This window comes from Benincasa hispida, chromosome 8 (genome assembly GCF_027475165.1).
Source record: "Benincasa hispida cultivar pf3 chromosome 8, pf3_genome.v1.1, whole genome shotgun sequence".
Classification (NCBI taxonomy): Eukaryota; Viridiplantae; Streptophyta; class Magnoliopsida; order Cucurbitales; family Cucurbitaceae; genus Benincasa; species Benincasa hispida.
The window spans coordinates 67,254,107-67,326,195 of record NC_143485.1 but is presented as its reverse complement, the minus strand read 5'-3'; the positions used below and the strand labels follow the sequence as shown (position 1 = coordinate 67,326,195).

General features: G+C 33.9%; 1 protein-coding gene across 1 annotated transcript; it reads left to right on the top strand.

Moving 5' to 3' along the window:
- The first annotated feature begins 54,289 nt into the window (after positions 1-54,289).
- LOC120082557 (GDSL-like Lipase/Acylhydrolase superfamily protein) lies at positions 54,290-65,588 on the top strand. The gene is made up of 4 exons (XM_039037786.2): positions 54,290-54,939; positions 57,327-57,560; positions 64,657-64,930; positions 65,021-65,588. The coding sequence occupies exons 1-4, from the start codon at positions 54,496-54,498 to the stop codon at positions 65,218-65,220; spliced, it is 1,152 nt and encodes a 383-aa protein (XP_038893714.1). The 5' UTR covers positions 54,290-54,495; the 3' UTR covers positions 65,221-65,588.
- Positions 65,589-72,089: the final 6,501 nt, after the last annotated feature.

Sequence of the window (72,089 nt, the reverse complement as noted above, 5' to 3'; positions counted from 1 at the left end):
AACGCATGCGCCCTAGAAATAAGAATGATGGTATGCGATTACCTCCTTTTATGTGTGCATCATTCATCATCGCATAGGTAAGAGTAGTGACTTAGAAATAAGTCCTATGGATTGTTTGGCATATACATCGCATGCGTCCTACAAATAGGAATTATGGCATTCTACATTGAGAAATGTAGTACTGATATTTGTGTGTAGTATGATTGCATAACTTGTGCACAATCTTAGGAAAGTTTCAACCCCTTCATCACATACTCATCATAACTCTACGCTTTCATCACTCCTCGTTCAACTCAGTCGCATAAGAAAAATCTAAATCAAAACACTATCCACTTCATTTGTTTTTACCGCCGTAATAAAATCAAAGTGTTTGTCGCATATCTACTTAGTAGTCCCTGTGTTTGACCCTGGAATTATCAATAAACCTAAGAAGTAATAATGGGCAGAAATACAAGTTATTAGAGTGCTAAGTTTTTAAACAATGCTAGCTTGCATTGATAAAATATGTTAGATTACGTCCAAAAAGCTTTAAGTTCATAACATTGCGGTCGAATGCGTTCATCGCATATAAACAGTTAATTTTTGTATTTTTATGCAGAATATGCGTTGACGCAAGGCGAAAAGCACGTCGCAAGAAATCAACGGTCAAGCGTAACATTACCGCAAGGCTTTGCGGTAATTTATGTTCACAAACATCTGCTCAAAAAGGATTGCCGCATAGAGTCGGCGCAACTTGGTGGGCACGTTTGGGTGAAAGGCATAATTAATCACGATGGGATAGAAAGCTAATGACGATCGAATACGAATTAAGTTGACAAGCCGCTAACGATAACAAGTACACTTAGCTTTTCGGTGACAAATATTCGGCGCATTAGTCAGACAATTAAGGTCATCCCATCTGTGCAATCATAAGAGAGAAGCTGCCCTTCACCCCGAAGCTCTATAAATACCAGAGGCATCCTTCAGAAAAGGGGTTCACGAGTTCAAAATTCAGCAAGTCTTTGTTCATAGCTTTAGCCGTGTTCATAGTTTTCTTTTATTTTTAAGGCGGAGTGAGAGAAGAGTAGAGACGCTAGAAGATAGCTCAGGGCAACTCGAGACAGAACCCAGAGGCAAAGAAAGTAGAGAGCGGGTCGACTCTCGCGAGAGCGAGACTATCTTTTGAACAAGAATAGAAAACACAGTGTAAAAGTCTGGGAAGCAAGAGATTGCTACCAGGCTCTTTATTCTCTTCTTGCATTGTTATTTTGTATTTCAACTTTACATTTATACAATGGAAGTTCTTATTCTACATATGTTCAATCTCTTAGCACGCATGAGTAGCTAAACTTATCGAATGAGCTGAGAAGAACTAAGCTAACATGACCTAGGATCTTCATCGCATGCGATTATCTTGTTTTATGCTGTGCCCAACACCCCTTTAGAGCTACTTGAGAGAGAGTCTAAAGAAAAAACCTGGGACTTAGAGACCTAGGTTAGAATCTAGATTCGAGAGAACAATATTAGATCTGCATAAACAAGAGATAGGGACTTAGAGATAAGCTCTGTTTGTCAACCTGCATCGCATGCACCTTAGAGATAGGTATGATATTATGTGGTCGCCTTATTTGTGTGTGTGTCATTTTGTCATCGCATAAATAAGAATAGAGGCTTATGTGTAGGTTCTATAGACTTATCGCATATATCACATGCGTTCTAGCATTAGAAGCCATAGCATTCGCATCAAGAGATGGTTTACTATTGTATGTGTGTTGCATGATCGCATAGCATGAACGCATCCTAGGAAGTGATAACCAAAACTCTTCTCAACCCGTTCACCGTATACTCATCGTATCTTCCATTTTATTAACTCTTTTCGAAACTCTGCCACATTTGTTTATTTTTATTACTGCAACAACAATCCAAACAACTACTTGATTTATTTGGTTACCGCAAAGGCTTCTGAAAAAATTACCACCGCATATTGTTTTCCCAAGTCCATGAGTTCGACCCTGGACTTACCAGGAAACTCAGTGGGGTTTACAGTTGAATTCCATTCAGTTGAGTACTCGATGCATAACTCCACCTCATAAAATAACGCATCAAGTTTTTGGTACTGTTGTCGGGGATTTCGGCAAATCAGTGTGCTAACGGTGATTTTTCTGATTTCTTTGCAACTCTCAATCTCGTGAGAATTACGACCCGAAGATTGAGAGAACATTTCGACACAGACTGAGAGACAACCGTCAACAATAAGAGAGAACACCAAGAATGACGGAACAACCGCAAGCAAGGGCTGCAAACGCGAACAATATAATGGCCAACCCCATCCTTCTGGTGAATGACCACAATAGACCCATTCGGCACTATGCGTCGCCCAACCTCTACGATTTCTCTCCAAGAATCATGAGGCTTGCTGGACAATTTGGAGGGAGGCGTGGTGAAGACCCGCACGCCCACCTCTGGAGCTTCATAGAAATCTGCAATACTTTTGTGTTCCCGAATATCTCTACCAAGGAAGTTCGACTCACTCTGTTCCCATTTTTCTTATGCGATCAAGCAAGAAAATGGGCATATTCTCTCGAACCGGGGGAGATAACCTCGTGGGAATAAGTTGTCAAAAAGTTTATGACGAATCCCTTAGTGATGCCTGGGTGAGGTTCAAGCGGCTGGTAAAAGACTATCCACATAATGGCTTACCAGACTGCCTACAAATGGAGATTTCTTACCAAGGACTGAATCCCTCTTCGCAAACCACTGCCAATGTGGCAACCGCTAGTGGTCTGCCAGACAAAACATATGAGAAGGCAAAGAGTATACTTGATCGCATTTTCAAAAATCACGAGGATTGGTGGGAAAGCCATAAGAGATTAAGAATAAAAGAGAATGACGTAAACAACGGGGCCATCACATCCCTTCAAAACCAGATGACTGTGATGATGAGTTTGATTCAAGGCATCACAATTAATAACACGGGAGCAAAGAAAGGGCAGGTCAACACAATTGCTTAAACGACCGCAAGTTGTGTCATTTTCGGAGACGCTCATTCGATGGAAGAATGCCCAGCAAACCCGCAGTCAGTATGCTTCATTAAAAATAATCCCTATTCCGATACATACCACCCCAGGTGGAGAAATCACCCAAATTTTGCGTGAAAAAATCAACAACAAAGCTTTCAACCAATGGCGCAAAAAGAGGGCCACCCGGATTTTTTCCACAAAACAACGGTCCAACGCATAGTCAAGCTAGTAGCTCGCATACACCACAATCTTCGTTCTTAGAGAGCTTGTTGAAGCAGTACATTGAGATATTCAGACTGGGACAAATTACGGGCGAGCTGAAAAATAGACCGCAAGAAGCATTGTCGAGCTCAACTAAGCTTCCTTGCAATGCTGGGGGCACCGGGAAGGAAAAATTCTTAGTACTCTCCGTGCTAAGCGACAAAACGATTGCGGAAGTAAGGGAGGAACCCATCTCAACCAACTTGAATGCGGTGACAACCGAAGACCTGTTGACCTATAGTTCGAAAAGCCCCAAGAAAATGAACCTCGAAGTTGCGTCCACCCTCAAGCCTTCAAAACATGAGACAGAAGAAGTCCAGCTACCACCAGCTCCGCAAAGATTGAAAGAAAAACAAAATGATGAAGACAAGATCACAACAGTGGCAATAACGCAAAATGCTATGATCCTACAAAAAATGTGCGACCCAGGAATCTACCATGCTCCATTAGAGGGGTCTACAGTGGCCAAGCACTATGTGATCTTTGGGCAAGTATAAACATAATGCCACTATCAATCTTCGAACGATTGGGTATTGGTACACTCACGCCCACGATAGAGACTCTCCTACTTTTGGACTGATCCCGAATACATCCTGAAGGAGAGTTGAAATATGTCGCAATCTCAATTGATAAATTCATCTTGCCAGCAGACTTCCTCATTTTGGTTTATAAAGTGGACGAAGATACACCCATCATATTGGGACGACATTTCCTTTTGACCGGTCGCGCTGAAATTGATATACACAAGGGGGAGACTGTAATGAACATTCATGGGTAAAAGCTCCGGATTAAGGCAGTGAAGATCCGAGAGGACAAAGAAAAGAGGGAAAAGTCATCATGGACGTGAAAAGACCAGGTTGGAATAAGCAATCCCTAAGCTACTATATGACTCTACCTCATCAGGGATGCAACTCTTTTGAATATCCTTTTTCCTGCATCAATACTTCATGAACTTTCATCATACTCGTTATTATCTATTATCGCAATTACTTTGTTGTTATCTGCATTTTTCTTATTCTATAATATATATATATATATGCGATCGTGTTGAACGATTGCAGTAAAAGATTTTGTTTTGTTTAAAATCATTTGACCCCCTCGATGTTTTTCTTGCTAACGATTGAGGTGAACGATTGCAGAGGCGCTGCACGAAGAAGCAACTTATCTTATTCCGTCACTGCAATGCAAAGAAAATAGATCACTGCAAAGCTGAATGCATCAACAAACAATGCGGGCGACAATGCAAATTTGCGGGTTGTATTCTTCCTTAACTTTATTCCAAATTTTGCGCTATCGCGTCACATTTTTAATTTTGAAAGTTTTATCACTGCATCCTCTTTGATTACCGCAATCATTTAATATTGATAAATTTAGAAAGTCACCGCATGCTTTCTCTTTGCCAATTATGATTTCAATGATGAAAAACATGCTTCTATTTTTTTCATATACATTAGGGTCAGCTTAATTTTAGGATAGCCACCTCATGAAATATTTCTAGAAGTTAGTGGTCTACTAGCTTTCTTTCAAACTGGCCCTTTACCAAACTTCCTAAGAACATCGCATGAATTCTTTCAATCTTTTGGCAATGGAGACATTGCCGCATTTTAAATTTGGGGGTGAGATATTTATTTTTCGACCTTGCTATTTTTAGCTTTAAGAAAAAAAATTATTTGAAAATAACAACTCCACTGTCAACGCAATGGAGAAACCCATGATTGATAAGAGTTAAGTAGTGAAGGGTACCTACCCAAAGTTGGATGTCCGCATGACACACATGGGGGCAAGCCAAAACAAAAGTAAGTCGCCAGGATCAACGCATAAATAAATGACCGCAACTCCGCTGCCAAGTAGGTATGAGTTTAGTCTGAGGAAGAGCGCATTGCTCGTAGTTGGATGTCTGCATGACACACGTGGGGGCAAGCCAAAACGAAGGCAAGGCACTTGGATAAGCCAAGATCAGAAAAACAAATAATAATAATGTCAAGAAATATGCAAGGATAAAAATCATTTGACACCCCGGTGGAAAAGTTTTTTTGATATAAATCATGCAATGTCCCGGAATTTAGTAAAGTCCTTTTGAAGGTTAAACTTGCGGTCCCTAAGTTTAAGAAATATTTTAAGAAGAGACTTGAATAAGAATTAAGGAAATTTTGGTGTATAGGATTTGAATGAAGTATCCTTGAGAAATCTAGGAAAAGAAATTTGTGGTCAACTTTCTAAAGGAAATCTTTAGCTTATGCTTGAGGACAAGCATTGTTTAAATTTGGGGGTATGATAACGGGTAGAAATGCACGTTATTACAGAGTTAAGTTCTTAAACAATGCTGGCTTGCGTTGATAAAATATGTTAGATTGCGTCCAGAAAGCATTAAGTTCATAACATTGTAGTCGCATGTGTTCATCGCATAGAAACAGTTAATTTTTGTATTTTTATGCAGAATATGCGTTGAAGCAAGGCGAAAAACACGATCGCAAGAAATCAACGATCGAGAGCAGCATTACTGCAAGGCTTTACGGTGATTTCTGTTTACAAACATCTGCTCAAAAAGGATTTCCGCATAAAGCCGGCGCAACTTGGTGGGCGCATTTGAGTGAAAGGCATAATTAATCACGATGGGATAGAAAGTTGATGACGGTCGAATCCGAATTAAATTGACAAGCTGCTAACGATAACAAGTACACTCAGCTTTTCAGTGACAAATATTCGGCACATCAGTCAAAGAATTAAAGTCATCCCATCTGTGAAATCATAAGAGAGAAGCCATCCTTCACCCCGAAGCTCTATAAATACCGAAGGCATCCTTCAGAAAAGGGGTTCACGAGTTCAGAATTTAGCAAGTCTTTGTTCATAACTTTAGCCATGTTCATAGTTTTCTTTTATTTTTAAGGCAGAGCGAGAAAAGGGCAGAGACGTCGGAAGATCGCTCAGGGTAACTCGAGAGAGAACCCAGAGGCATAGAATGCAGAGAGCGGGCCGATTCTCGCGAGAGCGAGACTATCTTTTGAACAAGAGTAGATAAGACAGTGTAAAAGCCTGGGAAGCAAGAGATTGCTACTAGGCTCTTTATTCTCTTCTTGCATTGTTATTTTGTATTTCAACTTTACATTTATATAATGGAAGTTGTTATTCTACATCTGTTCACTCTCTTAGCACGCATGAGTAGCTAAACTTATCGAATGGGTTGACAAAAACTAAGCTAACATGACCTAGGTTCTTCATCGCATGCGATTATCTTATTTTATGTTGTGCCTAACACCCCTTTAGAGCTACTTGAAAGAGAGTCTAAAGAAAGAACCTGAGACTTGAGAGAGCTAGGTTAGAATCTAGATTCGAGAGAGCAAGATTAGATCTGCATAAATAAGAGATAGGTACTTAGAGATAAGCTCTGTTTGTCAACCTGCATCACATGCACCCAAGAGATACGTATGATATTATGTGGTCGCCTTATTTGTGTGTGTGTCATTTTGTCATTGCATAAATAAGAATAGAGGCTTATGTGTAGGTCATATAGACCTATCGCATATATCGTATGTGTTTTAGCATTAGAAGCCGTAGCATTCGCATCGAGAGATGGTTTACTATTGTATGTGTGTTGCATGAGTGCATCCTAGGAAGTGTTAGCCAGAACCCTTCTCAACCCGTTCACCACATACTCATCTCATATTTCGTTTTATCAACTCTTTTCGAAACTCCACTGCATTTGTTTATTTTTATTACCGTAACAACAATCCAAACAACTACTTGATTTATTTGGTTACCGCAAAGTCTTCTGAAAAATTACCACCGCATATTATTTTTCCAAGTCCCTGAGTTCGACCCTGGACTTACTAGGAAACTCTGTGGGGTTTACACTTGAATTCCACTGAGAAAAGTTGAGTGCTCAACGCATTTTCATCATCGTATTTCATCTATAATTCCACCTCATAAAATAACGCATCAAGGAGGCTTATACTTTGGCCTTGTTAGGCAAACTTGCATGTTCACCGCATCACACACATCACCGCAACCTCACACCATAACACATCATAATTTCACGCATAAGAGGCCTCCCTAGGGAGTGTAATTTTTTATAGAAGTGGCATCTCAGAGCTTCAAAGGATCGATGAGTTGATGAGATTGTTGGGTTGCAATTCCGGATTCGTGGACGAGATTCAAGAAACAACTTGCAATTTCTTCCCTCTTTTATTTTTTGTCCTTTATGTATGGAAACCTCATGAATGGTATATGTTTGTGTTGTAACCATAAGTGGCTGATTTGTGTTTCTAGGGTGTTGATCTAGTTTTATGGATTTCGAAAACTAATTTGGTTATTTTTTTGAATTGAATCTATGCATAATTATTTTACCATGTTTGTTCTTAATGCTTTTCATTAACTTATCACTAATTGAATGTTCTCTATTTAATTTCCGTCTCGAGAGAGAAGGTGTTGAGTTTGATCTAGTATGTTAAATTGTTAATCAAGTATGCACGAGAGTGATAAGAGATTAATAGAGGTTGTCGACAGAGGAACTTACTGTTGTGGCTAGTCAAGCGATAGAAGAGATTCAGGTCGATGGTTAGTCATTAGAAAGGGTTGAGCTCAGGAGAGGATACCTGGATAAAAGACTCCGAGATCTATAAATTGCATTAATCAATCTAAGGTCAAAATAATTAATGTGGTTAATCCGTTTAACGAAATCATACCCTAGGACGTGTCCTTGTCTAGTTTCACCCCAGTTTTATCTTTTTTTGCTTTTTAAGATTAGATTAGATTAATTTTCATCACAGTTCGGTCCCCTAAATAAAATTAGAAGAATCTCTGAATAACTAAAAGAGTCAACCCAATTCCTCAAAGGACGGTACTCGGTCTATTAACCATTTTACTATATTATAATTTGACGCGTGTGTTTGCGCCCTACATCAAGTTTTTGACGTCGTTGCCTGGGAATTGTGATTTGATTTCTTTTATTATTTAAGAGATTTAACTTATTTTAATTTAGGGTATATATTATTTTTTTATTATTTTGTTTTGTATTTTTCATTTATTTTGAGTCTACTCTTGTGTGATTACTTGTGGTGTTTTCTTTACCATGTCTTATGATAATTTTTTATGGCCTTATGAGTTTTACCAACCTAATCTAGGTCCACCGCCACCACCACCACCAATGTCTTTCCACCCATACCCATATCCCATTAGTTACCCATCCCATGACTATAGGAGTTTTTATTTTTATCTACCCCCAATAGAGGAGAAACCTTCTTTAGAGGACCTATTGTTAGAGTCTTAATTTAGGAGGTTTTGTATGGAAGAGAGGAGGAGAATGAATAGGATAGAAACTCAATTGATGGAGAATGAAGCAGGCATGAAACGTTTAAGAAATCAACACCGTCTGATGGTTGATGCATTTAGAGCCTTATTTGAGAAAAAATTTCCAATGCCACTGAGGTAGGGAGGTCCGTGATTGTAGATTTTGATGATGAGGATGAGTTGGAAACATTAGAGTCATACCAAGATTCAGTTTGTGAGATTGAGAGAGATATGCCTAATTTAGATAAGGAAGTTCAAGTGATTAAGGTTGAGGTTGAGAAGCCTTATGTTCCATCACTTAAGAGTCCTTTTGCCATTGATCTTTCTCTCATATATTCTTATGAGCCGCGTCAGTTTGAGTCTACTTTTAATTTTCAGTCTTTTTATTTTCTAAAAATTAAAAATACCAAAAAAAATTTTCTGCTTTCAAGTGCCTGAGAAAAAATAGACAGCCTACAAGACTTTGAAGGTTATATTGATTTAAGAAAGAAGGGACCTAAAAAATAGGATAATTTTTATGTACCTTAGCTGACAATCTCCCATGTCATTTAGCTTGGACGTTAAACTCGGTGCTTCTTGGTAGGCAACCCAAGCTTTTATTTTATTTTAGATGTTTTAGTTTATTTTATTATTTTTATTTTTAGTTTAGCACTCATGGTTTTGAGTCTTATCTTTTTCTGGTCTAGTTTTTATAGGAGCCCTCAAATTAAAGCATGGTTTGCAAGCCTTACACACGTGGATTCACTCACTCCCTATGTTTATTTTATTGCATTGAGGATAATTCATTTTTCTATGTTTGGGGTGGAGGACATATTGCATACTATTACTTGTCTAGTGTTGTTTTTATCTTGATATGCGAGTTATTTAAAAAAAAAAAAAAATTTAGAAACTTTAACTAAAAGGAGGATTAAGTGTAGAGTATTTGGTTGTGACCTAGAAAGGTCCCACCAGTTAGAGGGTTGATGTGCATGATGGTTTGTAATGTTAGACTAAGAGAAAAAGAAAAGAATATTATTATTGCCTTTGAGAAAAAAAAAAAATATAGAGTATATACTCATGTGCTTAAAAGAAATATCTTTGTATTATTTTAAACTTGTAATGTGTATGCATGGATGGAGGTAAAAAGAGTTGTCGTTGCTGTGATCAGTTAGGACACTTGGCAATTGACTAGGTATGGTTCCCTGCAGTGGATGGATAAAAGCTAGTGCCCCTAGGTAAAATGATGCAAGTTTAGGGCCCTGTTTGTTGTTAAAAAAAAAATACAAAAACAAGGCACCTTAGTGGACATACTACTTTCTTGAGTATGTAGATGCTTGATGATTGGTGCATGAGCCAGAGTAGGGGGGAAATTGGAGAAGCTCTCTTGAACCTAACGTTAGCTCATGTGTTTTGAATTAAATGTGACTTGCACATACACACGTGGGAGATGATGAGATTTGGCCTTGAAATCTTTTAATTTTGGGATGTGTTTGAAAGTTTCTGCTAATAGATCTAATATGCTTATTCTGAATGATGAGGTTTTGAGTCATTTGCATGCTTGTCTAAATTTCATTATACTCTTATTCTTTCTTTCTTCGAGACTAGCAAAGTTTTAAGTCTGAGGTGGTGACACACATCCAAAAAGTGCATTTTCTGGGCTTAAAATTTAGTTAGTTTTATGCTTAATTTGAGATATTTGATGATTTTATTGTTTGATTGTAGGAAATCGAGCAATTGGATGAGAACAAGTAATTTTGGAAATTTAATGACCAAAATACCCCCAAGAAGTTCAAAGTTTTGACCTAGGGCATTGATCAATGGAGAAAAAGGAAAGAAAACGCGGAATTCGAAGGTAGGGCAATGTTGAATAAGCGTTGCAACGCTTCCCCATGACGCTACAAGGCAGAGAGCTCATGAAAATAAGGTAGCGTTGCAATGCTACAATTAAAAAAAGCGCGCTATGGATGATTTAACGTCAGCGTTGCAACGTTGCCTTGGAGCATTGCAATGCTACGACTACTGCTTATATAACCAGTTTATGGCCGAGACGATTGAAGGAGGCCGATTTGAGGCCAATAAAGGAACTTGTTGGGCTATTTTGAGAGCGTAAAGAAACAGTAAGGCCTCCTTAGAGAGTGTAATTTTGGATAAATACGGCATCTTAGAGCTTCAAAGGATCGAAAATTTGAAGAAATCGTTGGGTTGCAATTTCTTCCCTTTTTTATTTTCTGTCATTTGTGTTTGGAAACCTCATGAATGGTCTATGTTTGTGTTGTAACCATAAGTACTGGTTTGTATTTCTAGGGTATTGATCTAGTTTTATGGATTGCGAAAACTAATTTGGTTATTTCTTGGATTGAATTTATGCATAATTATAGAATGTTTGTTCTTAATACTTTTGATTAACTAACCACTAATTGAATGTTCTTTACTTAATGTTTTTCTCGAGACAGAAGGTGTTGAGTTGGATCTAGCATGTTAAGCTGTTAATCGAGTATACACGAGAGTGATAGATGATTAATAGAGGTTGACGACGGAGGAACTTATTGTTGTGGCTAGTCAACCGATAGAAGAGATTCGAGTCGATGGTTAGTCATTATAAAAGGTTGAGCTCGAGAAAGGATACCTGGATAAAAGACTCCTAGATCTATAATTTGCATGAATATATCTAAGGTCAAAATAATTAATGTGGTTAATACGTTTAACGAAATCATACCCTAGAACGTGTCTTTGTCTAGTTTCGCCTCAATTTTATCTTTTCTTTCTTTTTAGGATTAGATTAGATTAATTTTCATCACAGTCTGATCCCCTAAATAAAATTAGAAGAATCTCTTAATAGCTAAAAGGATCAAACCAATTCCTCAGAGGATGATACTCGGTCTCTTGATCGTTTTACTATATTATAATTGGACGCGTGCGCTTGCACCCCACATCAATTATGAACTCCTGTTCACGGAGAATTGTCCTTTGATTTGTATGAGTGAGGGTTGCCAATTCACCGACCCGATAAGCCTACAATTTGGGGACAAAATCGATTGGGGAGCTGAGAACATAATAATACAAGATGGAATTCACTCATTCCCACCTTAAGGGTAAGTAGATGAGTGTTCCCTTAAGTGGTGTCTTCGGGACTTGAACAAAGGGCCCTAACCTCTCATTGGCCTAAGAGAGGTTTCTGTTTATTGGTTGGAAGATAAACATGTTACTCATTAGAGGAGCATTGGTACTTAAGGTGTTCTAGAGGTAGCCCAAGGGTAAGATAGTAATTTGACCCAATTGGAGTTACAAACACTCGTGAAGAACTACTTGCAGGTATTGGTCTATATCGTCAAAAAAAAAAGTATATCTGTAGTGAGAAGAGTGCAGTTGTGGGTTTTAGTGGAGTGTACCCACAATTAACGAATATTAATTAATTTGGTTAATGAGTTTGGCCAATTCATCTCATATCGTTGGATCTTCTGATCTACAAGTCCACCAAGTCCCCTCGTTAGCTCACTAGAGGATACTTAAGAGGGACAATTTGAATAGTTCAAATTAATTTGAGGAAACTATAAATTAAAGTGGTTAATATATAATTAATTATGGATATTATCTATAATTAAATTGAAAAGTAATGTTGGAATAAGATTCTAATTAATTAATTAATTCAAGTGAATTAGATTCACACAAAATTAATTAATAGAAGGGTTTTGCACATATACACGGGGTGTATATGATAATTAAATATATACATTAAATTGGGTTTAACGTATGTATAACTACTTAATTATTGTGCAAATTAAAATTAAATAAGTGTTATTTAATTGGGCTAATTAATTAAATAATTATTATTTAATTAAATGGGCTAATTAATTAACTAAGTGTTATTTAATTAATTATAAAAAAAGAAAAATATTAGAAAAAGGTTTGGTCCTTCTCTATATAAAGACCTCCTTATGGCCTTATACACAAAACACAATACACAATATCATAGTGTTATTGTGCAGAATGTTCTCTAAGCATAAAGAAAATCCTCTCTACTCTCCAAAATCCTTCTCTCCTCTCTTTCTCCCAATAGTTAGATATCACTTATCCCTCTATTGGAATCCCAAAAAATAACGAGCTTACTTTCATGGTAGTGTTTGAGATTGTTTCAGAAATTGTCATGATCAAGATCGTTGGAGATCCGTTCGTTGGAACTAGGAGAGGATTATTCATGGCACTTGGGAATCTACAAAGGTAAGAATTGTTTAATCTTTTCCCTATTGCATGTTAATTTACATGTTTATATTCTATTTTAATTTAATGATTATATTTATGTAAAAATTGGATTGCGGGATGTAAGGCGTTCTAACAAAATGCTTCCACTGTGGGATTCGTTCACCTTTCAATTGGTATCGAAGTCAATTCCTTGCATCTTCGTTCTTCGTATTTTTCAAAACAAAATCGTTTAGAGGTTGGTTTCATATTTTGCATTATGGAATGTTTGAATGTTGGTTTGCAAAATTTGATGTTTTTATATTTTGGCACTACATTACTTTTTAGTTTGATTCAATTATAAGGGCCCATTGTATTTTTTGGGCAATTTATTTCTTGTTTCAAATTGCTGAAAAGATCGGGAAGAAACAGAAGTGTTTAGGGCAAGTTCGAAGCTAAAAACATGTAGCATTGCAATGCTGAAAGGCAATGGCGAAGCACAGCAGTCGTGGCATTGCAATGTTGCCCTCAATGTTGCAACGCTTCGAGTTTGGACGGAACACTGACAACACGCGCGGGACGTCTTTAACGGCTGTTTTAACCTAATTTTCTTTTGTAATTATTAATTAATTAAACTAATATAATAGTTATATTAATTTAATCAATTAATTTTGCTTTAGGGTGTTAATTTAATTATGCATTAAATGTATATTTTAAATTATTTTTTGAATTCATATTACATATTGTATGTCATATAGATTCAAAAACACACACCTTAGGATAAACATGTATATGCATCATAATTAAATATAAAGGGTTATATTTTATAGATGCATGATTGAATTGGCATGCTCATGCATCATAATATAAGTGTTATGTTAGCGATGGATGATTAACCTAAGTATGTCCATGCATCATACTATATACTAAAATTGTTCTAATAAATAGTGGAATGGTGTATGTGAATGTTTGAAGTTTTTATAGATTTAATAATTCATTAATTTATAAAGAGATAGTATTAATGAAATACATTAAAATCTATAATCTAGAATGCATGCAAACATAGGTCAAAATTATTTTAAATTGTTTAAAATATACGTTTGTTATTTCTCATGGGATTAGGAATAGGTTAATATTTTAAAATTATTTTACTAGTATTAAAATGAATTTAAATAAAAGATTAAAATTATAAAATAATTGCCCATAAGGGACTTTTGTCTAAGGAAAGTTCTGTCTAGGAAGGGGTATTTAAGCTGATGGAAACGGGACACCTCTACATGGGAATCGACCTGGAAGGCAAACTGGGCAAAATTTTATAAGCATGTTATAAATGATTGATTTTATTAAAAGGGTTTAATAAATGAAATCAAGTATTGTTAAATTATTCAATATAAATGTTATATTGGGCAAATTTAAATGACTTAGATAAATTTGTTAGCCAAGCTTTAACAAGTATAATAAAATCTTAATAAAATATTAAAATACTTTAGTTGGAAGAAGTTGGTAAATATGATATATCAAATTTAAGCTCTCACGTCCCCAAGAGTTCACACCGTGAGATCCATGCTCAACTTGTGTCGCCCTGGCCACGGCCTCCCTTAGAAAGGGGTTTGCTTAGGTCAATAACAAGGTGAAAAGGGAAAGTGTTTTCATGGGTTAATAACATTTGGTAGAACATGGAATACAATCTCAACTCTCAGCACCTGGTACATCTCAGAAAGGAGAAATAGAACCTTATTAGATATAGTTCATTCTATGATGAGTTATGCTCATTTACCTAACTCATTTTGGGGGTATGCAGTAGTGACTGCAGTTCACATCTTGAACAATGTTCCCTCGAAGAGTGTTTTTTAAACACCTTTCGTGTTATAGAATGGGCGTAAATCGAATTTGTGTTACTTCAGAATCTGGGATTGTCCTGCACATGTGTTAGTGACAAATCTTAATAAGTTGGAACCTCGTTCAAGATTGTGCCAATTTGTTGGTTACCCTAAGGAGACGAGATGTTGTGTCACACTCCCTCCCCCCCCCTCCAAATTATGCTTCCAACCTAGGAGGAAATGTGACGACAGCAAGTGTCAACCCTCTTATGATATCTAATGTCCCTCTTTGCCTTTGGGCACTCGAACTCTTGGTGTATCAATGATAAGACATGTAATCAACTAAATATCCCTTAACAATTTATGCATCAATATTTAAAACATGATTCATATTATATATATATATATATATATATATATATATATATATATATGCCAAAATAGTTAATAATACAAAGCCCTCTTCTCGGGTTTATCCTTATCCCTAACATGCATATATTAATGTACAAACTCAACCACCTAACTATTTAAACTTTGGATTCCCTACAGTTTTAAACCTTTGAGTAGTAGACTGGCAAATCAACTAGGCTCCGGGGTGTGGACCTTTACCTGGCAAAAAAGTATAAGAATGGAAAAGAATTAGCTAAGGTCTAGTGAGTGACATTTAAAACATGTTTCCAAATATAATCATACTCAAATATCAATTTTGTAAACAATTTTGTAAACTTCGAGGCTTCAAATTTTAGCATCAAGTGTAACATTCCAGAAAATATTATAAAACTCTGGAAACATCGAATCAAATCCACTTTGTTTGGAAACCATTATCCTCTAGCCTTAATTGAGGGAGAACCCTTTTGCTCAATCGCTCAACGTCGAGTTCTTTGTTGGTGTGAAGTAATCTCAACATAACCAACGTCGAATAATACCTAAGTACACGTGGTTATGTCCTAGATACCGTCATATCTTATGTATTAGGGACCTGGTTACCATATCATAGTTCTTCAGTATCAGGTTTTCCCAATAACTGACCCAAATACCTTCTCTTAGTACTTCAGTATAGGGTTTCCTCATTAACTAGCCTAGATACCTTCTCCTAGTTCTTCAATATTAGATTTCCTCATTAAAACATCATAAAACCTCAAATTTATTTAAGTATTCAATCTTAAAATATCAAGTATTCCAATAGCATAAACATCGTGAATATAGAATTATTGAGAAATAACTTCGTTCAAGGAATGTTTTGTAAAATATGCTTCTGAGCATTAACACTCAAGTATGCTTAAGAAAATTTACAAGAAAAGTATACTTATAACTCATTTTAAAACTTTAAGAATTGCATGCCCAGGAAAACTTTTAAGTAAATCAAATAATAAGCTTACACCCTAAATAATTTAAAAAACATTTCACTCACACTTAACCGGTGGTAGCTCTTTTTCCTAGGTTCTCGCTTAGATTCCCGAGTTTTTTTCTCAAATCTCGAGCATATATTAAGTCAAAATAACTTTATGATCATGTGTTTAGGTCTAAATTAACTTTAAAATACCTCTTATGACCCTAAACTTTGCTTACCAACTCAACAGGTATGAAACAGGCTTCAAACTAACTCAAGACAGTTGTTGCACGCAAGGCAGGCCTTTCTTAAGCAATTGGACACATGGAAACACCTTCTGGAATCCTAGAATTTCTCTGACCAATGCATGGACTCAGCTGGACGCATGGCAATACTGATCAATGCGTAATCTTCCCTTGTTTAACGCATGGCCCTACCTCGAAACTCTAATTTTTCCCTAAAACTTTCGTTTTGAGTCTCCTTGGAAGGGAATTAAGTTGTCAGCTAAAATGAAGTTCTCTCAGGTATTTATAGACCCTCAAAATTGTCCTTGTCACCCATCCTAGGTACCAACGCATGACACATGTTTGCATGAAAATCCTAAGTGTCAACATCATGCAAAGTCCAGCACAAGGGTCCTTGACACCTCCTACTCGCATGCAAGCTTAAGGTGTCTCCATCATGCAAAGACCAGTGCATAGTCCCTCCTTGATCTGTCATTCCAAACTTTTGCCTGTCTTACTGTTCGTCTATCTCACCCTAGGCTGAACCGAGGCTTCATTTGGCTGAGCCACGTTCCCCATTTTGCTGTCAATCTGACCTTGCTCTCCAAGTTTCCAAATCAACTCATAATGACCTAGGTTGGAAACATGGTGGCTTCACCAAGAACCCTAGATACATCTATCATAAACTCTATGCGTCCATAGGGTGCTTCTAATGCATCGTCTCTTAGGTTTGAACATATGGTTTCTTAACTATGTCACCAATTTGATTATTACTCACCACATAGGTCCCTCTTTGGCTTAAAGCAAGGGTATACGTCCAAGTCTCACTCTTTCCCATAGGTATGCGTCCAACTTACCTTTATCTTTCCTAGGCATACGTCCAACTAGGGTTCTTGGGCTTCCTTGGTGTATCTCTCTCCCAAGGGTTAATCCTATGCTTCCATCTTGTTCCTTATAGATCCAAAATGGAATCCACAAAATCTCCTATGCATAAAATCCTAGTTCTATGCGCCCAACTCCAACCTCATACACCCATCCTTCTTCCTCTTCCTTCTCCTTTGGTTTTTTATCTTCTTCTCAAAGTATAGCTTACTCCTTCCACTCAAGGCATAGCCAAGTGTCCTCTTTGTCTCTCTTTTCCCTCCAAGCATGCGCCCATCTATGCGCCTACATGGCCATCTATGCATCCAATCTTCCATCTATGCGTCCAAACCTTCCCTTCCCTCTTTAGGGTTTCCTCCACTTGTGCTGTCTTATGTTGTCTAACACTTAGCCAATTTCGCTCCCTTGAATGCCCTATGCACCCATCAAGCTTTCCCTATGCTCTTATATGCTATGAATCCAACTCTTATTTTTATAGTTTAGTTGGACACTTAACCAAACTTTTTACTTCAAACTCCTACGTAATTAATTAATTGGAACAATTCAAATTAATCCAAAAAATAATTAATTCATATTTAACCCTTATTGAGCTAATAAGGGGACCTTATGAACCTATAGATTAGAAGTTCTAATGATGTAAGATTAATTAATTAAATGCTTTTATTAAAATAATCAACATTTATTAACTACCAAATTGTCGGTCACTCCATTAAAGATCGACAACTGCACTTTTTGTAGTATAGATTTATTTTTGTGTTTATAGATATAACCAATCAACAATGAGTTGACCATTAGATTGCTCGTGACTACAACTAGGTCAAATTACTGTTTTACCCCTGTAGTTGCATCTAACTTCTTAAGTACCACTAATCTCTCTAATGAACAATTAGTTATAATTTGACTATAAACTAGACCCCTCTCTGGCCAGTGAGAGAGTGAGGCACCTCATTGTTCAAGACCTAGAATCAGTCCTTAAGGGAGCAATTCATCTACTTATCCTATGACAAGGAAGGAACGAATTCCATCTTATATAGTTGTGTTCCCAACTCCCTACTCGGACGAGTCCCCAAAATGGTAGACATATTGAGTCGACGAATCTGGCCGCTCTTACCCATGCAGATCAAAGGATCTCCCTCATAAGTAGAAGTTCACAACTCACTCAGGATTAAGGTCAAGTTACCTATGGTCATCCTAGTGAAATGTAAGTTTCTATAAGTAACAGTGTTATAAAGAGAGAGTAATCATCTCGTGATTCGGTCTTATACAAACACTTTATATAGGATACCTCCACTCACATATCTCCACATAAACAATCAGGATCAGATCATTTGTAACACTTTACAACAATTGTAACAATAACAAAGTGGGTTGTATCCGTAGTCTCACCAAGATAAGGTACCTAGCCTTATCCATATACTACAAACCATTCAAGTTATTACTTGAACATGATCTACTTTATGTCACCTGTTTAGGCTACATTAAATAAACTAGGGTTTTAGTTTATTGGATTTATGTTATTATTGATTAAATATCAAATAAAATAACACTTTATCTTATTAAATAAATAATTTTTATACAAATAATTCACAAATTATGAAACCCACGAGATTTAGGGCATCAACCCCAATAGTTACTATATCTAATATTCCTACTACTTATCATGTTGATGTTAAAGATGTTATTGATTTTGTTGTTCTTCATATTGGGCCTGACATTAAGGATACACCCTCTGATGATACTTTTTTTTCTCAACCCCCTTCTATTGACTGATTTTCTTTATGGAAAAAAAGGGAGATAATGGTTTAGTTGCGATTGTGAGATCAGAAATAATGATATATTTTTGTTTAGTTTGTGTTATTGCTTTGCTTCGTATGGGTTGTTATGATTCTGTATGGTAGCTTTTATTTCTCTCGTTAGACTTTTTATCTCTGGCTTTATAGGCTGATATTTGACTCTTGTTTTCTTCCCTTATTTGGTTTCAGATCCACTTGGGTGATTCTTTCTGTTTCTTTCATGCCATGTTTGTGGTATTCCCTCCTTTTGTGTATTGTACCTAGAGGTGTTAGTGTTTTTGCTTTCAAGGGAAGCCACATATTGTTGTGCACGTCATTCTGCAAAAGTTTTTTTTTAAAGAGATAGGCGTCGAAACTTGCAAAAAAATTACAAAGATTATTAGAAAGTTGATCTGAGAAAGCGAAGATCTTGGAGCATTGTTCTGCAACAAGAGAGTTTGTTATTAGGCTCTCTAGAGGTGTTCGTAAGCATTAGTTTAAGAATGGGTAGATCGTCAATGTAGATCTCAGTGTTACTTATGTTAGTGTTAATCTGTTTCAACGACATCTTGTGTTTGTCATCATCCAGGGCATTCTTCTTCTGGTTGATGAGAATTTTTTTTTCTGCTGATATTTTTTAAGTCTAGTGTGAAACTCATTCTGTTGAGAATTTCATCCTGCAAGTTCTTACCTCTAAATCACGAGATTTGTGTGTTCTCTTTTTTATCCATTAATCTTATGATTGAAGTTAATGTTGAGTTGTTGTGGTTATCTATTATTTGTATAAATGTGGCCTCTATGTCAGAGCCAAATGCTAAAAGTTCTGGACATGTGTTATATGATACCTGGTGTTGGCTTTGGTTGTTTTTGTAAGCCAAACAAAAATGGGAGAATGAGTGTGGTTGTTTTGATCTGGGTTTCATTTCTTTGTCCAATGGTTTGTGGTTATGATTGTTGATTTAGTTTGTCTGATGGTTTGTGTTTATGTGTGTATTGATCTAGTCTGGTTGTTTTACTTCTACAGATATGGAAAGGGGGAGCTTGATGTTGTAGTGTGATTGACTAATATTATCACAAGACTGTAGTGTGGTTGACTGGTTTTATTACAGACAAAACTTGAGCAACATGTTGTACAACATGTCAAAAACATTATTGTTTCATGTCTGGCAATAGATGCTGCAGAATATCTTATCCATATCTGTCTGTGTGTTTTGCAGATTTTCGTATCTACCTTCCTTATTTTCCTATAAAGAATATTTATTCACTCCTAAAAGATATTCTCAAAGCTAGCCTTATTTATATTGTACTTGAAGGAACCTGTGAAGGTCCTGAACAAAATCATGGAGTTCGGTCCCAATTTCTATTTTACACAGAATACCAATTTTACAGTAAATGGAATATGAATAAATTAAATTTACAACATGCTAATAAAATTAAAGAAAAAGGAAGAATAGGGTTTGAGAAACTTTTACCTTTGAAGAACCTTTCTTCATGTAATCCTCTTCTCCAAGACAGTCATGAACAAATCCAAATGGCCACCACCAAAAGTTTTTGCTCTGTATTCTCAATAGGGGAAGAGAATCTCCAAGAGGTGTGAGCTTTGCAATATTTTGGGTAAGGGAGTGAGATTGAGAGGAGGAGAGGAAAAATCTAGGAGAAAGAATACAGACCAATCAAAATGGTATTTTTTTAATTCTTTTGTTAAGAATATCAAGAAAACGACTCTCTGAAACTTCCCTATCACGTATGAAAAAGAGAGAAAAAGAGGAGGAGGGAGTTAACTCCCTCCCATAATTAAATTCAAAATTTGATATTAAATAAATATAATAAAATTTAATATATATTTATATAATAATTAATTTATCATATAATATATATATTAAATCATATGTTATATCGCATATAACACATAACCTATAGTTTTTATATTGTATCAAATACAATATAACCTATAGTTTTTAATTCTCTCATTAATACATGGAATTTAATATAAATCCCATTTATATTAAAAATTAATTATATGAATCCAATTCACATAATTAAAAGTTGAATCATATTAAAATATTTATATCATCTCAAATAAACTTTATATTATAATGTATCAAATACATTATAGTAATTATATCATATATAATTAAATTAAATTAATTATATAAAATATATTATAGTAATTATATCATATAATTAATTCCTTCAATTAATTTAAACAGTTCAAACTAATCCAAACTTGATACTCATTAATCCTTATTGAGCTACAGAAAGAACCTCATAGACCTTTAGCTTGAAGCTCCAATGGTACATGAATGATTAATTAAACTCCTTTAATAAATTATTATTCAACGTCCATTAACTATCAGGTACTCCACTAGAGACCGACAGTTGCACTCTTCGCACTACAGATATATTCCTGTGTCCATTGGATATAACTAGTCAACAGCGCGATGACCCTTCACAAATTGCTCGTAGGTACAACTAGGCTAAAATTACCGTTTTTTCCCTATAGTTACATCTAACTTCTTAAGTACCACTGATCCCTCTAATGAACAATAAGTTGTAGTCCAACTATGTCCAAACCCCTCTCGGGTCAGGAAAGGGTGAAGGGAGCAATTTATCTACTTACCTCGACATTGGAGAATGAGTGAAGTTCATCTTGTGTAGTTGTGTTCCCAGCTCCCTAATAAGACGAATCCCCAAAATGGTAGGCTTATTAAGTCGGTGATCTGGCCACTCTCACCCATACAAATCAAAGGACCGCCCTCATGGGTAGGAGTTCACAATTCACTCAGGATTCAGGTCATGTCACCTATAGTTATCTTAGTGAAATGTAAGTCTCGATTATGAACGGCGTTATATAACGAGACTAGTCATTTCGTGGTCTAATCTTATGCATACTTTTTTCTATAGAATACCCCCGATCACATGTCTCTACATGAATGATCAGGATCAAATCATTTATAACACTTTACAACAATTGTAACATCTACAAAGCGGGTCATATTCGTAGTGTCACCAGGATAAATTATCTAACCTTATCCATCTACTACAGACCGTTTAGGTTATTACTTAAATATGATCCACCTGTATGTCTCTACGTACATGTCTAAGCTACAGATGATAACCTTGGATGTTACTTTATTGGTTTGTGAGTTTAATGCTACTAAATGTCAAATAAAATATTTCATATTTTATTAAATAAATAAAATATTTGTACAATACAATTACAAACTACAGGACCCTACGAGATTTAAGGCATCAACCTCAACAATACTCTTATTCAATATTAGGGTTAATCATCTTATTAGAAAATTGTGAATTGACAGCTTTGACTTAGGATTTGACTAAGTCTTAACCTCCATGTATTGTTATTGAAAAAAAAATTATTTGTCGTTGAGTATTTTGGTTCGGCAGCCATTAGAACTTGGGAGGAGTTTCATTTGATATAGTATTTAGGGGAATCCTAAGTACATTAAAGATTATGAAAACTCATATTTAAGGGGAGCCTAAATATAGTAAATGTGAAAGGATCTCACTCTTAGGAGGAGCCTAAGCGTGTTAAATGGAGGTTATCTCATACGAAACTTGAAGAAGCATTATTGTGGAAGTAAGGAGAGCTCAAACTTAGGGGGAACCTAAGTTGAAATGAAGAGGAAGCCATATGTAAGTCACTGAAGAGTGAATCTATCAGATAAATGTTTTCATTGTAATTACTAAGCTCTTTATATAGTGAAGTTTTGTTTCACCAGGCACACAGCCCTCCAGACTATGTAATTTTGCACTGAATCAGGTTACCAATCTCTGTATCGCTATTTTTCTGTTTGTTTTCATGTTACCCACTTGTCATACATATTATTTGTAACATCGTGTCTGACATTGTATTCTGGGTTGGTTCATCCTTTACTTTTTATTTATTTTTTTTTCTTAGTATTTTAATGGCCTGTTTTAGCATTTGAACATCTAAGTATAATCATTTCGATATTTTCTTTCTTTAGTATTTGCTACACTAATGTTGGTTTTTAACGTATTTAGCTTGGAATGAAACTCATATTAACATGCCACTGTATATATATATTCAAGAGTTATATCATACTTTATCCAGACACAAGTTTAATGAAAAATTGGTATTTAAATCATTATATTATTAGAAAAAAAAAGTTGTGTGTATCAAACATTATGAATATTAAATAAATTAAAAGAAAAAAAAGGTAATTAACACGTGTGAAGTGTATTATTATTATTACTACTATTAGTATCACTATTATCATTTGTTTTTTCCGAAACTGCCAACATTATTAGTACTTCAAACAAATAATTTCTTTGACTTTCTAAAAAATTGAATAGTCGATTATCTACCTCTCCATAAGCTACTTTAATAATTGGACTAGATTTAAATATAGTATAATAAGTCTATTTATTTACAAATATAATAAAATGTTTCAGTCTATCAGTGATAGATATTGACAGACATTAAGCAAATGTCTCAGTCTAACCCTGATAAATGTCTATCATGATAGAGTAAACATGCATAACACGGATGCAAATAGAATCATTAAGCACTCTAATTCCATTAATTTGAGTAACAAACATGCAAACTCAAACTTTCCAACAATAGGGTTTCAATTTGAATACCTTTGATGATTTCCACTTGTTCCTTGTAATCTCCACGAAATTGACCTTCAATTCTTGCAGTAGACCACCAAGAGAGTCTTCTCTACTAAAGTCTTGGATTGAGTGGTGGAACTCCAATGAAAGGGAATTTAGATTGGTTTGGAGGGTTTGACAAGAAACTTGTTTTTTCAGCAAAAAAAAAAAAATGTCAAAATTTCAAATGCATACCTTTAATTCAAATGGATATTTAATCAAATTAAACATGCAAAAACTAATTAGTTAACTATTTGAATCTTCAAATAGCACTAAATTAGTGGGCTAGGTATTTAATTTTGGATAAATCCATTATGGATTTGATTTTTGGGAAAAATCCACAAATAATCAAATTTTCAAATTCAATTTTATTTAAATTAATCCTTTAACTTAATTAAATTAAATACAATGTAAATTCAATTTCTGAAATTGAATTTTAAAATTTGAAATTAATTTAGTTAAATAATAAATTAAACAAATTTATCTAAATAAATAATAATAAATTAATATCAAATATTAAATTGATAAAACACCTAATTTAAACATGAATATCTATTCATGTAATCAATATTTAAATCATTATTTGAATATATTGAACTCTCCAAATACGTTTGAATTTAAATAAATTTAAACATTAATTAAATATAATATAATTATCCAAACCTTAATTTGAAATGCTAATTTGAATTTGAACATTTCAAATTCATTCAATGGACCTACAGATCATGAGCTCCAACGATTTGAGATAAATTGACTAAACTTTTTAAATCAAATTAATCAATATCCGTTAACTACTGAAACATACCACTATAGCTCAGTTGTTGCACTTTCCTCACTGTAGATACATTTTTGTCCACTTGATTTCACCATAATCAGTAAGTCGATCCTTCACAGATCATTCGTATTTACAACTAGGTCAAAATTATCGTTTTATCCAGTATTGCATCTTGCTTCTTAAGTCTCCACTAATCCTCTTTTGAACAATTGGTTTATGGTCCCACTAATAAACCAATTCCCTCACTGTCATTAGAGTGTGGGGCCCTTTTATTCAAAATCAAAAGTGAGTACTTAAAATAACGACCTATCTACTAACCCTAAGACGGATAGGAGTGAATTTCTTTTTACATGACTATGTCCCCAGCTATCTATCTGGTTTTACCCCTAAAATGGGAGGTTTAATGAGTGGTGATGTTGAATCACTCTCACCTATGCAGATTAAAGAATAATCTCGAATAAACAGGAGTTCATAGATTGATGAAGCTCATAGCCTCAGTCCTACCAAGTGACTCTCAAACACTTTAGCCGTGAAGGTCTTCATAAATGGATAAACACTATTATCTTCAGAGCCTATCTTTCTGACTATCATCTCTCCTCGGTGTACTATTTCCCTGATGAAATGATATTTTCGCTTCATGTGTTTTCTGCGTTTATAGCTTCTAGGTTCCTTTGAGTTGACAACTGTTCCACTGTTATCACAATGCAGGGTGATTGACATATGCATATTTGGAACCACTTCCAAATCAGTCAAGAATTTTCTGAGTCATATTGCAGCTACGTATTAGATTCCATGGTGGAGTCAACAATATAACTTTATTTGATGCTCCTCTATACTATAGCTCCTCCGTTTAGAGTGAATACTGATCCTGAAGTAGATTTCCTAGAATCTACATCGGTCTAAAAATCAGAATCAGTGTATCCCCTAAGGATCAAATCTTTATAACCATACACGACATATAGTCCCTCGTTCTCCCGAAGATACTTGAGGATGTTCTTAACAGTATTCGAATGACTATATCCAGGGTTGGACTGGAACCTGTTGACTATTGCAAAGCATATGTCTGAGCGTGTACACAACATAGCGTACATCAAGCTCCCGACTACTGATTCATAAGGAATTCTTTTCATTCTTTCAACTTCATGAGGTATCTTAGGACACTATTTCTTAAACAAATGAATTTCGTGTCTAAAAGGCAACGAACCGTTTTAGAATTTTGCATATTATATCTTGACAACATTTTGTCAATATAAGACGCTTGAGATAGTGCTAGTATTCTATTCTTACGATTTTGAACTATTTGGATTCCAATAACATATTGTGCATCTTCTAAATCTTTCATTTGAAATGAGGATGTTAGTCATCTCTTAACGTCAGCAAGGAAATCCTATCTCATTCCCAATTAGCAGGATATCATCAACATAAAGTACCAGGAAAGTTACAGTCTTGTTGACTATCTTCTTGTAAATACAAGGTTCATCAACATTCTTTACAAAGACATAAGATTTTATCGCAGTGTCAAATCTTATATTTCATGATCGAGATGCTTGTTTTAGCCCATAAATGGATTTTTTAAACTTACAAACTTTTTGCTCTTAATCTTGTTCAATGAACCATTTTGGTTGAGACATATAAATACTTTCACCAAGATGACCATTCAAAAATGTTGTCTTGACATCCATTTTCCATATTTCATAATCATACAAAGCAGCAATGGATAAAAGTATTGTCATAGATTTAATCATGGCAACAGAAGTGAAGGTTTCTTCATAGTCTAACCCCTCTCTTTGGGTAAAACTTTTTTACACAAGTCTAGCTTTGTAGGTTTTCACCTTATCAGTTTGGTCTCATTTTCTCTTGTAGATCTATTTGCAACCAATAGGTTTTACTCCATCTGGTTGATCTACAAGTTCTCGTATAAAATTGAAGTACATAAACTTCATTTCAAGGTCCATGGCCTTTATCCATTGATCTCTATCTACATCTTTCATTTCTTGTTTAAAGGTCAATAGATCCTCTAAATCATAATTAGGTATGAAGATCTGAGTTTTTGTTAAACCCATGTATCAGTCAGGCTGTTGAACAACCCTCCCACTATGTCGAGGCATTCTCAATTTGTGAGAAGGATGTGACGAGCCAATTTCATTAACAACTTTTGTTGAAGGACAAGCTTGATCAACAACTTTTGTTGATTTATCTGTAGATTCTCTGGACATCTCATTTAATACCAATTTACTACGAGGTTGATGATTTCTTATATGGTCTTCCTCTAAGAATATAGTATTTGTTGATACAAATACTTTATCTTCTTGAGAATCCTAAAATTGACCACCTTTTGTTTCTTTAACGTATCCTACAAATAGGCATGCTTTTGAATGTCGTTCCAATTTCTTAGGATTATGCACCAACACATATGTGGGGCATCTCCAGATTCTAAAGTGATGTAAACTACCTTTACGTCCTCTCTATAGCTCGTATAGTGTTTCTAAAACACTTTTTTAGGGAACCATGTTCAAAATATATATGGAAACTTGCACTATATAGCCCTAAAAGGATAGACGTAACTAGGCATAACTCATCATTGAACGAACCATGTCTAACACGGTTCAATTTCTCCATTCTGCTACACCATTTTGTTGTGATGTACCAGGTGCAGTAAGTTGGGATTGAATTTCATATTCTACTAAATAGTTCTGAAATTGTAAATCCATATACTCACCACCTCGATCTGATCGAAGGGTTTTTAATAATTTTACCTAATCACTTTTAAACTTCTGTCTTATACTTTTTGAACTTTTCAAAAGTTTCAGACTTATGATGCATTAGGTAAACATAGTCATATCTAGAGTAATCATCAATAAAACTAATGAAATACTCAGATCCTCCTCGAGCCTTAACATTCATTTGACCATGAAGATCTGAATGTATTAGTTTTAGAGGTTCTTGGGATCTAAGACCTTTTGTTGAAAAATATCTTTTAGTCATTTTTCCCTCAAAATATGATTCAAATGGAGGTAAAGATTTGTTTTCTAACTGATTTAGATGTCCATTCTTTACTAATCTCTCAATCCTGATGAAATTTATATGTCCAAGTCTTAAGTGTCAAAGATAGGCGTTAGGAGAAATTTTTCGTTTCTTATTTTGAGTTTCGGCTGTTTTAAGCATCTCTATGTTGAAAATAGCTTTTTCTTCAGTTGGTTTTAACACATATAAGTTATTTTCAAGTTTAGCTTAACATATTTGAACACCTCTTGAAATAATGAACATTTCATTTATATCAAAAGTAAATTTATACATATGTTCTAATAAACAGGAGACAGAGGTTAAATTCTTTTCCATCTTAGGTACATAATATACATTTTCTAAAAAACTGTAAGATTATCCAAAAAAATAACTTGGTGCTCCCACTGCTTCAGCCGAAATGACTTCATCTATTTCCACATTGAAAGTCATCTCATTTTCTGTCAGCTGCCTCCAGGAACTATTTCCTAAATGAAAGGGCAAATATGATTAATGGCGCCTGAATCCACTATCCAAGTCAAATAAAAACTTTTCACTCAACATGTTTCTATTAAAAGTAAATCAGATTTACCTTGGTTTGCCTTCTCAGCTATCTTTTCTGCAAGATATTTTGGGCAATTATGTTTCCAATGCCTATCTTCGTTACAATGGAAACATTTTTCTTTTGAAACTTTTGTCTTGCTCTTTTTAGCAGGAGCCTTCTTCTTCTCTTTTCCCTTCTTCTTTATTTGGATACTTTTATCCTTTGAAGGACTAGACTTCTTTTTTGAAAGTTTTGCATTTGATGTAGATCCCTTTATAAATTTCTTTTGGGTAACAACATTTGCCTCCCCTTCTTTATTTTTCATTAAAGATTGATAAGTATGGAGTTCATTTAAAAGAGCTGTCAAATTGTAATCAATCTTATTTATTACAGCGTTAGTGCAAAAAGTTAAGAAGCTCTTTGGAAGAGATTTCATGATCATACTAACTCGACTTTTCTCATCTATGACAGCATTATTCGCTTCCGCAACATTAAAGTAGATCATCATGTCCAAGACGTATTCTCTAACAGAGGTCCCTTCCTTCATACGGGAATTGTAGACATATTTTATAGCATCGTGTCGTGTTGATAAGGACGGTTGTCCAAACATTCCTAGTAACAAATACATGATCTCTCTAGCAGTGACCATGGTTTCATGCTTTTTAGTAAGCACATCAGATATGCTTGCTAAAATGTAGGCTCTGGCATTTCATTAGCCCTGACCCACCTATCATAGCCATTCGGAACATTTTGGTTTGCATTTGAACTGGGAAAAGGAGGACATTCCTCTGTTAAAACAAATCTCAGGTCATCAATAACTAGTATCATATTTATGTTTTATTTCCAATTTGAGTAACCCTCACCAATGAACTTATCGGAAGCTAGGAATTGAATTATCAAGTTTGACATGTTGAAACATAAACAAATTCTATTAGAAAAATGCATTTAAATCCAATTTTAGCAAAAGTAATAAAGTATCCATATTTCTTAATTTATTTGCAATGATACTTTAGTGAGTCAGAATAGATACTTCCGAGAGGTAGTCAAATACTCTTTCACTGAAGTAAGACATTTTTTATTAAATACTAACTCCAGAACAACATTATATTCACTTCGTTATTAAGTTACCGTTTTCGATCAAGAACTTACTAACTATTAGTAACTCTTGTAAGCATGACCCTCCATTTTCATATTTCTTTGAATAGTATGAACAAACTCCCAAATTATAAGACAATGTTCAAGACGAAACTAAGAAACCCTATTCATTTCTGAAGTATGAGTTGTTGTGAATTCTATGTTACAACCCTCCTAGGGGATAGCCATGAAAAACGACTAGCTAATCTCGTCTAAAAACGACAGCAGGCGTAACATAAGAATCTCACGATTCAAACTAATGGAAGAGACTAGGATATACTGACACATTTTCTGCACCCACTTACTATGAACTATTTCCCCTATTCACCTTATTATTGACCCATGCAAACACTTTCCGAATGGAGCAGTCGCAGTAAAGCGACATAAAGTCGAGTATGGATCTCATAGTGCGAACTCTTAGGGACACAAAAGCTAAAAATAATACATCATATATATTATTAATCTTCCACTAAAGTATTCTAATTGTTTGGGTATGTTCTTTTACTTAGGTATATTTCAACTAAAAAACAATCCTAAGTTTAGGTGGTTTATCCAAGTATAACAATTATATTTGGATTTTAACTACGATGTCTAAGTGATAAAACTATTTTATTACCTCACACTACTCTTGCATGCTTATAAAACTGGGTTAACAATGCTCAATAATTCGGTTATAATCCCCAAGTAGCAGGTATTACGTAAACTGTCAACTTAAGTACCTATAGTCTTAGACAGGATTATAGACCTATTGAGTTTGTAATCAAAGTTTTACAAGATAATGACCTATTTTAACTATTAAAATAAGTTTCTATTCATTAACCCTATGTGAGCATGCTGCTTATCTTAGTTATAGATTTTAAATGTCTAATCCATTTTATAACTCTTTATAAAACTACACATGCTATAACATACATCAAGCATTCCATACTTTAATATAACAATTATATTAAACTTATGAAACCCTATATCATGCATATATATATTATAACTATTTAATAACATACTTTTAATGCATGAAACATGCTTTCCTATGGTAGGATTTTAAATTTACATGGCATACAATATGCACATACAAAATTTAATTTAATTAAAACATACATCACATGCATAAATAATTAAACAAACATTGATATGGACCAGTTTTGGCATCCTAAGCAAGCAAATAAGTTAATTATTACAATAATAAACAAAAAATAGCTTTAAAAAAACTTCTTGATCGCTCGAACCAACTTGAACCAAACCTCCAAAGCTCCAAAAAGTGTTTAATCGGACCAAGAATGGTTGAACCGGAGCTCCAATTAGCTGACCAGTCAAACTGGACCATCCCATGAACCGACTCCTCGCGCGCGCGTTTCTAGGCAACAAGATGAACAACATCGCAACGCTCCTAAACAACTTTTGTCTTTGAAATAAAACAACTTTTGTCTTTGAAATAAAACAAGTTCAAGTAGTCACATTAAACGCTTTAATGGACTGTCCTTAACTTGCATGCATGCATCAAATCTATCTAATTCACCTTTCTAGGTAGGTTCCTACCGTCACCTTAAATACCCCAGCCTAGATAGAATCCGCCTTAGATAAAAGGTTTCTTTTAGATAAATTTGCTACGCTTTAACCTTTTATTAGTCAATATAATCCTATTAAATTGATTAAAAGATTAAAGCCTAAGGTTGCTAATCATATTAGAACTGTGATCTTAGGTCTATGTCATCCAAGTTTTAAACATTTTAAAATCATGAATTAAACCTAAGTGAGCATGCATGTCTTTCTTATTGATTTTAGTTCTAATTTCTCTTTAACCTTTAAAAAGAAATAACTAAAACATACATTGCTACACAACAAGGTATTTGTAACGCTTATAAATTTAACCTATGTGTCATGCTTCATGCAATGTCCGGTCATTATTATACATAACTTTTATATACAAGTAACAACCAAGCACACATGCTTTCCATACACCATTATACTATAATAATTATAATATAAAGATGATGCATATCAATGCTTTTATGTATGCATAAATATAACTCTTATATTAAATGATGCATGAGCATGCTCTTAGGTAATTTAAATCATGCTTCTCTAAATCATAACATTTATAATAAAGAGATTATGCATGACCAATGCATAACCTAAGGTGGGATTTTTCTATATGTACATACCATATGACATATAAAATATAAACCATACATCTCATACATAAAATAACACTGTTTAATGGACCAGGATGAATCACTTCAAAAACTGGAATGAAAAATTCTATCCATTACATTTTTCACCGAGCAAACTGGTTCACAGGCAAACCGGGTCTTGAATCGCCGAGCGAAGCTCCCATTGTTTAGTAAACGCCTCCAGGTAAAAAATTGTGCAGCACACTAAACGACAACGTGTGGATGCTAAACGATCGCCTAGATGACAACGAGGCTATTCGAAGCCTAATCGTCTAGACGCTAGCTTAACACGTGATAGGTAAACGATTCATGATGGGATATTTTAGGAATGCGTATTGTTTTATTTTAGTTATTAAGAATGGATATGTTTGAACATGAAATCATGCGTTAGACATAACTGATGCGTTTACTCCTATGCGTCTGATGACATGTGTCGGAATGATGATGCGTTAATCTTAGCATGCAATGACCACGCGTTCCTATCACAAGTTTTCTTACGCTTGCGCCAAGTATAATACAAACATAAGTTTCTCGGGCAATCCGAGGTCGAACACGGGGACTTGTCACTCAATAATATTTGTGAAGTGATGTGTTTGAGGCGAGGAATAAGAATAAAAATAAAGCGAAGAAAGTTTAAATGACTTATACACTAACGCATAGTAATGTTTACTATCTTAAATCGCCCGAGTAATCCCAGCTCGTTGTACTAACGCATCACAGCTCTCGGTGGTCAGCCGCATGACTATATCTCTATATTTCATGGTTGTGCTGAGCATAAGATTGTGCCTATCTCTAGGAACAATGTGAATCTTGCTTAGTGCGTTCCATATTTTACCTTCTCAGATAGTTAGACACGGCTATTTAACTTATAGACAAGCATTGCAACATCCCATAGACAAGTGTTGCTATAGCCTTTCACCAAGCAAAGAGAATTAACTCACTATACTCGCACAACGCACACCTCTCGGTGGGTTGCTTCATGTATCCTATCTCTAGGCTACACGATTAAGCATGCGATTGACTTTGATAAATAAATGGTGAAGATAAAGTATGACAGAGATGAAGATGATCAAGAAGACGGTAATAAAGGAATTAAGACTTGCATTGATCACAAAATATCTTAATATTTCAAGCTAAAATGTAATATAATACAGAGATTAAAAGGGAGATGAAGGAATCTGCGTCAAGGCTGCCGGTGGTGCCATGGTTGAATGGTCGAGATGTCTCTCTCGAGCTCTATCTCCGATGAATGCTCCGATCATCACTCAGTCTAGGTTGTAGAGATGAAGAATTCTCACTGGAAATCTCTTTCAGGCTCTCATCCAAGATCACAAACTTCTACCTTGAGGCAGAAGCATAGATGATTTAAAATGAAGGTCTCAAGGACTATTTATAGAGTTTAGACGCCGATAGCCATAATGATGAAGGTATGACTCACTGCTACTTTTGTCGCGGTATGGGCATTGTCACATCGCCTTATCTTGTTGATACTCCCAAGGTATGCGTCCGAGCTGAATTCAACTGAAGTTATCAATGCGCTCTACCCATCTTGCCATCTTCTATTATGGATGTCAATCCGTGGCCGCATTCTCTATTTGTTCACCACTTTCTCCATGCATTAGACGCATGTGTTTACCGCAACTTCCATGCATTAGACGCATGTGATTATCGTCTGCATCGTCTTTGCGGTAGACTGGCTTCAGCGCATACGTTTGTCTGTGATTGTTAGCTTCAAACGCATGCATGTGGTTGCAAGTTATCTCCTCCCCAAACTTAGAATCATGCTTGTCCTCAAGCATGCGTTACACTCAAGAAATTCTTAACTCACCTTCCAGTGTTCCTTTGCAATGACTAGCTTTTCAAAATATAATTAACTCGTACCTCTAACCATGGCTGCAATGCTCTCCTCTACTTTGGCTGCTTCTTCAAAGAGATCTTTTCTAAGTTGAAATTTGGCAAGCACTTGCTCAAAAACTTTTTATTCATTCTCCACAATTTTGCGTTCAGCTCATGAGATCGTTCAAAACAATTCAAACTTATGCGTTTACTTATTCGAATGTGGCGTTGAACCTGGTTACGTTCTTCATTTTGGCTTACCCCCACGTGTGTCATGCGGGCATCCAATTTCGGTGGCGTTCCATATTCAACTCAACTCATGTCTTGCTTAATTTGGCTTATGCCAGATAGAGGAGTTACGTTGATGCGTCGATCCTGGCGATTTACCTTCGTTTTGGCTTGCCCTCACGGGTGTCATGCGGACATCCAACTACGGGTAAATGCCTTTCACAATTCAACTCTTATCAACATGGGTTTCCCCATTGCGTTAACAATGGAGTTATTAATTTCAAAAGCTCTCTTTTTCTTTTCTTTTCTTTTTTTTTTTGAAGGAATTAACCGTAATGTGATGAACGCAATTCTTCGAGACCACTGCCACCCCCCCCCCCCCAAAACTTAGAGGGTGGCAGCGTTCTCACTACAAGATGAAAACAAACATAATAGGAATATGATAACAAATGTTTGAGTAAGGGTTTGCATACAATACAACTATAGACTTTCACAATTTGAAGAAACTATTAAAAGTATGGGGTGCCTTGCGATACTAGTTAGAGGAAGCGGTGAATTATTTGTACCATTATAGACGCATCGCAAGGAACCGCAGTCAGATAAGGAGAATTCCAATAGGATAATGCATAAAAGATAACATGAACCCTTAAGTAGAATAACACATGTGACAATGCGCTAGAGTTCATGCGATTGAAGCCATGCGTTTGAAAGATGTGGAGATTCTTCCATTGTAACTGTGCACCGAGGAGAGTTATTATCGCACCTACAAGGAGCAAATGTACCACAACCAAGGAAGCAGTCGTATATCCAAAATAACAATAAATAAAAATAATAAACTAAACTAAGAAAGCAATGTAAAAAATAGAGTAGAAGACGTCCCTGACGAAATTGGAGTGTTGTCACCACAAGGGGTTTCCCATACAGGAGATGGTTCTCAACTGCTTGGGTCAAGGGGGCTTGCCCTGATTATTGGAACTTCCAGAAATTGTTGGACGCATGATGGTTGACATGCGTCTAAGACTGCTTCCAGCTCATGCGACAAATAGCCTTTGTATCTTGGGGTCAATATTTGACTTTCGACGCATCGCCTATACTTCAAATATTGTTTGCAGTTTGGTCGCACAATCTACAATACGCCTAAGATTGAAAGGGTGCCTGCGAAAACACAAAAACTTCACAAAACATTAGCTGCCAAGTCCCCGGCAACGGCATCAAAAACTTCTTGGGATATTTTAGGAACGCGTTTTGTTTTATTAAAGTTATTAAGAATGGATGGGTTTGAACATGAAATCATGCATTAGACATAACTGATGCGTTTGCTCCCATGCATCGGAATGATGATGCGTTGATCTTAGCATGCAATGACCACGCGTTCCTATCACAAGTTTTTTTACACTTGTGCCAAGTATAACACAAACGAAAGTTTCTCGGGTAATCTAAGGTCGAACGCGGGGACTTGTCACTCAATAATATTTGTGAAGTGATTCGTTTGAGGCGAGGAATAAAAATAAAAATAAAGCGAAGAAAGTTTAAATGACTTATACACTACTCCTACTCCTAACTAAACAGATTGAGCAATAGGAGGTTTACAATGAGAATAGGTAGAAACACAAAAACCAATAACGCATAGTAATGTTTATTATCTTAAATCGCTCGAGTAATCCCAGCTCGTTGTACTAACGTATCACACCTCTCGGTGGTCAATCGCATGACTATATCTCTATAGTGCATGGTTGCGTTGAGCATAAGATTGTACCTATCTCTAGGAACAATGTGAACCTTGCTTAGTGCATTCCATCTCTTACCTTCTCAGGCAGATAGACACGGCTATTTAACTTATAGACAAGCAATGCAACATCCCATAGACAAGCGTTGCTACAGCCTTTCACTAATCAAAGAGGATTAACTCACTATACTCGCACAACGCACACCTCTCGGTGGGTTGTTTCATGCGTCCTATCTCTAGGCTACACGATTAAGCATACGATTGACTTTGATAAATAAATGCTGAAGATAAAATATGACAGAGATGAAGATTATGAGGAAGACGGTAATGAAGGAATTAAGACTTGCATTGATAAAAAAATATCTTAATATCTCAAGCTAAAATGTAATACAATACAGAGATTAAAAGGGAAATGAAGGAATCTACGTCAAGGCTGCTGGTGGTGCCATGGTTGAATGGTGCAGATGTCTCTCTCGAGCTCTATCTCTCGCGAATGCTCCGATCGTCACTCGAGCTGGGTTGTGGAGATGAAGAATTCTCACTAGAAATCTCTTTCAAGCTCTCATCTGTGATCACAAACTTCTACCTTGAGACAAAAGCTTGGATGATTTAAAATGAAGGTCTCAAGGGCTATTTATATAGTTTTAACGCCGACAGCTATAATGATGAAGGTATGGCTCACGCTGCTTTTGTCGCGATATAGGCATTGTCAAATCGCCTTATCTTGTTGATACTCCCAAGGTATACGTCCGAGCTGAATTCAGCTGAAGTTATCAATGCGTTTTACCCATCTTGCGATCTTCTATTATGGTTGTCAATCCATGGCCGCATTCTCTATTTGTTCACCGCTTTCTCCATGCGTTAGACGCATGTATTTACCACAACTTCCATGTGTTAGACGCATGTGATTGTTGTCTGCGTCGTCTTTGTTGTAGACTGGCTTCAGCGCATGCGTTTGTCTGTGATTGTTAGCTTCAAACGCATGCGTGTGATTCCTGCGATAGCTACAAATATAGACACTTTGGCACGGAATAACACATAATATTGAGTCAGTGAGGATTTAGGTGCTAATCGACGCAAAACTCAATTTTTCACAAATTCCAAGTATTATCACTACGTTTTCTACCTGTTAGCCCTCATAATTCTAAATAAAAGGCTTATAATAACTGGCATTTCTGCCAGTTATCAATTTACCACGCGAATTACTCTGCGATCGTATAGTCAATAACTCAGCAATGAAGCTTGCTAAGCTATATGATCGTCTAGTGTGCGCGCATTAAATGATACCCAAGCATCTGATACTCAGCGATCGTCTACATGACCCGACCAATGCTTGATCGTCTTCTTCCTTGAAGAATAGGAACCCTTGCTACAAAGCTTCTTCACAAGCGACTCAAAACTCAAACTAACTTTGAATACAGACTCGATAGCAATTAACAATGCCCAAAAATGCATGGGCCTTCACAATTAACTTGAAATGTAAAAGAATTTAACAAACTGAGGTTTCAACCCAGAAAACTCCATTAATCCACACATCCATAAACGAATTAACGCTTAAAACAGAAAGTAGACATACTTTTACCTACCGAGAATGTAAATGCAATTCTTTGTAGCAATGAATTTGGAATATCAGAAACCTGGCTCTGATACCAATTGAAGGAACTTTTATACAAGAGTACCTCTGAGCATAAGCGGATCCTTCCAAAACATGTGACAGAATTTCCACATTTACATTCACACATACAGATATGCATTAAAAAACTAACTTACTGACATGCTTTCAAATAAACATACAAGAGAACGAGGAACTTACAAGTTGAAGACTCTCTTCACATCAAAACTTGTTCTCTCTACGAACCGACTCCTTGCGCTTTTGCTAGAACAGCAAGCTTTTGTTCAACAACACCCCGGTTTTCTACAACGAAAAGATTCACACGAATAGGAGGAAGATGGGGACAACACCACCACTTGGAACCCTTAGTATTCTCGGAGTGAAAATCGAAAGAGTGGGCTCTGTTCGGATTTGGTAGAGGTAAAAAGGAAAACAGATCGTATACAACAATCAAGCAAGTGGGAGAATGCAACGACTATCGTATAGTCAGGAAGCTTGATCGTTTAGGCGAGGTACACGATCATGTAGGAAAAGTTAGGTGATCGTCTATATGATCGTTTAGTAAAGCTCAGGCGCTAAGAGATCGTTTAGTAAAGCTGTGGGAGATCTTCAGAAGAAGCGTGCACGGGTGAGTGATCGTTTAGTAAATGATGCACTATCGTATAGGCTGTCAATCCACTAATCGATAGAAGGGAAACATCACGTGAGCAATTCAGCGTGTCCTTTGCAAAATGAAAACAATTTCCATTTTATTCTTCAGTTACGAAAACCGTATGGAACTTCCCACTATCGTATGGTTACGGAGAAAACGTCGGGCAATTATCCTATAACTGTCTAGTTAATAAAATAATAAATATAATCACACTATATTCATGACCTATAGTTTGATATCATATATCAACCATAGTGTTTTCTCCTCTACTTGATTAAATCATATTTATATCAAATTTCCTCCAAAATAATGTATCTCCTATATTTAGTCAATTATATCATATATAATCGAACTCTCTCTTGTCAATTTGAACATTTCAAAATGACCCAAAAACTGATTCTCAACTTATATCCAAGCTATCAAGGGGACCTTATGGACCTATGGCTCGAAACTCCAATGGTACGTGAATAGCTGACTAAACTCTTTAGCCACGAGATCCACCATTCGTTAACTGTCAAACATTCCACTAAAGACCAACAATTGAACACTTCTTACCACAAATATATTTCTGTGTCTATCGAATATAACCAACCATCAGTACGATAATCCTTCACAAATGCTCGTAAGTACAGTTGGGTCAATTTACCGTTTTGCCCCTGTAGTTACATCTTACTCATTAAGTACCACTGATCCCTCTAATGAACAATATAACATAATCCTACAATGTGTGAACACCTCTCAGGCCATGAGAAGGTATGTGGCGCCACATCGTTCAAGCCCCGGGATCAGTCCTTAAGGGAGCAATCTATCTACTTACCTCTGCTTCAGAGAATGAGTAAATTTCATCTTATGTAGCTGAGTTCTCAGCTCCCAAATCAGACGAATCCCCAAAGTGGTAGGTTTGAATCGACAACCTGGCCTTCGCACCCATGCAAATCAAAGGACCGCCCTCAATGATAGGAGTTCCCAACTCACTCAGGATTGAGGTTATGTTACCTATGGTTATCCTAGTGAAGTGAAGTCTCTGTCATGAACAGCGTTATATAACGAGAAGTTAACACTATGTGGTCAGGTCTTATACAAACTCTTTGTATAAAACGCTCCCGCTCGCATATCCCCACACGAATGATCAGGATCAGACCATCTATAGCAAGTCACAATACTTGTAACCATTCCACAAAACAGACTGCATCTGTAGCATTACCAGGATAAGGTTTTCCTCCTATATCCATATACTACATACCATTTTGGTTATCACTTAAGACATGATCCACTTGTATGTCACCACATACATGCTTAAGTTACATAATGACAACTAAGGATTTTAGTTTATTGGTTTATGGTAAAGCAAATAAAAAATCCAATGTGCAAAGTCAAGTAGTGAAGAAAATATCATATATTATACATCACAAGCGTTCATACAAACTATTTACAAACTACAGGACACAAGATTTTAGGGCATCATCCCCAACAATCACAACTCTATTGACTCTAACCAATTTACAAACTCTTAAACACATATTAAGGCCTATCAACCAAGAGCCAATTACAATAATTACAACATAAATGAAGAGAAATATAATGCCAAAACTGGAAAGACACCATATCAACAACCATTTCATGCAACTTAAGAAATTCATCCATCATACTCAAATTAACATTAATTGAGTGTTTAAATCATGCTCTGGTACCAATTGATAGAGTAAACATGCATGCGAAGCAAACGGAATCATTAAGCACTCTAATTTCATTAATTTGAGTAACAAGCATGTAAAATCAAAGATTCCAACAGTAAGGTTTCAATTTGAATACCTTTGATGATTTCCACTTGTTCCTTGTAATCTCCACGAAATTGACCTTCAATTCTTGCAGTAAACAACCAAGATAGTCTCCTCTACTAATCTCAACCTTGGATTGAGTGGTGGAACTCTAATTGAAAGGGGATTTGGATTAGTTTGGAGGGTTTGACAAAAAACTAGTTTTCCAACAAAAAAATTTCTCAAATTTTCAAATGCATGCTGATGAAATCTCAAGTATTCAATCAAATTAAACATGCAAAAACTAATTAGTTAACTATTTGACACTCAAATAACGCTAAATTAGTGGGCTAGGTATTTAATTTTGGATAAATCCATTATGAATTTGATTTTTGGGAAAAATTCACTAACAATCAAATTTTCAAATTTTATTTTATTTTATTTAATTCTTGAACTTAATTAAATTAAATACAATGTAAACTCAATTTATGAAAATGAATTTTGAATTTTGAAATTGATTTAATTAAATAATTAATTAAACAAATTTAATTAATTAAATAATAATAATTTAATATCAAATATTAAATTGATAAAACACCTAATTTAAACATGAATCCCTATTCATGTAATCAATATTTAAGTCATTATTTAAATATATTGAACTCTCCAAATACGTTTTAATTTAAATAAATTTAAATGTTAATTATATCGCATATAATTATCCAAACCCTAATTTGAATTTGAACATTTCAAATTCACTCGATATTCTAATCTAAGGTTTAATCCTTTTGCAAGTTAGTAGAGGGATCTAATAGACCTACCGATCATGAGCTCCAACAATTTGAGATTAATTGACTAAACTCTTTAAACCAAATTAATTAATTTTCGTTAACTACTAAGACATAGCACTATATCTCAGTTGTTGCACTCTCCTCATTGTAAATATATTTTTATCCACTTGATTTAACCATTATCTGTAAATCGATTCTTCACAGGTCGTTCGTATTTACAACTACGTCAAAATTACCGTTTTATCCCTATAATACATCTTGCTTCTTAAGTCTCCACTGATTCTCTTTTAAACAATTGATTTATGGTCCCACCAATAAACTAATTCTCTCTTTTTCATGAGAGGGGCATGGCCCTTTTATTCAAGTCCAAGAATCAGTACTTAAGGGAACAACCTATCTGCTAATCCTAAGATGGGTATGAGTGAATTTCTTCTTGCATGACTATGTCCCCAGTTATCTATTCGGTCTTACCCCTAAAATAGGAGGCTTATTGAGCAGTGATGTTGAACCACTCTCACCTATACAGATTAAAGGATAAACTCAAATAAACAGGAGTTCATAGTTAGCTCAGGATTAAGATCGAGTTGCCTTAGGTCATCAATTTAAAATAGTTAGTGTTAACAGTAAATGGTTGTTGTAAAGAAAAGTGACTATTTCGTGGTCCGGTCTTATGCAAACGTCATTTGCATAGGATGCCCTCACTCCCATGTCTCCACATGAACAACTTTGCGATCACATCCTTTGTATCAATACAAAGTGGATCGCATCCATAGTGTCCCCAGGATAAGGTGTTCAACCTCATCCATATACTTATAGACCTTTTTGGCTATATACTAAAACTTGATTCTCTTTTATGTCTCTACATAAAGTTTAAGTATTCATGTTATAGTCATGAGTTTGTTTATTAGATTTATAAATAAATGCAATTCAATAACACTTTTATTGAATGAAGTCTCAATAATACCTTTATTGTGAATAGAGTATGTTTAATGTTTACAAACAGCGAGTTTTAGCACATTCTTAACATATCAGTGTTTATCAATGACTATCGTTGTTTATCATCGGTAGATAGTGACACTTTATTATATTTGAAATATTTTTAGCAGTTTTTTCGTTTAAAATAATTACCCTTAATAATTCACACAGAAAGGAAGCAAATACCGAAAACGTAAAAATTGTCAACCGGTAATGACGATGTTTGAAAGAAAATAAATAATCAATACGAAAATCAATGGACAAGAAGGTAAAGTTTTATTATTATTATTATTTTTTAAATGTGTGATCTTTAACAAGTTTTTAGCTTATTACAAATATAGTAATATGGTCCAAAGTATTGGCAAATATAACACAATACAAAAAGATTTACAAATATAACAAAATTTAGATCAAACTTTCGAAATCTATTAATGATAAACTATATTACTAGTAGGATTCTATCAATAATAGAGTCTCTCTCTTATCTATTAGCACTAAAATATATCTTTATCACTGATTATAATTACCATTTGCTTTTTGGAATGGTGAAGCTTTTTTTAGATTGGATTTACCATTTTTGCGTTGGATCTTTTTTTTTTTTTTTTATCAAATACCCGTTTAGGCTTAGGCATTGATACCATATTAGGTAACACATGAACTTCAACTTAAAAATTAGTTGGCTAAAAAAAAAAATCATGTATCTTATAAAAACGATGAGATCTCATCTTTCTAAGGTTGGACTTAATCCATTACAAATAAAAACTCCATATAAAATTTTGGTTAAATTAAAATTTTAATCTTTTTGAAAAAGGTTGAATTTATTAGTTCATATAATTTAAATATTCTTTCATATCTATAGTTTACAGAGTATTAATTATGAGATTTTATCACATAGTGAAGACGAAATTCTAACCCTTTGGCTAAATTTTAACTTTCTCCAAATTTAGGTATTAGATTTGTAACTAACCTAATCATTTTCATTTATAAATTTATTTATTTTAAATGTCTCTTCAATAAATGGGGTCCCATTTGACAATTACTATTTAGGTTTTTTTTTTTCATTTTTTAAAATTAAGTTTACTAGTTTAACACTACTTCTCTACCTATGAGTTTTTTCCCTTTCTAATATCTACTTTTTTATTTTGAAATTTGGCTACAAATTCCATTGTTTAATTAGGAGTAATGAAAATCATTATAAAGAATTGTGAGAAAAACAAGTTCATGCAGCAGGTTTAGGTATTTAGGTCAAATCAATAGGCAAGCCATGATAATTCATTCCTAAATGATGAGAGAGCACTCTCAAAATTAAAAGAGAACACAAAATTCAATACTAAAATAGATATTCAAAAGCTTCCTATTACTATCCTAAATTGGCTATTTATAACCTTGCAAGAAAATAAGAATATTATCTAATTAATTTTAAAATAATAATTAAATATTAATTAATCTAAATTAACAACTAAACTAAATGTTAATTAAAATATACTAATTATCTAAATTCTCCTCATCACAAACCTAATAATTTTTAGAAACAAAAACCAAAACCTATAATAGTCATCAAACTAAAATAAATAATTGAATTGGATTAGTTTGAATGGTTTGTCGTTTGAATCTCTTATTCAAATAATTTTTTTAGTACAGTAGGATTGGAAAATTCAAACGACAACAAATCTTTTGGTCGCTAAGACATAGAGTTGAGCTATACTCGTTTTGACTTTTATTAAAATGAAATTGGTAAAATAGTAGTGCACTAAGAAATTATATATTATTTTAGTATAATTTGGGGTAAAAAATTCAAATTACAAACTCATAAATATTAACACGGTTGTATGTTAGTTGAATTATATTCGCTTTTGACGCATTCAAAAAATTATTAACATCTGTAGTCGAAGACACGTCTTTACTACAAAACTAAAAAACGTTACTCCATTCCATTGACATGAATTAGTTTAACCAACCAGGATAAATTAAACTTATTTATGCTAAAAAAATATATATTGTTTCTTCATTTTTGTTTTACTGCCTTCTGTTTTTATCATAATATTTGTTAATAATTTTTTTTTTTTATCATTCTATATTATTACAAAATGGTGGGGCTTTTTTTTTTCACTGTTCCCACTCATTCATTTACTTCTTATTTAATGTAATAAATAATTCTTTTTAACTTGAAGAACACGGTAATATTTCACTAGAATATATGTTATAAAATTGAGGAGTACAATCGAAATATGATATGAAAAAATATAATATAATAATATTTTTATATAATAATAAATAAATAAAAACTAAAATTATAAAATTTGACTATGAAGATTTTTAATGGAATTTTGTGTGGATTTCTCATCAATGGTATATCATTTTAAGATCCACCAAAGGTCACTATTTATAAGCAAAGTAGCAAGTAGGATGTGTACTTATATGGGCACCAAACATGAATTAAGGTATATGAACAACATGAATGGTGACACGTGGTCTTTAGGACACTAACCAATGGATCTATTTTTTATTACAATATTCATAATAACATATACTTTATTTGATTTTACAAATCAACCCTCAATAAATGAATGCGATTATTTATTTCACTGAATTTGTTGATTAATTAGTAATTAACTAGTTTATTAAGATTAATTGAATCAGGTTAATTAGTACAAAACATTATTTTTCAATTATCATATTTAATTACTTATCGATTATTTATAATCACTTAATTATTTATTGTGATTAATTTTTTGGTACTTGTATTAGATAGTACATTTAGGGTTAATAATTAAGTGTATAACAAAATTTTATAGAACTGAAAATATAACAAAATTTATGAGTGATAGACTCTATCGTTGATAGATTCCTACCAACGATATAGTTTATCACTGATAGAATACTACTAGCATATGGTTTATCACGGATAGATTTTGAAAGCAAAATCTAAATATTACTTTATCAACAAATTCTTTTGTATTGTACTATATCTGCAAATACGTTGGGTGTAGTTGCTATTTGCAATTGTCCCTTAATTTCCAGTACTTCATTTGTTATCAATATATCATAATTATGAAACTTCCTTTTAGTATCTGTTATAAACATATCATATTTTTCTCTCATTTTTTTAAATTTTTATATAATATATTATTTATTAAAGAAAAATAATTTTAAATGACAGAACTGTTGAAAATATTTACAGCGAATAGCAAAATATCATAGTTTATCTACGATAGACTGCGATAAACTACAATAGACTATTATCTGTGTCTATCATGACACAAATAATAGTCTTTTGCGATCTCATAGATAGACAACAAAACTTGCTATATTTGTAAATATTTTGGTTCATTTTCCTATATTTGAAAATATTCCTTTATTAAAATATATTTTCTTATATTATTTCATTAAATTTAAATTACTAATATACTCAACTTATTAATGAAAAATAATTAAGTATTAACTTATAATTTGTTGGGTTGTATGTCCTAAAACTCGCAGTTTGTAATATTAAATATATTCTATTTGCAATAAAGAAGTTATTAAGGTTTATTCAATAAAACTATTATTGAATGTGTAAATTACACTTGTAAAGACTAATTCCAATAAACTAAGATACATGACTATTACATGAGTACTTGGACTTTATGTGGCGACATGAGAATGGATCAAGTTCGAGTAAATAGTCAGAACGGTCTATAGTATACGAATAAGGTTGGGTACCTTATTCTGGTAACACTATTGGATGCGGCCTATTTTGTATCTAGTATAAACGATGTGATCCTGAATCGTTCACGTTGAGACATACAAGTGAGGGTGTCCTATGCAATGAGCTTGTGTAAGACCGGACCAAGAAACAAGTTACTCTTATTTTATAACATTGTTTACTATTTAAGACTAACTATTTCAAAGTGATGACCTAGGTAACTTGACCTTAATTCTGAGCTAACTATGAACTACTATTTATTCCATATTATCCTTAGATTTGCATGAGTGAGGGTAGGCTCAACAGCGCCAGCTGAATAAACCTCCCATTTCAGGGGTAAGATCGGGTAGATAGCTGGGGATATAGGGTGCAAGACGGAATTCACTTTTGCTCCCTTTTAAGGTTAGTAGTAAGGTTGTTCTCTTAAGTATTGATTCCAGGTTTTGAACAAAGGGCCACACCCTCTCATTAGCCCAAGAGGGATTCAATTTAGTGATTGGATCACAAACAAATTATTCATTAGAGGATCAGTAGAACTTAAGGAGCAAGATGTAATCTCAGGGGTAAAACAGCATTTGACCCAACTATTATTACGAACAACCTATGAAGGGTTGACTTACTGATTATGGTTAAATCAAGTGGATAGAAATATATCTACAGTGAGGGGAGTGCAACTATTGGGCTTTAGTGGAGTGATCCAGTAGTTAACGAATTTTGATTAATTCAGTTTAGAAAGTTTAGTCAATTAATCTCAGATCTTTGAAGGTCCGTTAGGTCCCTCTACTAGCTCACAAATGAAATAAACCTTAGAACAAAGTGATAGTTTAATTTGAAACATTTAGATTCGAGTTAAGAGAATTAGTGATTATATACGATATAATTACATGTTTAATTATTGAATTAAACGTAATTGGAGAATTGAATAAATATTTAAATTTAATTTAAATATTGATTACATGAATAGGGATTCATGATTGTGGAATTTGTGGTATAAATGATTTAATGTTTGATATTAAATTATTTTTTATTAATTATTTATTTGAATTAATTATATTTAAAATTAATTATTTGAATTAATTTTACTTAAAATTAGAAAGTTGAATTTTATGGAAATTCAAATATTTAAATTCATTTTTAGTTTTAATTTTCTGTAATTTTAGTTGAATTTGTAAATTAAAATTGGAAATTTCATTTTAAGTGGGTTTATCCACATTTGAAAATGGGACAATAGCAAATCCCACCATTTTGCACAAGTAGGTGCTGTCAACGAGGTGCACAATCTGATTGCATGAAGGAGATGATCAAAAACCCAGTCCTTCAGCTGAAAGGAAGAGATAGGACATTGAATTTTTCCTAGGTTTTTTAATGAAGAAGTTCTTCATTACATGCATAAAAACCAGTCTTTTCCTTCTCTAAAATTCCCAAGTTTTAGCTCATCTTGATTTCCACAAATCAACCTAAGGTCCAAGAAGCAGGGAAGATAAAATAGTGGTCTACAAACTTTTAGATTGAAGATTGAAGCTGAATTTGAAGGTTGAAGTCTTCAAAGGTGAGTTTTTTTTTTTTTTAACTCTCCTTTTACACTATGAACATGCTTCATTAGTTGTTAAAATTGATGATTAGGAGTGCTTAATGATCCTGATTTCTTCCGCTAATTGCATGCTAACTCCATCAATTGGTATTAAAGCATGATTTAAGCACTCAATTCGTGTTAACTTTACCAATGTGTGAATCTTGCCTTGAAGGTAAGATGACTAAACGACCTTTTACTAGAAAAGGTTATCGAGCCAAAGAGCCTCTTGAGTTAGTACATTTTGACCTCTGTGGTCCTATGAATGTGCGAGTCCGAGGAGGTTATGAGTATTTTATCAGTTTTACTGATGATTACTCTAGGTATGGGTATGTTTATTTGATGCAACGGAAGTCTGAATCCTTTGAAAAGTTCAAAGAGTTCAAGGCTGAAGTTGAAAATGCATTGGATAGACGGATTAAAATACTTTGATCAGATCGAAGTGGAGAGTTTTTGGATTCAAGATTCCAAGATTATTTGATAGAACATGGAATCGTTTTTCAACTCTCAGCGTCGAGTACACCTCAGTATAATGGTATAGCGGAGAGGAGAAACAGAACTTTGTTGGACATAGTTCGTTCGATGATGAGTTATGCTTCCTTACCGGACTCATTTTAGGGTTTTCTACGGTATATACACTCAAATGTGTTCCTTCCAAGAGTGTTGCAAGAATACCTCTGGAGTTATGAAACGGGCGTAAAGCTAGTTTACGTCATTTTCGCATATGGGGTTGCCCAACACATGTGCTTGAGGCTAATTCCAAGAAGTTGGAACCACGGTCAAGGTTATGCATCTTTGTAGGCTACCCCAAAGGTACAGAGGGGGTTATTTTTATGATCCGTCAGAAAATAGGGTGTTTGTTTCCCTGAACGCTACTTTCCTAGAGGAGGATCATATTAGGGAGCACAGTCCACATAGTAAAGTCGTGTTATGTGAGCTTTCCAACGAAACTACTGAAACTTCAAAAAGAGTTGTTAAAGGGCCTGCTTCATCAACAAGAGTTCTTGATGATAGTTCATCTAGTAGGTCAGTTGCACCTCAAGAGTTGATGGAACCTCGACGTAGTGGGAGAGTTGTGAACCCACCCGTTTGCTATCTGGGTTTCACGAAAATCCTGGCTATGGTAGCCGATGACGACGTTGAGGATCCGTTATCTTATCAGAAGAAAATGGAGGATATAGACCAGGACGAATGAGTCAAAGTCATAAATCTTGAGATGGAGTCGATGTACTTCAACTAAGTATGGGATCTTGTAGATCAGCCTGATAGGGTAAGATCTGTTGGGATTGGTGTCCTAATTTTCTCGGAGTCTCGTTGTTTTGTAAAGATACACATTGTTTAAAGAATAAAATAAGTGTTATTTAATTCTGGCATTTTGATGCAGTGTTTTATGTAATGGAAATATGGATGATATGCGTTGATGGATTTGCATTGTGCACTCAAGTTTCCCCAGCGGAATTCAAGTGTAAATTTCTCTGAGTTTCCTGGTAAGTCCAGGGTCGAACACAGGGACTTATGAAAATAGATTGCGTTAATAATTTTGATGAAAATTTTGCGGTAACCGGGAAAATAAATAAAGTGTTGGTTTGTTGATTGTGTTGATTAAAAATAAATAAAAAATGCGGCGGAGTTTGAAAAGAGTTGGTAAACGAGAAATGCGATGAATATGCAATGAACGAATTGAGGAAGGTTTCGGCTAACACTCCCTAGAATGCGTTCATGCTTGCGATCATGCAACATGCATACAACAGTAAACCACCTCTTGGTGCGAATACCACGGCTTATAAGGCTAGAACGCATGCGATATATATGTGATAAATCTACAGGGTTTACACATAAACCTCTATTCCTATTTATGCGATGACAAAATGACATCCAGACAAATATGCGACCACATAATATCATTCTTATTCCTAGGATGCATGTGATGTAAGTTGATAAACAGAGCTTATCTTTAAGTCCCTATCTCTTGTTTATGCAAGCCTAATCTTGCTCTTTCGAGTCCAGATTCTAACCTAGCTCTCTCGAGACATTAGGTTTTTTCTTTCGACTCTCTCTCGAGTAACTCTAAAAGGTATTTTACACAGCATAAAACAAAACAATCGCAAGCAATGAACTTCCTAGGTCATGTTAGCTTAATTCTTCTCAACCCATTCAACTAGTTTAGTTACTCATGCATATTAAGAGAGTGAGCAAATGTAGAAATAGAACTTCCATTGAATAGATATGAAGATGAAGTACAAATAACAATGCAAGTATAATAAAAAGCCTGGTAGAAATTTCTTGCTGCCAGGCGTTTATACTGTTTCTACTCGTGCTCTAAAGATAATCTCACTCTCGCGAGAGTCAGCCCGCTCTCTGCTCTTACGCCCCAAGTTCTCTCTCGAGTTTCCCTGGGTGATCTCCGACGCCACCATTCTTCTCTTGCTCCGCCTTAAAATGGAAAGGAAATTATGAACAGAAGCAACTGTTTGTAAAAACGATGAACCCCTTTTCTGAAGAATGAATTTGGTATTTATAGAGCATCCATGGTGAAAGACGGCTTCTCTCTCCCGGTTGTACAGATGGGACAGCTTTAATTCCTGATTGACGTGCCGAATGATTGTTACCGATAAAGCTGAATGTACTTTGTGATCGTTATCAACTGTCAACTTAATTTGGATTCGACTGTTATCAGCTTTCTGTCCCATCGCTCTTAATTGGTCTTTCACCCAGATGCGCCCACCTTGTTGCGCTGACCAAGTTACGGCGATCCTTCTCGGATGAATGTTTACGAGCACGATCAATGCAAAGCCTTGCGGTGAAGTTGCGCTCGACCAATGAATTCCTATGATTGCAATCTTTGCATTGCGTTAACGCATATTCTGCACAAAAATATAAAAATCAATAGTTCTAATGCGCTAAACACATGCGACTGCAATATTACGAAATTGATGCTTAATGGACGCAAAGTAATATATTTCATATACGCAATCCAACATTTTTTAAGAACTTAACACTATGATAACGTGCATTTACACCCCACTCGCTTTAGGACAAGTGGGAGATTTTTGGGGATGATGCCCTAAAGTCTCGTGTCTTGTGGTTTGTAAACACAGTTTGTACGAACGCTTGTGATGTATAATATATGATATTTTCTTCACTACTTGACTTTGCACATTAGAGGTTTTATTTGACTTAAGCATGTATGTGGTGACATACAAGTGGATCATGTCTTAAACGATAACCAAAATGGTCTGTAGTATATGGATAAATGAGGGAAACCTTATCCTGGTAACGCTACGGATGTGGTCCGCTTTGTGGAATAGTTACAAGTGTTGTGACTTGCTACAGATGGTCTGATCCTAATCATTCGTGTGGGGACATGCGAACCAGGGCGTTTTATACAAAAAGTTTGTAATGTTCAAGTTTTATACAATAACCTTGAATATTTACTGTGATGGATAATTCATTATTGCACATTTAATATTTAAATTAAATAACTAATTAATTACGAGATTTTAGGGCATAAATTTCAACAAAGTCGACTAGGTTTCTCCATTTAGTTACACTACAAGAAAAGAAGTTCCCCCGACGCCTAAATCCATCGTCGAGAGCTCGATCGTCGGGAGATAGGGCCTCTCTCGACAACGTAGGAACTCTCGACATAAGGGCCCTCGACGAATAAATCACCGCATCGGGAGATAGGACCTATCTCACGATGTGCTAAGAGACCGTCAGGAGATAGGTCTTATCTCCCGATGCGATGAGTTATTCGTCGGGAGTTCCCTAGGAACTCCCAACAGCCATTGATAACTGTCAGAAGATCTAATCTGGTATATGCCCAAATCGCAGCCTCTCTTTAATAACTTGTAGAAATACAAGTTATTTATGGTACTCGATATTGCGACCAAAAGTTAGTAATTATGCACCAATTGTATGAAATTAGCCTAGTATTACAATAATTATAAATGTTTGTGATTACACCCACTAACACCAAAAAGATGGAAGACAAGCCGAACTTTACTCTGCTTTGCAGGAGACCAAGTCACCGCTTGCGCTCAAGGCTCACGAGAGACTAATCAATGCATCTCTATCACATTGCCCCCGTCAATCAACAATGACGAGACGATTACAGCAATGACGGTGCAATGCGATAGTCGATCCAAGAGTTGTGCTTCAACCGCATGCGGTAATAAAAATAAACATCGCATGCGAACCTATGATCGAAAGATGCAGCTGAGCAACGCAAGAGCGGAGGATTGAGACACGTATACAACTAAAGGTTGTGCAGAATTGACGGTCTTATTGCATAACAGAAGGAATAATATCCCTCCATCTTCGAAATTACCATAACCATGAGTGGGGACCACAAGGCTGGAGTCAAAGATCTGCACCTATAAATACCACATTAATTTCAGAGAAAAGATGTGCTACTTGATACGGGGCTAAGTGCTGCTAGATTGTAGAGAAAAGGTTGAGCTGAGTGCTTAAGAGAAGAAATCTAGGAAGAAGACGAGATAAGGCCGAGAGGTGAATCTCATATCTAACCTGCCATACACCCGATCGGAAGCTCTGTGCAAAGATCCCTGCCACCGATAGAGCAAGCCTGAGAAGGAAGCTCTTCCTACCATCAAATTCGTCCTATCCGGCAAGTAGATCTCCATCGAATCAGTGCTAAGACATTGGCACTTGTTTGTATTTGTTTTATCTCTCTTTCATTGTGTATTTCATGTTTTCTTTATCTCTTCATTCACACACCATGTATCAAACACTTAGTAGAAATATTAAATGTTTCGATAAATTCCATTTACCATTTTCTGTCTATTTCCGTTCACCCATCCATCACTTTCTTCACAATGTCTCTTAACCCCCTGATGAGTAATATGAATCACTAAGAACTTAATTTGTATTAAAGATATAAAATACGTTTAGCTAAAGTATGCTAGACGGCATCTTCACCTGTGAGAGCAGCAGTGAAGGTGTCATTCTGATCTATCGAGAGAAGGTCAGAAGAATACGTTAACTAAAGCGAGTAGTATTTCCAAATATGGAAGCAACCTTGCGTTCATTACGCTAGTCTCTGTTTCGCCACAGACATGTGGGAGCGCGGCCGATCACTGAGAGGTGTACGCCAAGAGAAGAGCAGAAAAGTATTTGTACCTTCAATCCAATTAAGAACTTGCGTTGTTTGTATTATTTGTCTTTCTCTTTCTATTGTGTTCATAAGACCTGTCACCGCATCCCATGTCTTTACATAACTTTCACAGCCAGCCTTAATCCCGGCATCTTGTATATGAAGTCTGTATCTTGTATCATCTAGCTTAGGTTTACTGTATTTTTATGTTTTTATCGCATCTTTACTGCTTTCCTTTATTTTATTGCAATTTATATACTTATACAAACTCATTTTTAAAGATTGAAAACCTAGTCGCATATATCATGAACGTACCGCAATAACCTAAATCATTCCCCGTATTCGACCTCGGATCACACCAAGAAACTTGCAGTGGAATTACACTTGGTTCCATCGTAAAGAAACTTGTGACAACGCATGGCATACTACATGAATATTCATAATTAACGCATAACTAGAAGTAGTATTGCATCATTGTGAGCAATTTATGTCATCAATTCAAACCCGTTACACTCTTCTTCCCCATTAACCCTAATTTGAAACCCTAGCTTGTCTCGCCTGCTTTGTTGTTCGCCTGCCATTGATTTGTTCACGTCTCTTCGCCATTCGCGTGCCTTGCCATTCTTCATCCTTCGTCATTCCCAAATCTCCGCTCGTCCATCGTTCGCAGATCTCCGCTTGTCTGCCGTTCATTTCCTTTCGCGTGCCTTCGCCGTTCGCAGATCTCTATCTTTCATTTCGCAAATCTTTGACGTTTGCGTGTCGTCCACCTCTACAGTGTCTTTCGCAAGCTTTCAACAGGTTCGCCCACATCCCTTTCATTTCCTTTCTCTTATTTTTCGAATTCAAGCCATTGTTTCATTTCTCATCAATTTGAAATCTAATTACTATTGCTTTGATTTATGGTCATTTAGCATCTATCTCTCTTGTTGTTCTTTAAATTAAATCTAATGTTTCTAGCATAGAATTTTGTATTTCCTTCCTTGTTGCCCTAATTGAGATTGGCCCATTTTATTACGTTACAATTTTTGCAATTTGGTGGATTGTGGATGTTATTGTGAATTGTGGATTGTGGATTGTGGATGTTACAATTTCTACAATTTGGTGGATTGTCTTTTTTTTCCTTTTAGTTCTTAAGGTTAGGGATTTAGTGACTTGTTTGACTAAAACTAATTAAAAATATATTTCAAATTTACCATGATGTTTGTGTATATGACTAAAACTTCTATTGAAAATTTTATGAACATTTAATCATCACTCTTCTTAAAAGTTATCTCATGGTCTCTAATGATGAGCATGGATAGGAAATTGGTTTTAGAAGTTAATGATTTTCTTGAGTTTTCTTTCTGAAGCCTAAAATTTTCTTGAGTTCTAATAATTGTATAAAGCAGTTCAGTCTGGCTAACCTGAATCAACTATTCAAGGCAGTACTTGTAAAAGACTTGTATGTTCTCTCTTATAGGATATGACAATAGTGTGTTAATTTATTAAGAGAGCTTAAAGGTATTCTTCTCAAAAGATAAACATGAAGAGGTGGATATTCAAACTGATATTCAAACTGACAATAGTGTGTTCATTTGACGATGTAAGGGACCGTTAGGAGTTCTTGTCTATAAAAGATTATGACATTTGAATGTTTTTGTTTTATTGTAAGATGTTGTTCGGAGATGAGGTTGGACAATTGTTCAAGATGCTGTGTTCCAGACGTTGTTTTCTTTTTTGTATTTATTGACGTTGTTTTCATTTTATTTCTTCCATGTATTTCTGAAAACAAATTTCTTTTATTTAGTATCGACTTTGTTTTATTGTAGGATCTTATAACTTTTCATTTATTTGTTATAGGATGGTCTTCATTTTCTTTGTTTTATTTATTATGTGAATCTGTTTGAGTTGGTTAATGATGTTTTATAGGTTATTCAGATCAATTTTTTTAAAAAAAAATACAAATTACAAATTAAAAATAAAATAAAAGCAAATATTCAACCAGGAACTCCACACATATTTTAGCACGTCGGGAGTTCCCATAACTCCCGACGAATAAAACAGGTCGTCGGGAGTTCTAGAACTCCCGATGCATAGAGTAGCGCGACGGAAGTTCTAGAACTCCAGACGCATAAAACAAGCCGTCGGTAGTTGTTCTAGGAACTCCCGACGCGCTATTCTATGTGTCGAAGTTCTAGAACAACTCCCAACGGCCTATTTTATGCGTCGGGAGTTCCTCTCCTGACGAATTTTTTCCGACCAAACTCTCGATGATTCATTTTTCGTCGGGAGAAGTGTGATTTCTTCTAGTGTTAACGTAGTTGTGACACAAACTTTGTAGAAAATAAACATATTACACTATTTTGAGGCTGAGTTAAATACTTTGTTGTTAGTGCTTGGTTCATAATCTAAAAACATAAATTTTAAATCAAGATGTCCAATAAAGAAAAACAGAGTTGTTCTAATTTTGTATATATATTGCATGCCAATTAAAGCCTTAAGCTCTCCTACATGTGATCTAAGTAAGATATCTTCAAATGATCTACGTTTTCGATATAGTGACTCAATGATCTATGTTGTTGAATGATCACATGATATCATATCTCCAATTATACGGGCAAAAGACATCCAAATCATCCTCTCTTTTTTTTCTCACGATAATTTATCTTTCTATTTTAATAAATTTACAAATAAATTAGATACTACCATACAATGAATCCAATAATGCTATATATCTATATATGCATATTTATTTATTTTTCTCTTAAAAAAATATCACATATTAATCTCGATAGGAAGATATGTAACTTAATTTAATAGTAGAAATATCTTAATTATTAATTTATATAGAACTTTTAGAAATATTTTTTAATATAGATTAAATGACAATATTTAAAATGTCGACGCCAATAAAAATATCAAGATCTTAATTTAACAAAAAAAATATCAATAGAAATATCGATAAAAATACTGATATCGATGGATATTTTAAAAATATATATAAAAATAAAAAAATAAAAAAATAAATTTAATCTAGTAAATAAATATTTTATGGTTTTAAATAAGTAAACATATCTATTGTTTATATTATATTCACATTAATGATATTTTATTATTTATTTTCTTGTTTTGTAAATTTTTCTACGATAGTGATTAATCTCATGTCGACGTCAAATTAATAAAAACGTAAAAATATTGATATGTGAACGAAGATTTAATACAATGAAGTAAAATCAAAATTTTGAAATTGATATTGACAAAAGTTTTAATTCATGCTCACATGTTACAAATGATTTTCAAAAGAAAACCCAAGGGGAAGGGAAATAGCAAAATTGCATGATATATCCTCAAACTTCCACCATAATAACAACTAACAATATTCTAAGGCTAACTAATATTCAACAGTTATCAAATCAGCACCAGTTCCAATAAATTAAAAGGCTGACCAAAAGGGCAGTTTGGTCATAAATACACACAAAAAAGGTCCTAATAAAAACAGAGGAAAACCAGTTTTCTGATTCAGTTTGAATTGGATTTTTTGATTCCACAATTTCTATTTCCTCTAGAAACTGACATGAATCAACACCCTCGTTTTTCCCATTTTGCCCTCATCCTCATCCTCTTCCTCTTCCTTCTCCATTTCCCTACATTCTTCTACAAATCCCAAGCTCTGACAAACGGCGGCCGGCATACTAAAGCTCCTACCACCAACTCCTCCTCGTCGGTGGCGGCACTTTTGGTGTTCGGAGATTCCACCGTCGATCCCGGTAATAATAACTTCGTTCCTACCATTTTTAGAAGCAATTTTCCTCCTTATGGCAAAGATTTCCCCTTCCATATCCCCACCGGAAGATTCTCCAATGGCCGCCTGAGCACCGATTTTATAGCTTCCTACTTCGGAGTGAAGGATTATGTTCCGCCGTATTTAGACCCGACGCTTAGCATCGAGGATTTAATGACGGGCGTCAGTTTTGCCTCCGCAGGTTCCGGGTTCGACCCCCTCACGCCCAAAGTTGGGGTACGTACACCCTTCAACTCCTCTCTAATTAAATTTGTGCCCCTAAATTTTGTATTTTGAACTAATAATTTTATCAATTTATTAATTTACACTCTCCTAAATTTTTATAAACGTAGAGCTTTAATGTAAATTGATATTTTGTTCATTTTCTATTATTATTAAAATTAAAAATTTTGAATTCATGTCAATTAGTGTATTAATACCAACCTAATTAGTTTTTTATTTTTTTAATCTTTGCGTATGATTTTTGTTTTTTTTTTCATTTCTTTTTAAAATGGTGAAGATATTTGGTTGTGAGGGTGAATTTACTTGATAGGAACTCCTCTGAGGTTGTCTGAATTTTAAAGGTCATTTTTCTACTGCATTAAGTATGGATATTGCAGTGAAGCTACTACCTACTCACTCATTGGTTGTGCTTGCATATATATATATATATATAAACCTTCCACTATATATAAAAGGACTTAAGTGCTGTGTAGGCAACATCTAATCGTTGCTTTAAAAAGAAATTACTGTCCCAACATAGGTTTTGTATACGAATTTGATGTTCTTTGAAATAATTAGCTACTGTCTTTGTTGGGAAAAAAAAAAAAAAAAGTCTATTCTCACCAATTATTATTATTATTATTTTGCTTAATGATTAAAGTGAATTATACAAAAATGAACTAAGATGTAAGTATGGTTCTTTTTTTCTTTCTTTCTTTCTTTTTTTTTTATATTGAGTAGACAAAATTGAAGGTTAAATTATAAATTTAGTTAGACTTCAAGTAATAGTTCCTCAAACTTTCAATCTTATGTCTAATAGTTCTTAGATAAAGTCGAAATCTTTTGAAAATTAATTAAATTATAAAATATAAATATTGAATTTTATTTAATAAAATTGACCTAAAAATTTAATTTTATATCTAATAGATCCATAAATTTTAATAAATTAAAAAAATTGTGAGATTAAAAATATAATTTAAATAATTTAGGCATACATAAAACTCCCAAAGTTGAATGTGTATATTTGAAACTCAACTAAAATTGAAACACATTTGTAGCTTTTCCTTTTCTTTTCTTTTCTTTTATTTTTTTTTAGGCAAACAAACCAATAAACAACCAAATCCAATCAATTACACCCTAATCTCTTATTCGCAAACAACGCCATATTTAGTATGGATCCGGGGAGTTCGTACCCACCTCAACTTTATGATATATATATATATAATTGACATAATATCAAAATTATTAGTTAGTCCAATGATATATTTACCTTTTAATCCCCTCTAAATGTAGGTTCAAGCCTCATTCACTATATTTATTTTTACTAAATTATATAAAGTTCTTAATCTAAATCCACCATGCTTACGAATGATGAAGAGTATAGTATTTAGAAAATATCTTTATAGCTCAGAGAGTGAATACCAAGTCTATTAAAGCATGGATAGATTTATTTTTCTCAACAAAGATATGACAAACAAGAAGTACAGTATTAACCGTGTTTACGACAAAAATAATAATAATAATGTTTTGAATGAGAACGCATCTCAATAAAGAAAGAATCCTTTATGCATAGTAAATTAATCACTTTTGTAGTTATTCTTTCCTAATATGGGCACTGCTTTAAAAGATGTGGGGTCTGTTAGTATTAAAAAAATATATTTATAAATACATAGCTGCAGTATTTTTTATTTTTTTGGTTTTATTACCATAGTAAGAATGTTTATTATGGTAATAATGTTTATCCAACTATCTTCATTTATTGCTTGTGATACGCATAAAATTAAATAATTACTCTGATAAGTAGACTTGTGTTCGATTATATATATAGTCATGTAAAGTAATTTTTTTAGTTCAACGATCGAGTTATGTTCGGATTAGCGGGTGGAGATTTGCTTTTAATTTTCTTGATAAACATTACTTTATCACATTAAAATGCATTGATCAGTCTGTGAGAAATGTGTTTTTTTTATGAGAAATGTGTTTTTTTTACTTTACACAACACCATTTTAGTTAATGACTTGTATAATGGGTTTTTTCATAAAAAATATTAAAATTAAATTATCATTTTAATCTTTTAATTTTTATTGAAATTGATTAAAGCATAACAATAATTTTCATAAAGAAAAACATAATATATGAATATATTTTCAAAATTTATAGTAACACAAAATGAAAAGTAAGATTTATCGAAATTATAGAGATTAAAATTAGAAATTTTAAAGTATGAAGATTAAAGTTGGATCGAGTAGAAAAAAATATTTTTTTAAAGAAAATATTAATAATGGATCGAAGATCGTAGAATGAGAAGTATTGAATTAAAAAGATAAGTATAAATTTATAAAATTGAGGAATTTGGAGGATATGGACACATTATCTTATAAATTTACGAATAATTATTTCAGAACGTTGTGTCGATAGCAGCACAAGTGGAGTATTTCAAAGAATACAAACAAAGATTGGAATCTGCAATTGGAAAGCAAAGAACCATAAATCATATAAAGAATACAGTGTTCTTTATCAGTGCAGCAACCAACGACTTTGTTATCACTTACTTCAATTTACCCCTTCGAAGAAAGACATTCACTCTCTCAGCTTACCAGCAGTTCATCATTCAACAAATCTCCCAATTTTTCCAGGTATAATTTACTCTATAACTTCACATTTATTCCTTTTTTTAAATACTATTAATTACGATACTATAATAACGTAATAAGAATAATCATCAGATCGATAATGATCATGAGATTGTTGATAAAAAAAAAAAATATCAACAATCTCACACTTAAAATTTAGTTGGGACGTCTAAAAGTTGACTCAATCACTTATAGATATTAAAATAAAAAAGAAAAGAAAGAATTAATTGGTATGTACAAATTTCATGAATGTCTTGTTATGCCGTTGATACTGTAAATGTATGTTTGTTGAATTTGTGGAGGTTAGGTGAGATGGTTATTGGTGAACAAAGATATTATATAATGAAAAATTACAAAGGCAAAAAGGTTATTTATTATTATCTTTTTTTAAAAAAAAAAAAAGTTCACAGAAAATTATCAAAGCTAAACCTTTAAGGTATGTTTGGACGAGTTGTGAACTCCACTCCTGTTTGGTCTAAAAAAATTGTGGGTCTCACTATTAAAAATATCAATTTTATACCATGAGCTTCCAAAATTTATTATTCCCTAAACTTCATAACTTTTTGAAACTCATTATTCTACTAATTATTTCGAGCACTCCCTTCCTTAAAGGATATATATATATATATATATATATATATATATTGGCACAAGGCTATATCTTAATGTTATGACATTAAAATGCACCATAAATGATTGTGGTGGGACAAAATTATTATTACTGAAGCTTTTTGTTATCATAATTAATGACTGAAAAAGAAAATGTAGTAAATAGTATAAAATAATGAAAGAGACATAAAAGGAGAGAGAGAGTTGGTTGAATTTAATATTGTGCGGGAGGTTGGATGAGAGCTCCTATTGCCCATTGCGAGGGATGATATAATTGAAACCGATGTGTAAAGATCATGTCAAGCTGGCGATTCTAAGCCCATCCCTTTTAATATTGTGCCTATTATTTTAAAACTTCAATATTCTGTAGCTTTTAAATTATTTTTTAATTAAAGTTTGATTATAAATTTAGTTTAGGTTCGTGTCGTTTTCAAATAGTACGTTTCCTGTGTTCATCAATTTTTTATTTGGTGTCGAATAGATTTTTGTCTTATTTTATATTTTTTTCAAACTTAAGAATTTATTATATCAAAATTGATAATTAAAAAAAAGTAGGAATTAGATTTGTAATTAATATTAATAGTATTATTTTAATTTTGAGTATAAAGGTGGTAGCTTGAGTAGGTAAGGTATGCATGAATAATGTAGAAATGTGCAAATTTCGAAATGATTGGACAGCCAATCCCACGTCCATGATAATATTATTATGTTTCAACTTTAAATTCCACCTGCCGGTTCGAACCAGAATAAATCCCTCTCATTCATTCTCATTTACTACCATTTATTCCTCCCATTATTTTGTAGGGTCGTCCCAAGGCCTCGAGTACAAGGGTAGTTTTATTGATAAACCTCTTAGCATAATTATTTTTAATCTATATTGAATAGATTAACTTTAGAATCATTTATGTTAAATTATCGAAGATAAATAACATACTAGATTTTATTATGATAGCTTCAAGATAACCATAGTTTTTCTTGACCAAAACTTCGAATGTCCTTAGTGGGACCTCTCTCTAGATGGGATTCAAGAAAGACCTTATTGTTTTGGTATGTTGGAGACCATAGCCCTAAGGTCTCTTTATATACTAATTTAATTAGGATTCTCATTAAACCCTAATTAACTAGGAATGGGCTTCTATCTATTAAGCAATTAGGAATCTTTGATCTTAATTAATTAGATCACATAATATGACCCAATCTAATAAAATAATCCAATGTCATCAAATATTTATACACATACATAGTTCATACTTTAATTATACATATTATTATTTAAATATATCTAACAATCTCCTACTTGGGCTATGCTTGTGTACTTAATGTAATTAAATCACATAAAATTTAAGCCCACATGAACAAGTTATTTCAATAATAGAATTCTCTTTTAGTTCAATCTGGGCCTTCTTCTGTATTATCACATAATCAAGGCGGCTTTTGTTACTATCCTTGTAACTAAACCTTCCTTGGTCACCGATTTCAACATAGATCAAGTATTGATGGATAGCATGGAAATTACATGTAAAGTGATCTAGATCATGCCTATTTTCAACTGGTCCAAATTCCTTAGTGAGATCATTCCTAAAAATTTTATGCTAAACTGCATGCATGATAAACAAGTTCATATAATAAAACATAAACCATCAATTTTATTCTATATAGAAAATAAATTAAGGTCAAAGAAAACTCTCAATAACAAACTTCCACTAAACCATGGAATTAGAAAAAGTGACTAACACTTGAGCAACATGCTCATGAAAAACTTTAGGTGGTAAAGCTGGATCTGCCACCATAGAGTTTGTTCTTATGTGTTTAATCGAAATTTGATTATTCTAAACTCTTTCTTTAACAACCAGAGACTTCAGGTCTACATGCTTTGACTTCGTATTGCTTATGTTGTTGTTGGAATACATCACTACCGACTTATTGTCACAAAATAATTTCAGTAGTCTTCTATGCCAACCACTATCCATAGTTCAACAACAAAATTGCACAACCATATTCCATGATTGAACGCCTCATAACATCCTATAAACTCCACAGCCATGGTAGAAAAAGCCATCAATGTTTGTTTAACATTTTTCTAAGATACAATTCCTCCAGCCAACATGAAGATATAGCCTGAAGTGATCGCAAAGTGTCTTGCCATCCAGCATAATCGGAATTAGAATACCCAATGATCTCCAAAACTTTTGATCTTAGATAACTGAGCATATGATCTTTTGTTCTCTGTAAATACCTCATACCCGTTTGGCTGTTTTCCAATGATCCATCCCTGGGTTGCTCAAATACCTACCTAACACTCCAACTATGAACGTTATATCTGGATGCGTACATACTTGAACGTACATTAGACTTTCAACAGTCGATGTATAGGAAACCTTCTACATCTCCTTAGTGTTGAGTATGGTCTTGGAGCATTAACCTAAATGAAATTTATCACCTTTCGCGACAGGGATATCTCTTGGTGCACAATCTTTCATGCCAAATCTACTAAAAAAAAAATTCAATGTAGTTCTTTTGTGACAATCTCAAAATACCTTGAGAATGATCTTGCAGTATTTCAATTCCTAACGCAAAAGAAACATCACCTAGATCATTCATCTCAAAATTCTTTTTGAGAAACCTTTTAGTGTCATGCAATAAACTTACATCATTACTTGCTATGAGTATGTTATCGACATATAACACCAAAAAGATTGATTTACTCCCACTGAACTTGGGATGTGTACAATCTTCCACTATATTCACTTCAAAACCAAATAAGGTTATTACTTCATGAAATTTATAATATTATTACCGAGGTGCTTGCTTGAGACCATAGATGGATTTCTTCAACTTGCAAACCATAGATTTTGAATTATCAGACACAGTTTTTTTGTTGCACTATATAAATCGTCTCATCAATGTTCCCATTAAAAAACGCAGTTTTTACATCTATCTGGTGTAGCTCTAAATCAAAGTGAGCTACTAGGTGTCATGATTACCCTGAAAGAGTATTTCAATGAAACTGGAGAGAAAGTTTCTTTGTAATCAATGTCTTCCTTTTGAGTAAAATTCTTTACAACAAGACGAGCCTTATATCTTTTCATATTGCCATGTGAATCCTTTTTGGTTTTAAATGTCCATTTACAACCTATGGGTTTCACTCCTAATGGCAATTAGACAAGTTCCCAAACGTCATTATTTTTTATGGATTTTATTTCCTCTTCCATAGCATTTATCCACTTTTGGGAGTTAGAACTTTGTAGAGCTTGTTGGAAGTTGATTGGATCATCTTCTATTACGCCTACATCATCCTGATGTTCTTGAAGAAATCCGATATAATAATCTGGAATTGCACTTCGTCTTTCTCCAGTGGATCTCCTTAGTGGCACTTCTTGAAGTTGTTGAGTTTTAACTTCAGGTTCAACAATGGGGACTTCAATGTTGTCTTGTTCTATAATTAGTTCAATAGTGAAGTCGAGAATTGGAGCATAAACATCATTTATAACCACATTAGGAAAAGAAACTAATTCATCTTCGAAAACAACTTTCCTTATGTTATCTTCCTCCTCTCCCTCTCCCCTCTAAATCTAGCATTTTCCATCTCAAACAATAATCTAGAAGTGGGGTCATAAAACTTGAAACCCAGAGAGCACTCAGAATGCCTAATAAAATAGAAATTAATAGTTCTTGAGTCTAATTTTTTTTTTTTTTTGTTAGGCCTGTAAGGCCTCGCCTCAACTGGACAACCATATATATGAAGATGTCTAATACTAGGCTTCTTTCCTATCCACAGCTCATAAGGGATTTTAGTTATTGCTTTACTAGGTACTCTATTAAGGATATATACTACTCTCTTTAGTACCTCACCCTAGAGGGATTCTGGTAGAGAATAATGACTAATCGTACTTCTTACCATATCCTTAAGTGTTCTATTTCGTCTTTCCGCTACACTATTCATGTTGGGTTTGCCTGATGTAGTGTATTGCGTGACGATTTTACATTCCTCTAGGTATTTGGCAAAGGGCCTTAGACGTTGTTCATTTGATCCATCATATCTTCCGTAGTATTCACTCCCACAATCAGATTTGACAGTCTTAATTTCTTTCCAAGTTGAAGTTCAACTTCAGATTTGAAAGACTTGAACACATCCAAAGATTGAGACTTCTCATAAATTAAATATAGGTGCTCATGAACGTAATAAAATATTTTCGTCCATTCTAAGAAATCGTAGGGAATGGCACAAATGTCTGTATGTATTAGTTCTAAGACGTTTGAGCATCTGTTGGCACCTAATTTTATGTTTGTCTCTTTTCCCTTAATACATTCAACAAAAACGTCAAAGTTACTTAAATGAAGGGAATCAAGAATTCCATATGACATAAGTCTCTGAATTCTCTATTTAGAGATGTGACCTAAACACTTGTGCCATAACATATGGAAATTCTCATTTAATCTACAATTTTTGCCATATGAATTAGATAATAGGATTTTGTTAAATGAAGCAAAAGAATTAAACATATATATATTATCAATTAAAGAACAGGTACCAATAAGCTTGGAATCTTGAAAATGACTCCAAAAGAACAAAAAAACCAAATTTGTCCAAATTTGAAATAGAAACTAAATTCTGTCTAAATGACGGTACAACAAAAGTCTCATTCAAATCTAAATAACAATAAGTTTTTAAATGTAATCTAAAATTGCCAATAGCTTCAACTAAAATTGCTTTGTCATCACTCACATAGATGAATCTTTCAATAAAAAAATAATGAGAAAAAACACAATATAATCTTTAACAAAATTCACCCAAATATTAATTAAATTTAAATTTAAACTACAACATGATCAATTAATCTTGAATCCACAACATGTTTGATCAAATTTAAATTTGAATCTAAAGCATGATTAATCAAATTTAAAATTTAAATTCACACTAATTTTAAAAAGGATCATTAATCAAACGTTAGATTCAAATTCACATAATCAATTAAGCATGAATCTACAACGTGATCAATTAAACTTGAATTTATAATATTATTAAGCAAATTAAAAAACTTAGATGCACAAAATTTCTAGATTTTAAATTTTTTTAAAAAAAATCAATTTAAAAATTAAATTGAACTTTACTCAATTATCAATTAAGGGGAAAAAATAATAATCATAATGATGATACAAACTTCCAAGAATCACCGCCATAGTAGTAATAATAATAATAATAATAATCCTTCAATCGGTGAAGAACCCACCATAGCTGGCAAAATAAATTACCTTCAACTGAGATCCATTGCCGGCAACATATTCGACTGAACCCATTGCCGGCAAATGAATTGCCGGATTCCATGGCCGATTGACCAAGGGTTTTTGTTGTGTGAGATTCGTGCCGTGTGTTCCTGCGCAACAAGGGTTTCAATTTTTTTTAATACTTTTATTCTTTACAATTGAATCACAATACCAAAAAAACGAACATAACCTAACAATTCAACATAAAAACATAAAATTCATGCTTGTGTTAACATAATTACTTAAGTCAGCATTGAATAGATTAACCTTATGATCATTTATATCGAGGACTATAATTTTAAGGTATCTTTCTATACTAGTTCAATTACGGTTTCAACCTTAATTAATTATAAATGAGTTTCTACCATTAAGTTCATACTCATTCATTTAGAAATTTAAGACCTTAATTAATCAGATCACATAATAGAATCTAATCTAATAAAATAATTCACATATAGTTTATATTTTAATTATAATATTATTATTTAAATACATCTAATAAGATTAGCAGTAATTTTGCTTTTCGATCTCTAAATTTCAGATTTAGCTTTTTATTTCAACTCTAGACTATAAAATGTTACACTTTGAGAGAGCATTTGACTCATTCATTTTAAAAGAAATTATTATTGAAGTTTCTACATTTATCGAGAAACTTTATATTTTTCTCTTTGTATATTTATCAAGGAATATCGTGTTTATAGTTCTACAAGTCAAACACATACTTCCTTAAATTCAATATATTAATTCAAGATTTCATCACTCTAATCCAGTGCCACAAACTCTCCTTTATTTCTTTTAAGTTAATTAATAGATAGAGTATTTAGTTAATTAATAGATAGGAGGTCTCTCTATTTTTCGATTAGATATCGAGGAGAATACTTTTAATTCAATTATTATGGTTATTTTTTAAATTCAACTAGTAAGGGAGAAAATATTAAGTAGCATTTTTCAGGTAAGTAAAAGATAGTTAAAAGGGCAATATGTGAAATTTAACAAAATTAGAAGGATTAAATTGAAACTTCAAAATATTAGGAAGCAAGTTAAAATCAGCCAGGATTACATTAAAATTCTTAAAATTACAGGGATTAAATTGAAAGCCATTTGTGAAATCAAATTAACTATTGATTTATAATTGTAATTAAAAATTGTTTGAAACAAAAATAAAATTAAAATCAAAATCATAAGAGTAAGAAACAACAACTGATGGGCTTGTTATACTTTGCAGGCCTTATGGGCCGAAGGAGCAAGAAGAATCGTGATGCCGGGGTTAGCGCCGATGGGATGCTTGCCGGTGGTGATAACGCTATATTCCAGCAACGCCTTCCTCGAACGCGGCTGCATCGACCGCTACTCCGCCGCCGCCAGAGACTTCAACGCTCTTCTCCAAGCCGAACTCCTCTCTTTACAGACTCGTCTCTCTCAAAAATCCCCCACTTTCATCGCCTACATCGACGCCTACGATCGCGTCACCGAAATCATCCGCAACGTCGGAAAATCCGGTGAGTATTTCTTTATGGCTTGTCTCTTCTTTAAAATTGAATCGGAGGGAATTATGTTGGTGGATTGAAATGGGTGAATCTGAATTTTAGGGTTTGAAAAAGTGGATGTTGGGTGCTGTGGAAGCGGGTACTTGGAGATGTCGCTGCTTTGTAATTACAAATCACCGGTGTGCCCTGACGCTGACAAGTATTTGTTTTTTGACGCGATTCATCCGACGGAGAAGTTGTATTACAACCTTTTTCAGGCTGGAATCCCGGCGTTTGATTATGTCACCAGAGATTTGCGTTGATTTTGTTTTGAAGTTTTACCATTCTTATTTTTTAAAGGAAAAAAAAAGTATTTTATATATATATATATATATTACAAATATATATTTTTTAAAAGCGTATTATATTACAATGAACAACGAATATGATTTAAGTTGGAATAGTGGCTGTAAAAATATATATAAAAAAAGAGTCGGGTATAGTGAGCATAACTCACAAGTAATTGAATGCTTCAAAATTTTGGAAGATATTTTAGAGAACATGAAATGTATGGTTTGAATTTTCCTATCCATTGTAGTCGAGAATAACTATTTATACTTGGATCTTGACTCTCATGTCTGTTGTATTGAAAGATAAAGAATAATATTAAATTTTTTTTTTGTTATTATAATAATAGTGTATTGATATATTTAAATTTTATTTTCAAACTTTTCAAGTCTCATATCTAAATTTTTGTTTTTTTTTTTTTGGAAATATATTTTTTTTTAAATTTAAGGTTAGTATCTATTTGGATTATTTGAAAAGAAATGGTCTGTGAACTAAATTTGATTGTTAGTTGACTAATGAAAAAGTGATTTTAAGTGAGGTCTCCATCTTATTAGTTTTATATCGTTTATTTTATTTTATTTGTTGGATGAGTGGATTTTTATTTTTGTTGTTATTTTTTCCCCTTCCCTTATCCTCCCCCCCCCCCCCCCCCCCCTCTATTCTCTCTTCTCTCTCCCCTCCATCTTGATCCCACTGAAAATGATTTTTTTTGGAAGGAAACCAACATCTCCTACATCTCAAGGAAGCAAACTCAAATTTAATTTGTAAATTTTGAATGCTTTAATGGAAATTTGGCGACCCAATGTGTTTCAGCCAAGTTTGATTATGATTTTGCAAAACCCTCTTGTGGCGTTGCCTTACAATTCTTTCGCTCTTGGCCAGATGGGTTTTTGCCTTATAATTCTTTCTGCTAATTTTCCAATTCTATTTGGTATCGAGTGTGATTGAGATGAATATAAACTTGTGTTTCCCACTAGCTTAGGTTTGAGCTGCCATTGATGAACATCAAGCAAGTTTTCTGTCTCTTCGATTGTCCATTTTAGATCGAGCGTGAAATCTTCAACAAGCACCCCTTTCCATCGAACTCCCAAAACGTGACATGGTTTTTGGCTCTGAAATCTGGGGTATTTGTCTTCCAAAAGAAAATAAGTGTAGTTCCGAGATTGAACATACCAGAAAAAAGGGAAGATGAAGAAAGTTATGTGGCGAAACCTCAGGGCCTTACCTTTGGAAGCTTGGGGGGCCCAAGGAGGAAAAGGTAGGTTTCAGACTTGGGATGCAGAGGAGGGAGAATGGGGTAGAGAAAGGAGAAAGAAAGAAATAATGGAAACTAAAAAATAAAAATAAAATTCCACTCATCTAACGAGAAAATAAACAATGTAAAACTAATAAAAATGGACACCTCACTTAAAATTTGACAATTCAACCTACATCATTTTTTTTTTTTAGAAGTTTAATTCAAAGACCATTTCTCTTTTCAAATTTTGAGGATCAAATAGACACTAGCCTCATATTTCAAGAATCAAAAGTACGTTTTGCCTTTTTTTTTAATTTCTAAATTTATCGAAAAATCTAAGTCCATTTAATTGGCTAAACATGACTTCAATTTTTTGTCAATATACACATTTATTGCTAGCATGAGATAATAATAAAAAAGAAAATTTGTTAATAAGATCTATTTGAAAATTTTGTATAGCTGACCTTTGAATGAAGTTATGAATATGTTCTTAATTTTTTATTTTCTTTCCTTTCCTTCTTGCGTGTGATCACAATTTTTTTTTCTTTTTCTATTTCCTTCATTTTCGAAGGATCAACTTCAGATAAAACTCTTTTTTTTTTTCCTTTTTTCTTTGTTGTTCTTCTTCTCCAACAATGAGTCATCCCAACTTGACGGGCAGCTTTGGAATGAAAATCCCAAATTTATGAGTATAAAGCAGAAGAGACAGCTTCAGAATGAAAATTTCAAATCCATGAACATAAAACAAAAGTTAAAGAAAAGGTGAAGAATGTGAAATGAAGATAATCACGTATTTGAGAAGGAGAGGGCAATGACATTGAAGATGATTAATGCGCAATGAGTCCTCCCATGAAAGAGCGTGAGAGAGAGAGCGAGATCTAGAGAGAGGGCAAGAGATATAGTGAGGGAAAGTGGTTTATGAGTGAGAAAAAGAAGAGGATAGAGATATAAAGGGAGAAAGTGATTTATGAGTGCAAAAAAAAAGAGGAGAGATATAGAGAGAAAATGATTTATGAGTGAGAGAATGAAGAGCGAGAGAGATATAGAGAGAAGATTGATTTATGAGTGAGAAAAGGAAGAGAGAACAACCGAGATCAAGAGAGACTGAAATCGAGAGAGAGTGAGACCGAGACCAAGAGAGAGCGAGACTAAGAGAGAGAATAGTGATTTGTGAGTGAGAAAAAGAGAGAGAATGAGAGCGAGACCAATAGATAGAGTGAGAGCGAGACCAAGAGAGAGTGAGAGCGAAATGCTTTTTCCACTTGTGCACGAGCATATTTTGGTAATTTTACCAAAATTTGACGTCAACAAAGGATCATTCAATAAATTATTTTTTTTTTTGAAAATTTGGGTAATTTGACATTTTTTGCCTAATTTTTAGGCCATCCGTATAAATTTTCCAATCTATTTTGATATTCACAACAAAGAGTGAAATGAGAATTTACATATACACACTATAAGAAATTTACCATTTTCGATGGCAAAAAGCATCATTTGATCTCTAGGATAGTCGTCGGTAAAATCTCATCGAAAAAGATTCTACCGACACCAAAATGGATGGGCATTCAGAAAAACATGCTCTTCCGACGCCTAGTTTGGTCGCATGATGGATGATCTTTTGCTATGGAAGTAACTTAGATAAAGGTAGTTTATTCTGTCGAATTCGCGAACTGGTGTTGGGAGATATATTCAGACAATACAAACTCAAACTTTGAACTAGAAATGTATTTTGTTCTATTTAGCAATAATAAAGTCTTAAAAAAGAGTATACTTTATTCAAAGTTTCTCCTTAAACCGGAAAATTAGGTCGATTTGTGTTGAGTTAAACTCGCTTTGGTAATTATGATCTTTTTTTTATTATTATACCTATATTCTTTCAATTTTTTTTCTCAAAATGAAAGTTTAGTTATTCATAAAATATTAATATTAAAAATACTAAGACATCAATCAAACGAATTATATCACATAAATTAAGTCACGTAGTTTCTATTTATATCATAATTATTTTTTAAGAAACTATCAAAGATAACATTTAAGATTTATAAAATATATGAAATGAGACGACATTTCTTTTCTCATTCCTCCTATTACATGTTAGATTTGGGTTTTCATTTCTTTCTTAGTTTGGTTTGGCAACAATTAATAGTTGTCATCATACTCATGCATATGAGACTATAGGTTAGTAGTACCCTCAAACTCGTCAAATGTTTGAAAAGTGCCCTTAATTCGAGTTAGGAAAAGACTAATATTTATTTGATGTCACAAGTTACACTTGTTAGAAATCTTTAACTACTAGCCATTTTATAGAAATGGCTAACTATAGGTTTTGATATATACCCAACGTTTGTAAAATCTTCATGGTTGAATAAGAAATTTTGGCCAATCACACATTGATAAAATTATATGTATCTTCAAATTAAATTAAAAGATCTAAAATTTGGACGAATCAACTCATGTCACTTGTCTATTAAACAAGCTAGTTCAATAGAATTGTGAATGTGGTGGCTAGACCAAAAACTAATTGGACTTGGTATCACTAAAAATGGATTGGAAATCAACAAGCCTAAGCCCTCCCTCGAAACTCTATAAATAAAGTAGGTCACTCTTCATTTTTTTTTTTCAATATAAAAATTACAAAAATTAAGGATTGAACCTTCAATCTTTAGGAAAAAATGTCATGTCAATTATCGTTAAACTAAGCTCATTTTTATAGTCATCCTTCATTTTAGTTATTCAATCATTCTAAGTCATGGTCAATTTAGGATTAAAAAGTTTTTTATGGGGATAATTGCATTAGTTCTCTTTCATTTGATTCGGGAGATTTGGGGCCGCCTCCTTTCGCTTGAAGAAGAAAATTTAAAATTTTGTACATAACAATTATTTAAGTTGTTTTTTATGGCAAAATTATTTATTGTTTTAAGGGTATTATTAAAACTTTTGAAATTCTTACGGATAAATTTTAAATGAAACACAAAGTTCATAATTATTTTCTTTAATTTTTTGTATACTAAATTTGTAATTTGATCTTAAAATAATAAACATATATTCACCCAAGGGATTTTAAGATTTTACAAAGGCATATATTATGATGATTTTTTTTATGGATGACCTAAAAAGTTTTGAAAAAATAAAAATTGGCTTACTTTTTCCAAAATAAAGCTTTCTAATATTTTAATATGGTGACAAGACAACACCAAGTTCTTTTTCATTTTTTTCTTTTCTCGATCCTGTTCTTGTTCTAGCTTCTTGTCTCATGCTTGCTCTTGTTTGTGCTCACTTTTTAACTCTTGCTTTTGTTCTTGCTCACTGATGGGGGAATTACTAATAATAGAGGAGAATAGAGCAAATATTAAGAAATAAACACGTAAACAATTAGGTTGAGGCACATATATCTCGCTCTCTTTAAGGAGATTCAAGCCCTTCGTGGTGTGTATTGAATTTCTTTATATCAACCACTGGTACAGTAGATATTTTCTGGCATGTTTCCTCCAGGATACAACAACCCAATTGATATGTTGTGTAGCTCAAACCACTCTGCATTGAAAAGTTCAAAGCTCCACAACTAAAACACCCTTCTTTTTGGCCAATTGCTCTTAAAAGAGCTAATGAGAGAAAGTAAGAGAGAAAGATACATTGAGTATTGGTTGGTGTGTTATATTGTGATCCGAGAGAAAGAAACACTAGTTATTTATACTAAATTTTAGATCTAGATAATTAATATACAATTAATGAATTTTCTTTTACATTTCTCAAATAACCACAAAAAAATTATGTCTTTTCTCTAATTTATTAATAAAACCTCTTTTAACTTTTAACTTTCTCATGTATGACTTAAAACTCATTAAAAATATTTAAAATGTAACAACAATCCCCCACTCATTTTTAATATTTAAAATAACACTACAAGAAAAATGAACTCCCTCGACGCCTAAATCGGTTGTCAGGAGACAAGGTGTCTCCTGACACCGTAAAGCACCGTCGGGCGGCATCGGGAGATAGGACCTGGTAAAAACCAGATCCCCTTCTCCTTCATTTTCCCCCCTTCTTCTCTATATGAAAACCCTGACACCCCCCCCTCCCATTTTCCCTCTTCCTCGCCACCCCCTTCACGTCCAGCATTTCTGTTGGAGTTGAATTTGTAGGTTTTGTGTGTTTTTTGATGTTCGGGAGGTTTCATGTTTGTCGTGGGGGGTGGGTAGAGTTTGATTATACTCAATTTTTTGTTGAACTTGGAGTTTTTGTGTGTCTATGAATGTTTATGAAGTTCTAATGTGTTGTGGGGGTGGGTTGAGATTGATTTAGATTGTTGGGGAGAAAGTTTGAGTTTTATGTGTGGTCGTTCTTGTTTATGTAATTTATGAAGTTTGGTTGGACGATTGTGAAGTTCTAATGTGTTCTTGTTTATTTATGAAGTTTGGTTGGACGATTATGACATTTGTGGATGTTTTGTTTATGAAGTTTGAATGTGTTGTGGATGTTTAAAGATGATGACATTTGAACATTTTTGTTTTATTGTAGGATGTTGTTCGAAGATGAGGTTGGATGATTGTTCAAGATGATGTGTTCTAGACATTGTCTTCTTTCTTGTATTTATTGACGTTGTTTTCATTTTATTTCTTCTATGTATTTGTGAAAACAAATTTCTTTTATTTAGTATCGACTTTTTTTTATCGTAGGATATTGTAATTTTTTATTTATTTGTTATAGTATGGACTTCGTTTTCTTTGTTTTATTTATTATGTGAATCTGTTTAAGTTGGTTAATTATGTTTTATAGGTTATTCAGATCAAATTTAAAAAAATTATAAATATTTAAAAGACAATTTTTAACTAGTGAAGGAACTCCCCACGTATATTTTACTGCTTCGGGAGTTCTTGTAGCTCTCGACAAATAAAACAAATCTTCGTCGAACTCCTGACGCACAAAATAAACCATCGGGAGTTCCTCCCAACGTATAAAAAAAGACGTCGGGAGTTAGTCAAAAAATTGCCGACGCTGTATATAATGCGTCAGGAGTTCCTCAAACTGCTGACGCCATATATAATGTATCAGCAGTTTGAGGAACTGCCGACGCCCTATACATGCATTGGGAGTTCTTCGGTAACTCCCGACGCCTTTGTTTCATGCGTCGAGAGTTCTTCAACAACTTCCGACGCCTTTTTTTCATGTGTCGAAAGTTCCTCTCCTGTCGAATTTTTCTCGACCAAACTCCTGACGATCCATTTTCACCATTTCTCGGCGAATTGTGATGTCGGGAGAAGTTCGATTTCTTGTAGTGTAAGCATCAAAATAAAATTGACCAAAAGCAAGATAATTTTGCATCATAAATGTGTGACTCTGCATTGAACTTTTACTAGTGAAATAATAATCTCCACTCTAATGTTTATAGTGGCCTCTAACTTGAACTATAACGTTAAAGGGGAAATAGAAAACTTATTATCCATACATAATTATCTAAGTGTTGATATGAGCTTTATTAGTTAGCACTTTAAGGCCTTGTGTTGATCCGATTATTTCATGAATGTATTTGAGTATAAGCCACATATTCTCATAAAGAGCGGCCCCATTCTCACACTCATATAGGTAAAATTTGTCAAGGACGCTCCT

What these genes read in the sequence shown, in the direction of transcription:
- LOC120082557 (XM_039037786.2), top strand. Translation starts at nt 54,496, where the DNA reads ATGAATCAACACCCTCGTTTTTCCCATTTTGCCCTCATCCTCATCCTC. An exon ending in CCCTCACGCCCAAAGTTGGG is followed by an intron (nt 54,940 to 57,326) that starts GTACGTACACCC and finishes TAATTATTTCAG; the next exon opens with AACGTTGTGTCGATAGCAGC. An exon ending in AAATCTCCCAATTTTTCCAG is followed by an intron (nt 57,561 to 64,656) that starts GTATAATTTACT and finishes TATACTTTGCAG; the next exon opens with GCCTTATGGGCCGAAGGAGC.